This window comes from Schistocerca nitens, chromosome 6, assembly GCF_023898315.1.
Source record: "Schistocerca nitens isolate TAMUIC-IGC-003100 chromosome 6, iqSchNite1.1, whole genome shotgun sequence".
Classification (NCBI taxonomy): Eukaryota; Metazoa; Arthropoda; class Insecta; order Orthoptera; family Acrididae; genus Schistocerca; species Schistocerca nitens.
Genome location: NC_064619.1, coordinates 699,106,086 through 699,178,174, shown reverse-complemented (window position 1 = coordinate 699,178,174; position 72,089 = coordinate 699,106,086).

Below are 72,089 nucleotides of genomic sequence, written 5' to 3'. Positions count from 1 at the left end.
TCGCTGACATCTACCACAGAATAATGAAAGAAAAGAAGTTTATCTCTCATTACAGTTTTTCTGTTCATGTAGCAACACCTCAGCACCAGGCCTGGAATTTTAACAATCACAGCTATACCTACTTTGATTCCATAAGGAACAGTTGTGCATAGCGACTGTAGACTATTATAAGGAAGAATAGGAACACATCAATCAGTCACGGTCCCATTGCTTTTCTATTTTTCTTGCGTATCCACATTTCAGCTATAAACAGCCATCTTCAGTGCTAAAATACAAGGACATTACAGAATCAGAATTAATTTACGTAACACTTTAAGAAAAACACCACGTTATCGAAAAGCGAAGATCCATTCTAGTCAACATACCATTTGAGTGAGTTACAATCCGATAAACTCTCAGCAATTTGTGTCACTGTACGTCTTAACCGATCTATAGGCAGAAGGAAACTGTGGATATCGTTCACAAGTACAGTAGCCTCAGTTTTCTTCAAGTAGTGTAACTAATGTCCGCTAGAATACAAAAATAACTAACCCAGTTTGAGTCCAATACAGTATTTTGAAAGCCATCTTTTAATGAATAATTTTTAAAAATGAAGACATACAAATGGTTTTTTTATATGTACCTAGTTAAATTAGCCTGTTTCTGTTGATCTTCAGTATTTTACTGTGATGTTTACATATCTTCATAAAGGCAGGGTACATAGACTTTTATATTTCTTTTATGTGAATTATTTAGTGCACCACGTAAACACTGTGAGACGAGTGACTATGCTAGTTTTTAGCTTTTGGCGAATTTCATATTGGTCTGTAACTGTATTTTTTAGACGAATTTTTATTTCTAATGTGATGTGACAGTTCTGTATAGAACAGTTGTGCGAACATTTTAATAATGTTTTGCGTAAGATTTTGTGGGTCGCTTCACCACTAATATATAAACAAATGCACTGTAAATGGGCATTTCCTCATGTAATTAAAAGTGATATAGAAATAGACATTCCGATTTTATTTATTAAAAAAGGGTTTTAAAACACCATATTGGAATGGAACTGGGTTAGTTATTTTTGTATTATGGAGGGCATTACTTATACTACGTGAATGTAACTGAGGCCGCTATATTTGTAAACAACAACCTAAGTTTCCTTCTGCCTATAGACCAGTAAAGACTTATGGTGACGTGCACTGCTGCGAGTTTGTTAAACTGTAACTCACTCAAGTGATATGTTGACTGGAATGGGTCATTGCTACTGGATTACGTGATGTTTTACTTAATATTTTATGTAAACCAATGCTGATTCTGTAATTTACTTTTATTTTAGCACTGAAGACGGCTTTTTATAGCTAAAATCTCGATATGCAAGAACAATAAAAAACCAATGAGATTGCGGCTGATTTATGTGTTCCTATCCAACTTTATTACTTGCTTAGCTGCTAATTCTACTCGCAACACATTTTGCGGACAGTATCTAAAAATGGTTCAAATGGCTCTGAGCACTATGGGACTTAACATCTGTGGTCATCAGCCCCCTATAACTTAGAACTACTTAAACCTAACTAACCTAAGGACACCACACACATCCATGCGCGAGGCAGGATTCGAACCTGCGACCGTAGCCGTCGCGTGGTTCGAAACTGAAGCGCCTAGAACCGCTCGGCTACACGGCCGGTGGGGACAGTATCTGCATACACTACTGAATGTACATGCAAAATTAATCATTTTACGACTCCTAGTATAGGAGATATGGAGCCTTCAAGCAAATGTTTAAAGTAAATATCAAACACATTAACTCATTTCTAAGGTGATCAACATTTGGAATAATAGTATACATTTGAGTTACATTCTGGAAGGAATCATGAATCGGGCGAAGGGTAGGTATTACAGGTAGTTGCTATTCTACATATCGAGCACGAAAATCTCGCCTGGTACCATTTATCTATTTATCCATAATGCTCCAAATAAGAACGTTTCCGCTCCAAGTTCCTCATTTAAACTGAAATTTAAACATGTACATCTTTCAATTAGGCTTGATTTTCATCCATTTCACATTCAGAAAACGTTCAAACTTGTCGTGTGCTGTGAAAGTTACAGTGCCTTTTATAGAAACTGAGGAGTCTGCTGACCACTTAGGTTCTTGGTGTACAATGTGTATGAAACAAATGCTCGTCTTTGTAGGGATGTACATTTATAGATAAATAAAAAAAAATTGAATTCATTTCCAGCACTACTTAACAAATGCTGTTTATGCTCTTCTCTTTCAGCCTGAGATGTACGATGACGTCACTGTAATTGGACTTTTTCGCAATGTCCACCGCCTACAAGCATGTTCATGCTTTTAATTAACTACTGAGCGGTCGCAGACATCTCTGACTGGACCCTGGGTTGATATAGTACATGGTGCAAATTAAGCACCTTTTAAATTCTATTTGTGGTTGCTTGCGTCTTTTCACGTATGCACGCAAGGAAATATAGGAGGGGCGTTCAGCAAGGTCAAATGGTTCAAATGGCTCTGACCACTATGGGACTTAACATGTGAGGTCATCAGTCCCCTAGAACTCAGGACTACTTAAACCTAACTAACCTAAGGACATCACACACATCCATGCCCGAGGCAGGATTCGAACCTGCGACCGTAGCGGTCGCGCGGTTCCAGACTGTAGCGCCTAGAACCAATCGGCCACACTGACCGGCGCGATCACTTCGGACCGGACCGGAAACAAAATGTCAATCCATAGAGTGCCGCCACGCCGTCTCTCCTCACAAGAAAAAGTTTAGACCGGCACCCACAGCCGTTAAAGTCATGACGACAGTGTTCTGGGAGCCTGAAGGGCTTATTCTGTTTTATATCCTCCCTCATGGTGAAACTATGAACTACGAAGAGTATTGTGCTGTTGTTGTTGTGGTCTTCAGTCCGGAGACTGGTTTGATGCAGCTCTCCCTGCTAATCTATCCTGTGCAAGCTTCTTCATCTCCCAGTATGTACTGCAGCCTACATCCTGACTCTGCTTAGTGTATTCGTCGCTTGGTCTACGATTTTTACCCTCCATGCTATCCTCCAATACTAAATTGGTGATCCCTTGATGCCTCAGAACATGTCCTACCAACCAATCCCTTCTTCTAGTCAAGTTGTGCCACAAACTCCTGCCCAATCCTATTCAATACCTCCTCATTAGTTATGTGATCTACCCATCTAATCTTCGGCATTCTTCTGTAGCACCACATTTCGAAAACTTCTATTCTCTTCTTGTCCAAACTATTTATCGTCCATGTTTCACTTCCATACATGGCTACACTCCATACAAATACTTTCAGAAACGACTTCCTGACATTTAACTCTGTACTCGATGTTAACAAATTTCTCTTCTTCAGAAACGCTTTCCTTGCCATTGCCAGTCTACATTTTATATCCTCTCTACTTCGACCATCATCAGTTATTTTGTTCCCCAAATAGCAAAACTCATTTACTACTTTAAGTGTCTCATTTCCTAATCTAATTCCCTCAGCATCACCGGAGTTAACTGGACTACATTCCATTATCCTCGTTTTGCTTTTGTTGATGTTCATCTTATATCCTCCTTTCAAGACACTGTCCATTCCGTTCAGTATTGTGCTATCCTCAGGAAATTGAAGGAATGATTTCAGCGTGCTCGTCGCCACACAAATGCAAATGAAACTCTCCTTCTCCATGATAATGCAAGGCTTCACACAAGTACGAGCGCCCGAGATGAGCTTGCAAAGCTCCAGTAAACTGCTCCCCCTCATCAACTCTACAGCCCGGAACTTGCACCTTCCAATTTCCGTTTGATCCAATGAAGGATGCACTGTGCAGCAAACAGTACGTGGATGACGGGGAACTTATTGATGCAGCGAGTCGTTGTCTCCGACGTCGACCAGTAGACTGGTTACCATGTTGGCATACAAGCCGTCTAAATAGAGTGACGCCAGGCTATCGTATTGAACGGAGAAATAGCGAATTGTAGCTAGATGAACGGGGACTTTGCAAGAGAGGCGCTCTGCATCACGGTGTAGCTTGCTCGCCAGGTTTCGAGAGGGTGCGTTTCTGGATGAGGTATCGAATATATTGCTTCTCCCTACTTATACCTCCCGAGAAGATCACGAATGTAAAATTAGAGAGATTTGAGTGCGCACGGAGGCTTTCAGACAGTCGTTCTTCCCGCGAACCATACGCGACTGGAACAGAAAAGGGAGGTAATGACAGTAGCACGTAAAGTGCCCTCCGCCACACACCGTTGGGTGGCTTGCGGAGTATAAATGTAGATGTAGATGTAGAATAATGTGGTGTACTGGAATCCTGAACAAAATCAACCTGCTTTCGGAAAAAAAAATGGTTGCATCACTTATTGAACGCCCTTCGTGTGATTTTCTTTTTCAGTCTTCGATTTTGATAGAAACGGATAGGTCAAGTTAGAAATAAAACGACGGTTTATCTTTAATCAGTGCTTAAATCAGTGCATGAATAATATAGGTCTACCAATGTACTGTTGTCATATTTGTAACGAAACAATGGTAAATCCCGGATCGGTTGCACCCAGTTAGGATGTCCGCAGCTCCCTAAATCTCCCGAGGCGGGTGGAGGTAATAGCCTATAGACAAGGCCGCTTCAGAGTGTTTTCCGCAGCGCTTCTCCAATCAGAGAAGGCGCTGCTCCTCTAATGACCTCACTGCCGACAGAAATAAACGCCGCGAGAAGAAGGGAACTGTGGTTGTGAAGCGGCTGTTGCCATGGAGACGCCAACATCTCTTTAGTTTAGTTCTCCGTTATAAAACTAAGTTATTCTTGTAGTGTAACTCACATACCTGTTTTGACCTAGCGCACAAAGAGTGTACTGGCTGATGTGACGTTCTACGCTTTTGAATCATTTCATGTCGTTTTCGGTAGTGGAAGGAAACAGCCGCTTTCTGTTTACGTTTATTTGTGCGAAGGCGGAAATACGATTTCGACCCATCGTTGGGTGGCATAAAACAGCTATATCTTTGTCATTACTTTGTTTGTGGCAAGATATATAGAATGACACAGCTGCCGTGTGCAAAATAGCAACTAGTATAGATATAACGTTTTATAAGTCTTATATTTACAGCAAGATGCACTTGCTTCTTTCTGTATCTTGTAACTCCATGTTTCGTACTTACTAGGCCCTGTTGAATTTATTTGTGAAAACTCTTAAAGGTCCTGGAATAAATCACACATTATTTACATTCTACATCCGTATTCTCCACGTCTACGTGTTTATTTCTTTATACAGTCACCCTGGTGACGGAGACGTTTCTCCCAATGAGAGACCAGTTTGTTGATACCGTCTCTGTAGAATGTCTGACCTTGTTGGCGGAGCCACAACCTCGTCTCTGCTTGCACCGCTTCATCACTATCAATGTGAAGTCCTTGAAGGTGTTTAAGGTTTGGAGACCGATGAAAATCGAACGGGACCGAGTCGGGATAATCGATGACAGCGTACCCGAGGCGTCGGATTGCTGCAGATGTCCCAAGGGTCGTATGTGATCTGCGACTGCCATGCTCAAGGAGAGAGCGTTGCATGTCTGGTCCAACTCTTCCAATTCGTAACTCGGTTACAGCACGCTGTTTCCCACGCGCCGACATAATTACGTCACACAACGCCACGTTACTTGCTACAATTCGTGGCCCTACAGAGAGGCAAAGAGCTGAAAATATCTGGACACGAAGAATGAAGATGTAGAATGTTAATAACGTTGTTTTATTTAGAAGGCTATAAGAGGTTCCACATAAAAAATTTCGAGGTATTACTTTTCAGTATGCCCCTGTATGCACTCGTCGCACCCTTCTACAGCGTCATTTTTTTCATCGTATACGAATTTTACAGATTGATCAACGAGAGATTACGGAACAGAAACGTTCTAATGAACTTATGTAACAAAAAGCATGATTTCCATCCTACAGACCATTTATGCAATCACACTTTGTTACAGGGACTTCGGTCTAATACGCACTGTATCATGCAGCAACAGTTACAGTATGCAGGGTTTCCTCCTAGAGGGCGGTAGTGTTATACGTAATGACCTAGCGCCCACTTCTGCTATAGTACACTGAACAGCCAAAAAAACTGGCACACCTCCTTAATATCGTGTAGGGCCTCCACAAGCACGTAGAAGTGTACAAAGTTAAGCTGAGATCAAAAAACGTCTTCTGGGTACTTCACTTCTTTTGTTGAGCAGTGTACAGCAACCAGCTTGTTATAAAGTGGAAAGTTTCAGTACCTTTGCTTTCACGGTTGAAGCATTCTCAGAAGAATAACTTACTTTACGAGGATAGAGTAGGCAACGATGGGGTTGGTATTTGGAATGCGGAAGCACAATCTCTGTCACATGATGCTCCTCCTATCGGCGTGACCAGATCCTCACCATTTTCTACGTGTTACTATCCCTGGAGAAGTCGATCGAGTCTTGACATATTTCTTACCCAATGTACGGCAGTATACATTTGCACATCTTGTATATCCATGCACCCATAACTGTTGAGACCACAGTTAATCTTTTTTCCCCTTGCAAGGTTTTTTCTTTACTGTATTAATTAATCATCGGTGCACAATGGACTTGTCTCCTCTTTCCGTAAGCGTTTCCCGTAGAGTTCCCTCCTTGATAATTAAACAGGTATCCTTAGCTCGAATTCTGACGCAGCTAGCGCTTACACTGCAAGAAATTTTCTTTGGTATACAACTAAAACTGAATGAAATTCACTTTTGTCAACACGTGTATTTACTTGAAAGTCACTGGTGCCGTCTTTTATCTACCGCAGAAGCGAACACATTTTCCAAGGTGTCTAAGTACAGCTTTCTTGACGTAGTAACAATCCCAGATTTCCAATTGCCACACGATATTCAGGATCCTTAGACAGCATATCACGTGGTCATGATTAGGGGTAGTTCGTATATGGGCTTACTTTTCCAGCCAATCTGGCTGCCACACCTGGGGCAAAACGGTGGGCTGCACAAGACAATAAGTCCGAGCAGAGCGACGCTGTAAATGTAACTTATACGGAGTGTATCATAATTAATAGCAAAAACTGACACATGTGAAAATACGTGGTATTGGAAGCAAAAGGTTTCCTGTAAACATGGGTCAGCAGACGAGCCTTTTTCGAGATTTTTGCGAATGTATGGTTAAATTTTTCTACAAAGTCTTCATGTAACTGGGCTCAGATTTTATCCTTGACCTGTCATAACAAGAAAAAACAGTTTCACGACGATACAGTTTACTGTGCGCTCATACTTGTTAAGGCAGGTGTTGCACGTATAGTCCTCTTATTTCGATGTAGTGCTGCGTTCGTCCCCGCACTAAGATAAGAATTCATTCAAACACGCCAGGATCGTCTCGCAAATGTTAACAAGACTGTACCATTCGCTGCCCAGTTCTCGAACGGAATGAACGGGACTGCTGTACACCTCATTTCTCAGACGATTCAAGATAGGGGAAACCGGATGATGGAGGTCAGATGATTTTAGAGGCGAAGCTCTATGCACCTTGAACCATACTGGCGCGTTAGGTCTTGTCTAATATCATCAGCAAAATGAGCCAGTGCCCTACCATGCGTCTACTACATTTGTTAATCAAGAGTTACTGCTGACATACGAGCCCATATAGTCAGGGGATTTACACGGTTTACGTTTCAAATAGTTTGTACTAACTGGGATGATAATTCACACTGAAGTCTGTGACTGTTCGTAACCTCACTTTTACAGAAAGAACTTTTGCGGACGAAAGTTAACTGGAGCATTTTTCCTTCCATTATCGTGTGCTTGTGCCAGTTTTCGCTAATAATTATGATACACTCGGTGTAAAGAAGCAAACTTACGGCACTCTCTTCAGGTTAGTAACACCTGACGGCATGATTGAGTACGCTGGTGTTTACGATATTCTCTGGTATATAAAAAGCACGGCGGCGTGTTATTAGACATCTAAAGGTTTCAGATTTGATTCATAGTTGGTCCTTTGTTTCTTCATCGCAGTTCCCTGACACCTCTGCAACCATACTACGTGTGACTGACTTATTTAAATAACAAGTTCGGAAAGAAGATGTTCCTAGGAATCTACTGCTTTTTGGAATTTCTCTGCGTGGCTGAAATATGTAGATATACGTATCCGAAAAATTCGTCCATACTTACTAACAACGCTCTCCGCCCCTTTCTTTCCCGGCGACCCTTTCATGACCACTACAGGCATACAAAAACATATACAGAACAAGCGAACCGCGAAAATAAGGTGAATTTATGCAACGTGGATGAACTGGTTACAGATTTTGAGCATGGAACAGATTTTGGTGCTTAGCGCTGTGCCGATATAGGGGCGTTTCAGGCAAGCATCTACTTGTGAAGAAAACGAGACTAGATCGACAGTGCTTAGGGAACGGCAAACAGAAACGAATAACGCAGGGAGAGAACTGTTACCATTTTATTCAACGCGCATTGTGTTAAAAGGAAAATCCCGGAGTTTCGCCGGCGATAGCAGAAAACAAGTCTTCACTGTATCGCTTCAGCTGTGTCGGAGTAAATTTCCGTTGTTTCCTTACATATCTCCTGTCTCTCTCGGTCTCTCTCTGTCCTCCGCTCTCTCTTTTTCTGCTGCCTCCCTACCTCCTCTCTTCTGTGTCTCCATTCCGCTCTCTCTCTCTCACTCACTCTCTCTCTCTCTCTCTCACTGTCTTTCCCTCTATCTCTATATTTCTCTTTCTCTCTCTCTCACTCACTCCCTCTGTCTCTCCCTCTATCTCTGTCTCTCACACTCACTCTTCCTCTATATTTCTCTCTCTCTCTCTCTCTCTTTCTCTTTCTCTCTCTCTCTGTCTCCCTCTATATTTCTGTTTCTCTCTCTCTCTCTCTCTCTCTCTCTCGCTCTCTCTCTCTCTCACACACACACACCTAGATACCCGAGCACTCACACACACCGCGCTGGCATAGTATTCAGACACAAAACGAAATGCCTTCATAAGCGACAATTCCACACTTTCTTCTATCACAATCAACACGCTGTTCCTAATGATGTGAGTGTTGCAAACGAGCTCTAATCGGGGCAGAGCACTTGGCGAGTCGCCGTCTAACTTGCCTTTCTTAACTGACGACACGACCGCGCAACTGTGAGACAAACATAGACCGTCCACCGACACGGCACGCACCGTTGTGGAGTAGTCCCCTTATCACTGCCGAGACGACTAACGGTAGTCGACGGAAGAGCAGCCGTTACTCACCCTGCTGCTGCGGCGGCGGCGGCGGCGGCGGTGTACTCATAGTAGGCAGCTCCTGGAAGCAACGCCGACGCTTTCGGAAGTGGGGCTACCGGGACCGGCAGTGGGACGGAGTGACCGCTGGCTACACAGTGCACGGTGCCGCGGCAGCCACTGGCAGGAGAAATCCGGGAACGGCCGCGTAACCACGGCGGGGGCGCACCGCACAAACAACCCTATTGGTCAGTAGGCACACCGCGACATCACGGCCTCCTGGCATAGACGCCTGCGGGGATGCGGTTATTCGCGGATACGTCCTCAGTGATTATAAACTGACGGAAATGTGCATCTCAGCTAAAATTTCATCCCTTTACGAGCTTATTTTCCGAACCGGTAAAGTAAGGACAGCTGGATCGGGTCAAAATATGTTACGCACTAACTGTTCCCAGCCATGCATCGCTGTGGCTCCGTCTGGTTAAACGGAAAAGAAACAAAAGAGGAAGCGTGCGTTTCTAAACGTCCAGTACATGATATACGTTCTAATCTCCTTCTCTCCCCTATTTCTGCCCATCACCTAGCCCCCCTCTCTTTGTCCATCACCCCTTCCACTCTCTGCCTACCTTCTCGTCTCCCACCTCTCTCCATATCCTTCTGGACCTCTCTCTCTCTCCCCCCCCCCCCATTCTCTTTCAAATCCCCCCATTCTCTGTGGATCTTCCCCTCCCTCCTCTTACTTCATCTCCTTCTGCCACCTCTCTCTCCATCATCTCCTATGTCCTCTCTTTCTCCCTCTCTCTCTTGTGTCTCACTATTTTCTCCTGTCCCCTTTTCATGTCCATCTACTCCTTTCCACTTTCTATCCCATTTCCTACTTTGTCCATCTCCTCTTCTCCTTGAGCCTTGTTCGCCGTTACTGCATATACAGATCCTGTAGTAGATTTCTAACCATAAGCCGATAAGCCACAAATACAACTTTCCTATTTGCTAACAACTTTTCACTATTATATATTATACGTATTTATATACAGGGTGTTACAAAAAGGTACGGCCAAACTTCCAGGAAACATTCCTCACACACAAAGAAAGAAAATATGTTATGTGGACATGTGTCCGGAAACGCTTACTTTCCATGTTAGAGCTCATTTTATTACTTCTCTTCAAATCACATTAATCATGGAATGGAAACACACAGCAATAGATCGTACCAGCGTGACTTCACTTTGTTACAGGAAACGTTCAAAATGCCCTCCGTTAGCGAGGATACGTGCATCCACCCTCCGTCGCATGGTATCCCTGATGCGCTGATGCAGACCTGGAGAATGGCGTATTGTATCACAGCCGTCCACAATACGAGCACGAAGAGTATCTACATTTGGTACCGGGGTTGCGTAGACAAGAGCTTTCAAATGCCCCCATAAATGAAAGTCAAGAGGGTTGAGGTCAGGAGAGCGTGGAGGCCATGGAATTGGTCCGCCTCTACCACTCCATCGGTCACCGAATCTGTTGTTGAGAAGCGTACGACCACTTCGACTGAAATGTGCAGGAGCTCCATCGTGCTTGAACCACATGTTGTGTCGTACTTGTAGAGGCACATGTTCTAGCAGCACAGGTAGAGTATCCCGTATGAAATCATGATAACGTGCTCCATTGAGCGTACATACTGACGAAACTAAAATGAGCTCTAACATGGAAATTAAGAGTTTCCGGACACATGTCCACATAACATATTTTCATTATATGTGTGTGAGGAATGTTTCCTGAAAGTTTGGCCGTAACTTTTTGTAACACCCTGTATTATATATACACTCCTGGAAATTGAAATAAGAACACCGTGAATTCATTGTCCCAGGAAGGGGAAACTTTATTGACACATTCCTGGGGTCAGATACATCACATGATCACACTGACAGAACCACAGGCACATAGACACAGGCAACAGAGCATGCACAATGGCGGCACTAGTACAGTGTATATCCACCTTTCGCAGCAATGCAGGCTGCTATTCTCCCATGGAGACGATCGCAGAGATGCTGGATGTAGTCCTGTGGAACGGCTTGCCATGCCATTTCCACCTGGCGCCTCAGTTGGACCAGCGTTCGTGCTGGACGTGCAGACCGCGTGAGACGACGCTTCATCCAGTCCCAAACATGCTCAATGGGGGACAGATCCGGAGCTCTTGCTGGCCAGGGTAGTTGACTTACACCTTCTAGAGCACGTTGGGTGGCACGGGATACATGCGGACGTGCATTGTCCTGTTGGAACAGCAAGTTCCCTTGCCGGTCTAGGAATGGTAGAACGATGGGTTCGATGACGGTTTGGATGTACCGTGCACTATTCAGTGTCCCCTCGACGATCACCAGTGGTGTACGGCCAGTGTAGGAGATCGCTCCCCACACCATGATGCCGGGTGTTGGCCCTGTGTGCCTCGGTCGTATGCAGTCCTGATTGCGGCGCTCACCTGCACGGCGCCAAACACGCATACGACCATCATTCGCACCAAGGCAGAAGCGACTCTCATCGCTGAAGACGACACGTCTCCATTCGTCCCTCCATTCACGCCTGTCGCGACACCACTGGAGGCGGGCTGCACGATGTTGGGGCGTGAGCGGAAGACGGCCTAACGGTGTGCGGGACCGTAGCCCAGCTTCATGGAGACGGTTGCGAATGGTCCTCGCCGATACCCCAGGAGCAACAGTGTCCCTAATTTGCTGGGAAGTGGCGGTGCGGTCCCCTACGGCACTGCATAGGATCTTACGGTCTTGGCGTGCATCCGTGCGTCGCTGCGGTCCGGTCCCAGGTCGACGGGCACGTGCACCTTCCGCCGACCACTGGCGACAACATCGATGTACTGTGGAGACCTCACGCCCCACGTGTTGAGCAATTCGGCGGTACGTCCACCCGGCCTCCCGCATGCCCACTATACGCCCTCGCTCAAAGTCCGTCAACTGCACATACGGTTCACGTCCACGCTGTCGCGGCATGCTACCAGTGTTAAAGACTGCGATGGAGCTCCGTATGCCACGGCAAACTGGCTGACACTGACGGCGGCGGTGCACAAATGCTGCGCAGCTAGCGCCATTCGACGGCCAACACCGCGGGTCCTGGTGTGTCCGCTGTGCCGTGCGTGTGATCATTGCTTGTACAGCCCTCTCGCAGTGTCCGGAGCAAGTATGGTGGGTCTGACACACCGGTGTCAATGTGTTCTTTTTTCCATTTCCAGGAGTGTAGTTATACGTTACATGTATCAAAAATGTGTAGCCAATTTCCATCCGAATGCTTATTAGACTACAGCGTAAAAGTTTAAATAGCTATATAGAATGCAAAGCTGCGTCCAAATTTCAAAGCAGTCAGTGAAGTATTTATGCAGATTTAAGATTTTGAACACACAAACATTTACACGTTTGATGTAAGCGAAGGCTTCCGCGGCCGTTGTCATCTTCAATAAAATTCTTCAGGGTATCAGACCGCATCGTCATAAATTAAAATGCGCCAACGTTTCGGCCAGCGTTGCAGCTAGCCTTCATCAGGGCCTTACGTTAAACTGCTAAATGGATCACACTTGGTTCCTTAAATAGCTGCACGGGAAAACCGTGTCGTTACTTGATTGGCTGTAGAAAGATGAGGAGGAGGGGTGGAAGGTATGCTTTATTGGTGTTTCCTTTATTATCTGTCATTGGTTGAAATAGCTGTTTTCTATTGGTCTTTACATTAATCCACCCCATTGGAGGAGACGGACGAATAGCGAACAGGTGATGGCTGTGACGTCACACTGTTTACATGCTGTCCAGGAGCCGGCTGCGGCGTGCCATTGCTCTGTGTGCTCGCGACCACTACTGCGGCTCTCCGCGTGTCTGCATGGGCCGCCGCGGCTCTGCCGCCGCTCCGTAGCCCTGCTATTGCAGGCAGCCAAGACCTCGGAAGCTTGTATCCGTCCTCTCTATTCATGTTGGCGGGTCTTTTGGCTATTTCTACGAAAAGCCGACATCAAACCAATTTTCCGAAGCAGAAACAAAATATCAGACATGCTCGGTTCTACCAAGGATGCAGTTGACAAACTAGACACAGCTGGCGTGTATGAAATTGGTTGTGCGTGTGGATTAGTCTACATAGGTGAGACGGGACGTCCGATCAGCACAAGGCTCTCGGAACATGAAAGATATATCCGCCTGAAACAACACACTAAGTCAGCAGTGGCGGAACACCGAGACGAGTGCGGGAAACCAATATTTTTTCAAGAAGCCCGCGTCCTGGCAAAACAGCCTCTCACTTTCAAAAGAAAGATTAGAGAGGCGATAGAAATAGCCAAAAGACCCGCCAACATGAATAGAGAGGACGGATACAAGCTTCCGAGGTCTTGGCTGCCTGCAATAGCAGGGCTACGGAGCGGCGGCAGAGCCGCGGCGGCCCATGCAGACACGCGGAGAGCCGCAGTAGTGGTCGCGAGCACACAGAGCAATGGCACGCCGCAGCCGGCTCCTGGACAGCATGTAAACAGTGTGACGTCACAGCCATCACCTGTTCGCTATTCGTCCGTCTCCTCCAATGGGGTGGATTAATGTAAAGACCAATAGAAAACAGCTATTTCAACCAATGACAGATAATAAAGGAAACACCAATAAAGCATACCTTCCACCCCTCCTCCTCATCTTTCTACAGCCAATCAAGTAACGACACGGTTTTCCCGTGCAGCTATTTAAGGAACCAAGTGTGATCCATTTAGCAGTTTAACGTAAGGCCCTGATGAAGGCTAGCTGCAACGCTGGCCGAAACGTTGGCGCATTTTAATTTATGACGATGCGGTCTGATACCCTGAAGAATTTTATTGAAGATTTACACGTTTATTTATATACATGTAAATGTTCGTTTGTATATATCATATGGTGATCCACTAAATACATAAAAACAAGCCATATCCGAATGCAGGACTGTGTTAAAAGTTCAAAATATTTAGTGAAAACCTTTCGGAGATTTACGATTTTGTACAATCGAATATTTACATCTTTATAAATAAAAACGTAAATATTTCTGTGTTCGGCCAGAATATTATTACAACCGACCTACCATCGATATAACCCCGTCCAGGCGATAGCAACGTGACCTGGCGAGGAATGACTGCTGGTCAGTCACCCGCATGGTGCATGTAGTATCAGTGAGCATTGTGTCCGTGTGTAGAATGATGAAGGGGCATGAGAGCATTTCGGAGACTGCACGATTTGTCAGGTCGTCGCGGAGTGCTGTGGTGAGGGTCTTCAACACGTGGCAAAGTCAAGGTAAAACCACGTCCAGGGGTCGTGGCGTTGGGCTGGGCAGACCGCCAAAACAGAACAGGCGTCGAACAGTGGCGAAACTAACATCACACTTTAATGCTGGGTGGAGTACAAGTGTGTCTGAACACACAGTGCACCCCACACTCTTAACGATGGGCCTCTGCAACCGACGACCCACGCGTCTGCCAATGTTAACATTCACGACATCGGCAACTACGACTTCTTTTTATGGGCACATGACCTTCGACACTGGACGTTGCCGCAGTGGTAGAGCGTTGCGTCGTCTGCTGAATCCCGGTATCTTCTTCGTCCTGCCAATGGGAGGGCACGAAACAGTCGTCTTCCAGGGGAACAGTTTCTTGACACGTGTATTGTGGGACAGAGAAAAGCTGCCGGTGGCTCCATTATGCTCCGGGGAACATTCATGTGGGCATCTATGGGTCCAGTGCAGCTCGTGCAAGGTACGACGACGGCCAAGGAGAATCGTATGCCGGTTGCAGACAATGTACACCATTTCATGATGGTCATGTTTCACGATGGCATTGGCATTTTTCAGCAAGATAATGCGCCATGTCACAAGGTCAGGTGTGTGAGGGAATGGTTTCGAGGAACCCGATGGAACACATCCCGTATGTGATGGAACACATCCCGTATGTGATTGAACGTGGCGTCAGAGTTCATCGACCCCATTCCCGGAATTTACGGAATTTGGGTGACGTTTGCAGACGGGATGCCAACTACCTCCAGCGACATACCACGGCCTAATTGCATCCAAGCAACGACTCGTCGCTGCTGTTATCGGTGCCGAAAATGAAAATGCTGGCTATGAGGTAGTAGATGGTCATATTGTTCTGGCAGACCAGTGTGTATATTTCGGTGCTAATCAGACCTACCATGAACAATGGACCTGTTCAAATCCTGCCCACCTAAGTATAGTCGACAATCCATACAGAGCTCCGCCAGATTTCAGTTTACCAAGAAAGGAATGCCCATCTTTAAGCAGATGTAGGACCTAAAATGGAATATGTAAATCGTCTCTCCACAGGAGGTGAAAAGCTGCAGCCCCACCTGCGGCTTCGACAATGTGCCACACAACATGCGGTACATATGTAGTAGCTAAGGAGTAAAGCAGTGTCCAGGAAGCAACTATAAAAGATGCACCCAGTGCTGCCCATGATGTGAAATGGATACAAACACTTCATTTTAACTTATCAAACTGTCGCCTATAGTGTGGATGCAAAAGTGTGATGAATGACTCAACAGTCTTCCATGGGGCTGCTTTGTATGCTTACATTCACATCAGATCGTCTCCACTCGTTCGGACCACTTTTATTTGCCCTACCCTGTTGAACACATACTTTCGCTGGACAGATTTTCGTTGTAAATATTTAAGAACTACGTCCTTTCGCCTACAAATTCTAATATGTTGTTCATAGTTTCACAAAATGAATCTCAAGATTATTCTGCAAGGACTTATTCGTTGAGTTAGGCGATCTGGACCATAAGTTTGGTGAATAGGGTCAGTGCAAAAATTTATAAAGTTAAAATAACAACACACTTTCCTCAAATGAACCCCTTCTTATGCACTGCAACAACACAGTTCTCGTGCTACAGCTCCCTCCCGTTGCTCTTAACACTGAATGCAGTCACTCAGCTTCACCGAATATGTGTCACCGTATGTAATCTTGCAGAATTCAAAGATGCTTCGTTATCCTCATATGTTTTTTCGGAAGATTTCTATGAAGCTGACTTTGATGATTCTTTCTTAACCTGTCACTTCTTCGAGCTTGGGGTTTCATTTACAATTCTTCGGGATGTAAGAAGTAGTGCTTTAGTGCTTTCTGTTTATTCGTTCAAGGTTTTGGTGTGGACTCCTTTGGCCAAATGTGACTTTGGTAGTCTTGTTTGTATTTTGATCTTTCATGCTCATTACTAAATGTTTTTTCACCATTATCTACTTTTACTGGAGAATCTTTTCCACTTTTAAGTCGTCTTTGTAGAAAAGAAAGCTGCACCCCAAACAATTCCGCTTTTTATCGATAAATTCTGTTCTCACGCTACTGCATTTGAATGACATTCTCGGTCCTAGAAAATGCATACAAAGTAATGTAAAAGGAAAAGAAATTAATTACAGCAATAAATTAACTGAAAAATTTTAATCCCTCTTACCGACGTTGTACTGATTCGTCAGAAATACAATACTGGCCTTTGAAATTGCTACAACACGAAGATGACGTACTACAGACGCGAAATTTAACCGACAGGAAGAGGATGCAAATGATTAGCTTTTCAGAGCATTCATACAAGGTTGGCGCCGGTGGCGACATCTGCAACGTGCTGACATGAGGAAAGTTTCCAACCGATTTCTCATACACAAACAGCTGTTGACCGGCGTTGCCTGGTGAAACGTTGTTGTGATGCCTCGTGTAAGGAGGAGAAATGCGTACCATCACGTTTCCGACTTTGATAAAGGTCGGATTGTAGCCTATCGCGATTGCGGTTTATCGTATCGCGACATTGCTGCTCGCGTTGGTCGAGATCCAATGACTGTTAGCAGAATATGGAATCGGTGGGTTCAGGAGGGTAATACGGAACACCGTGCTGGACTCCAACGGCCTCGTATCACTAGCAGTCGAGATGACAGGCATCTTATCCGCATGGCTGAAACGGATCGTGCAGCCACGTCTCGATCCCTGAGTCAACAGATGGGGACGTTTGCAAGACAACAACCATATGCACAAACAGTTCGACGACGTTTGCAGCAGCATGGACTATCAGCTCGGAGACCGTGGCTGCGGTTACCCTTGACGCTGCATCACAGACAGAAGCGCCTGCGATGGTGTACTCGACGACGAATGGGAAAATGTCATTTTTTTTTCGATGAATCCAGGTTCTGCTTAGAGCATCATAATGGTCGCATCCGTGTTTGGCGACATCGCGATGAACGCACATCGGAAGCGTGTATTCGTCATCGCCTTACTGGCGTATCACCCGGCGTGGTGGTATGGGTTACCATTGGTCACACCTCTCGGTCACGTTCGCATTGACGGCACTTTGAACAGCGGACGTTACATTTCAGTTGTGTTAAATGGTTCAAATGGCTCTGAGCACTAGGCGACTTAACTTCTGAGGTCATCAGTCGCCTAGAACTTACAACTAATTAAACCTAACTAACCTAAGGACATCACACACATCCATGCCCGAGGCATGGCGGTCGCTCGGTTCCAGACTGTAGCGCCTAGAACCGCACGGCCACTCCGGCCGGCAGATGTGTTACTACCCGTGGCTCTACCCTTCATTCGATGTCAGTTCTAGTATATTTCTCCAATGAATACCCGTTTATCATCTGCATTTCTTCTTGGTGTAGCAATCTTATTTTTTATTTTATTTATTGTTCCGTGGGACCAAATTAAGGAGACGTCTCCATGGTCATGGAACGAGTCAATACATGAAATTATAACACGATATTAGAAACAGATAAAATGAAATATAAGGAACACATTCAGGCGACAATTCGTAAGTTTAAATAAAGAAAATCAACAATGTAACACTGGAATTTGCTTAATTTTTTAGCTCTTCCAGGAGCTCTTCGACAGAATAGAAGGAGTGAGCCACGAGGAAACTCTTCAGTTTAGACTTAAAAGAGTTTGGGCTACTGCTAAGATTTTTGAGTTATTGTAGTAGCTTATTGAAAATGGATGCAGCAAAATACTGCACTCCTTTCTGCACAAGAGTCAAGGAAGTGCATTCCAGATTTGATTTCTGCCTAGTATTAACTGAGTCTACCCGTGGTCTACCCGTGGTCTAGGGTAGCGTCTTTGATTCATAATCAAAACGACAGTCCGGCTTTCGCCGCCGTGCAGTGCGGACGTGTTGTTGTTTCCGCCTGCGGAGCACGCGCGCTCGCTGTTGTTTACATTTCCGCGGCCGTCACTTACGTGTCGCTTACGTGCATTAGAACCATGGCCAACCGTTTAAGAAAATCAACATTACGATTCACCTTCTGCAACGACTACGCACGACCAAGGGCCTTGGAAGTGGAACGCTTCCTACGCGACGTTGCTAAGATCCCAGCATCCGACATCTTGGGCATCCATTTGTCCATATTAAGCAGTACGGTGTACGTCAAAGTCGTCAATGACGCGGTATGTGAAAGAATACTTCGTGACACCAACCATGGATTACGCTTTTGCCACGCCGACGGCAATGTCGGAGCGGTCACTGTCGACCACGCCGGCTTAGGAATGCGCACCATACAAGTTTTCGAACTCCCGTTCGAGCTCCCGGCGGAAGACGTTATCGCGGCTTTCCGCCCATATGGCACTGTACACGGCCACACTGCCGAACGCTGGGCGCAATTCCAAACGTACCCCGTTCTTAACGGTGTACGGCAGGTCACCATCGATCTCCATCGCCAAGTGCCATCTTACCTGCAAATTAGCGGGTGCCGCGCGGTTGTCATATACGACGGCCAACCCAAGACATGTTCCGGGTGCGGCAAAGAAGGCCACCTCAGATCTGAGTGTCTTCAGCGACGAATCACCCAATTGCCAGCCGCTACCGTGGCACCTCCGGCTCCGACGACGGTTTTACCGATCACCTACGCATCGGCGCTCTCTTCTCCTCCCACCGGCCGCCGCATGTCGGACCATGTACCGGTGACTCTTCCAGCTGCTACGAATACCGCCGGGGCCGACACGTCGCGCTCACAGCCTGGTGCTACTCCGGCGCCACTACCAACAGCGACGACTTCCGACCCCCACCTGCCCGACCATATGGACGCCCCTTCATTTGACGTTCCCGCGACGACCTTCCTCTCAGAGCGACGCGACTCCCTTCCGTCTTCTGACACGGAGGGACGAACCCGCAAACAACGTTCACCTAAGAGGCGCAAGAGGAGGCGCCGTACGGTCTCGGAACGAGACGGATCACCACCCCCCGATGCTCCAGAGGCCGTCCGACCCGACGAGGCCTCGGAGAACCTACACGACGATACGCATGACGACAACATGACGCCGACTGTGGATACGTCGATGCCTACTCTACTGGCTCGCTCAGGTGCTCCTGAACCAATGGACTCCACCGCTGCGACTGCCGCCGAGACGTCCTCCGCCCCTACGACCGACGTGGAACGTACGACCATCACAACGACAGCGCCTTCAATGGTGTGGAGTGAGGACGTCGATGAGGACCCGGACCACACGCTGGGGACAGAGTTACCCCAGACGGAAGCATCGTTACGCCGCTGATAACGCCGTCAGGTGGCGTACGGCAAGACTCGCCGTTACCTCGCCCCTCTTCCTCCTCCGCCGGTGGAGTTCCCCTCCACGGCGGGGTACGGCTCCAAACCTACCGAATAGCGACGAACAACACTAACACCATTAGCTCACCCGTGAAACTTCAACTGCTGCGAGAGATGACATGGGCGTCGGACGTCGATATCGCACTACTACAGGAAGTACACCTGGCCACACTTCCAGACGTCGCGGGATATAACACTTATCCTTCTCCTGGTGACCACCTGGGACGCGGCGTAGCCATCTACGCCAGAGAAGGCATTCCAGTGACCGATATCACATACCTTCCATCTGCCAGAGGCATGGCCGTCACCGTCATGGGGACGCGTATCGTCAACATTTACGCTCCGTCAGGCTCCACCCGCAGACGCGACAGGGCACTCTTCTATTCAGAAGAAATCGCTCCTTTATTTCTTGGACGCTGCGACCATTACTTGCTTGGGGGTGAATTTAATTGTGTCTTGCACCCCAAAGATAAAGTGCCCCACTACAACACCTGTCAAGAACTGCGTCTTGTCGTCCGCGATCTGTTGCTCCGCGACACTTGGGAAGTTCGGCACGGCGACGCGCCTGGATATACTTACCAGACGAGTCACTCCGCGAGCCGCCTTGATAGGATTTACGTCTCTCGGGAACTCACACCTGCAGTCCAAGGTGCAGAACTTTGGCCCCTGGCCTTTTCGGACCACTGTGCCTACATCTGCAACATTCTCTTCCCCAAGCAAGTGGTCTGGCGTAGTCGTGCACCGTGGAAGCTAAACACCACCCACCTTCATGATCCCGAATGTCTTCAACGTGTTACCGAGACATGGGCCACCTGTGAACGTCGCTTACCTACATACTCCACGACCTTGACCTGGTGGCTGGAATGTGCCAAACCTGCCATTCGACGTACTTTGATTCAGTATGGAAAGGAAGTAGCTGCGTGGCGCCGGCACACTACCGACTATTTCTACGCCGTTCTCCGCGACTTGGACGCCCAACCGTCCACCCCCGACACCCAGAGGGAACGCAGCAGGATTAAGGCGCAAATTATAACGTTGACACGCCATAGACTGCAGGGCGCTATAGTGCGAACCCGATGTCAAGATTCGGCGGAACAAGAACATCCCACCATGCATCACATCGCCTCCGATAGGAAACATCGACGACAACAACTCATCACCGAGATCAACACCTGTCACGGCCAGCACGCCACTTGCCAAGCTGAAATCGTCAGTGCCTTTGTCGACCACTACCGCACAATGTACCAGGAGGAGACTACCGACAACCAAGCTGAGGAGTCTGTGTTACCACACGTAACTCGCACCCTCACCAACGACGAAGCGGACGAAATGATGGAGCCAATTACGCGTGACGAAGTCCATGATGCAATCAAAAAAGGCGCTCTGAATAAGTCACCTGGTGTCGACGGATTGCCGATAGAATTTTATCGCGCTTTCCTCACAATAATGGCGTCACGGTGGAGAACGATGTTTCATGAACTGCTGACGATGGGGAACGCCGTACCGCCGTCCTTCGTCACGGGAATTATTATACCCATCCACAAACCGACACCAGGTGTGACGACAGCACATTACCGTCCCCTGACTCTGCTTAACGCAGACTATAAAATTTTTACACGTCTACTGGCAACGCGATGCCGCAAGGTCCTGCCTAGCATTCTATCCCCGGGCGGCTCAGTTAATATACAAACGGCCACAGGAGAATGTCGCGATTTAATTGCACTGGCAGCGGCGTGCAGACTCCGCGCCGCAGTGGTTGCCATTGATTTTGACAGCGCATTCGACAAAGTGCGGCATCTTTCTCTGTTCTCAGTGATGAACCGCATGGGTTTTCCACCAGCCTTTATCGACGTTATCCGGCGCCTGTACGGCACCGCCGAATCGCTGATTCAGGTTAATGGCCGTGTGGTGGGACCAGTGGCAATCCGGCGTTCCGTACGGCAAGGCTGCCCACTTTCGACCCTACTCTATGCCATAAGCCTGGAGCCACTCATCGGGAGTCTGACGAGCCACCTTTCTGGTCTCACTTTGCGACAGCACAGTTTTCGATGTCGTGCGTATGCGGACGACCTCCTCCTCTTGATCCGCTCACGGAGTGAAACACACACGGTACTTGATTTGATATCAACGTACGGCGCTGCAGCGGGCAGTAACATGAATGTGGCTAAATCCGCGGCGATGCCCATTGGACGCGGCCTCTCACACGACGGCTTAGCACCTCTCCCGTGTGTACAAAAACTACGATACCTTGGTATCATTTTCACCTCCACCGTGCGCCGCTCCGCTGCCATCAATTTTCGGCGTGCACTCCAAACTATCCGCACGACGGTGCGACAAAATCTTCTCCGACGACTCGATTCTTTACAACGTGTCCAATACCTGAATCAACATGTGGCGTCCAGAATGGTCCATATCGCACAGGTCCTCCCGCTGCCATCAACAATTGGACGCAGCCTCCAGGCTGCCTTCGGATACTTCCTTACGGCCGGTACGCTCTTTAAGGTCCGCTACGACACGCTCACCCTTCCCATGCGAGCGGGAGGCCTCGGCCTTGTCAATGTGCGACTCCGCGCGGCGTCCTTGTACATGTCCACCATGCACAAGCACTGGCACGGGGGCACCTCTCTTACGCGCAGCTTGCTGGGAATTCTTGTGCCCGCGACCATAACACCAACAGTACCAGTCGGACACATCAAGCACCATCTGACGCGCATTTCTGATTTCATCGTCGACTTCAGTTATGCTCACACACACTTACCGACCACGCGTTCTCCTCGACCTAAAGATTTTTACACCCCAATCGGGCAGGTAGGTTAGAAAATTTAAAAAGGGAAATGGATAGGTTAAAGTTAGATATAGTGGGAATTAGTGAAGTTCGGTGGCAGGAGGAACAAGACTTTTGGTCAGGTGATTACAGGGTTATAAATACAAAATCAAATAGGGGTAATGCAGGAGTAGGTTTAATAATGAATAAAAAAATAGGAGTGCGGGTTAGCTACTACAAACAGCATAGTGAACGCATTATTGTGGCCAAGATAGACACAAAGCCCATGCCTACTACAGTAGTACAAGTTTATATGCCAACTAGCTCTGCAGATGATGAAGAAATAGATGAAATGTATGACGAGATAAAAGAAACTATTCAGGTAGTGAAGGGAGACGAAAATTTAATAGTCATGGGTGACTGGAATTCGTCAGTAGGAAAAGGGAGAGAAGGAAACATAGTAGGTGAATATGGATTGGGGGGAAGGAATGAAAGAGGAAGCTGCCTTGTAGAATTTTGCACAGAGCATAACTTAATCATAGCTAACACTTGGTTCAAGAATCATGAAAGGAGGCTGTATACATGGAAGAAGCCAGGAGATACTGACAGGTTTCAGATAGATTATATAATGGTAAGACAGAGATTTAGGAACCAGGTTTTAAATTGTAAGACATTTCCTGGGGCAGATGTGGATTCTGACCACAATCTATTGGTTATGAACTGCAGATTGAAACTGAAGAAACTGCAAAAAGGTGGGAATTTAAGGAGATGGGACCTGGATAAACTGAAAGAACCAGAGGTTGTACAGAGTTTCAGGGAGAGCATAAGGGAACAATTGACAGGAATGGGGGAAAGAAATACAGTAGAAGAAGAATGGGTAGCTCTGAGGGATGAAGTGGTGAAGGCAGCAGACGATCAAGTAGGTAAAAAGACGAGGGCTAGTAGAAATCCTTGGGTAACAGAAGAAATATTGAATTTAATTGATGAAAGGAGAAAATATAAAAATGCAGTAAATGAAGCAGGCAAAAAGGAATACAAACGTCTCAAAAATGAGATCGACAGGAAGTGCAAAATGGCTAAGCAGGGATGGCTAGAGGACAAATGTAAGGATGTAGAGGCTTGTCTCACTAGGGGTAAGATAGATACTGCCTACAGGAAAATTAAAGAGACCTTTGGAGAGAAGAGAACCACTTGTATGAATATCAAGAGCTCAGATGGAAACCCAGTTCTAAGCAAAGAAGGGAAGGTAGAAAGGTGGAAGGAGTATATAGAGGGTTTATACAAGGGAGATGTACTTGAGGACAATATTATGGAAATGGAAGAGGATGTAGATGAAGACGAAATGGGAGATAAGATACTGCGTGAAGAGTTTGACAGAGCACTGAAAGACCTGAGTCGAAACAAGGCCCCGGGAGTAGACAACATTCCACTAGAACTAATGATGGCCTCGGGAGAGCCAGTCATGACAAAACTCTACCATCTGGTGAGCACGATGTATGAGACAGGCGAAATACCCACAGACTTCAAGAAGAATATAATAATTCCAATCCCAAAGAAAGCAGGTGTTGACAGATGTGAAAATTACCGAACTATCAGTTTAATAAGTCACAGCTGCAAAATACTAACGCGAATTCTTTACAGACGAATGGAAAAACTGGTAGAAGCTGACCTCGGGGAAGATCAGTTTGGATTCCGTAGGAATGTTGGAACACGTGAGGCAATACTGACCTTACGACTTATCTTGGAAGAAAGATTAAGAAAAGGCAAACCTACGTTTCTAGCATTTGTAGACTTAGAGAAAGCTTTTGACAATGTTGACTGGAATACTCTCTTTCAAATTCTGAAGGTGGCAGGGGTAAAATACAGGGAGCGAAAGGCTGTTTACAATTTGTACAGAAACCAGATGGCAGTTATAAGAGTCGAGGGGCATGAAAGGGAAGCAGTGGTTGGGAAAGGAGTGAGACAGGGTTGTAGCCTCTCCCCGATGTTATTCAATCTGTATATTGAGCAAGCAGTAAAGGAAACAAAAGAAAAATTCGGAGTAGGTATTAAAATTCATGGAGAAGAAGTAAAAACTTTGAGGTTCGCCGATGACATTGTAATTCTGTCAGAGACAGCAAAGGACTTGGAAGAGCAGTTGAACGGAATGGACAGTGTCTTGAAAGGAGGATATAAGATGAACATCAACAAAAGCAAAACGAGGATAATGGAATGTAGTCAAATTAAGTCGGGTGATGCTGAGGGAATTAGATTAGGAAATGAGACACTTAAAGTAGTAAAGGAGTTTTGCTATTTAGGGAGTAAAATAACCGATGATGGTCGAAGTAGAGAGGATATAAAATGTAGACTGGCAATGGCAAGGAAAGCGTTTCTCAAGAAGAGAAATTTGTTAACATCGAGTATAGATTTAGGTGTCAGGAAGTCGTTTCTGAAAGTATTTGTATGGAGTGTAGCCATGTATGGAAGTGAGACATGGACGATAACTAGTTTGGACAAGAAGAGAATAGAAGCTTTCGAAATGTGGTGCTACAGAAGAATGCTGAAGATAAGGTGGGTAGATCACGTAACTAATGAGGAGGTATTGAATAGGATTGGAGAGAAGAGAAGTTTGTGGCACAACTTGACTAGAAGAAGGGATCGGTTGGTAGGACATGTTTTGAGGCATCAAGGGATCACAAATTTAGCATTGGAGGGCAGCGTGGAGGGTAAAAATCGTAGAGGGAGACCAAGAGATCAATACACTAAGCAGATTCAGAAGGATGTAGGTTGCAGTGGGTACTGGGAGATGAAGAAGCTTGCACAGGATAGAGTAGCATGGAGAGCTGCATCAAACCAGTCTCAGGACTGAAGACCACAACAACAACAACAACACTGCTTCGATCCATATCCAGCAACAATATCGAACTCAGACATCCGTCCAAGCGGTGGCCCACGGTTTGGCGTCATATCCACCAGCCTTTTGTTCCCTCCAACGTCCGGGCAACATGGTACCAAGTCGCAAATGGAAAATTCGCCACAAATCATCGCCTTCACGCCATCGGACTAATGGACTCACCACTTTGTTCCATTTGCCACCTCGTGGATGACGATGTCCATCAACTGACTTGTGCTGCCACCAGTGACGTCTGGAAACTAGCCCGACAGTTCGTTGCCTGTTACCTCCGCGTTCCGCCGGACTCGATTGACCCATGGACTTTTATCCATCCTGAGAATACTTATTTCCCCGCCGCCAAAAATCATGCGATTGTATGGGTCAAGGGATGGACGATCACCTACATGTATAACGATGGCGACAAATCACGCCTTGATTTCTGGCAGTACTTACAAACCGCCCACAGTGAAGTCGAACACCGACCGCGCTACCGCGCCTTCTTCGCCAATTACCTACATGCGATCTTTACGTCATCCCCGCTCAGTTGGATGGTGCCACACGCCGACAACACTCCCGCCCCCCCCCCCCCCCCCCTGCTGACATCTGAGACTCCCCGCGATACTTTCTATATTGTAACCCACAGTGGAGTAGACGCATGGACACGCGCCTCCTTTCTTTTATGCAATATACCAGAACACACTGGTTTTTCCCTCACTCCACTGTATATTGCTTCACACCTCTTAGCTTACATCAGTATTATTATTCTTTTTTTCCTACACCTTGTTCATAAAAACAAAAAAAAAATTTGCTCGCCTTGTACGAGTATAATGTCTTGTGTTATTTTCGCCGGAAGGATGGCATTTCTGTTGTATTTCAGTTTGTACCAATAAAGATCTTTTGTTAATTTCCCTGTTCCTGGAAAAAAAATAAATAAATAAATAAAAGGGGTAGCGTCTTTGATTCATAATCAAAACGTCTTCGGTCCCGGGTTCGATCCCCGCCACTGCCTAAATTTTGATTAATAATCAGCATTGGCGGCCGAAGACAGCCGGCATAAGAAGTCAGCCTCATTCTGCCAACGGCCTTGTCAAAGAGGGCGGAGGAGCGGACAGAGGTTAAAGGCGCTCTCTTGTCCTAGGGGTGGGAAATTGCCCCTAAAGGCGGAAGAATCAGCAATGATCAACGACATGAGGATGCAGAAGGCAATGGAAACCACTGCATTAAAGACACGTAACGTGTATCCACAGGACATGTGGCCTGTAATTGAAGAAGTGTCATGATGATCTCTCCATTGGCAAAAGATTCCGGAATAGTCCCCCATTCGGATCTCTGGGAGGGGACTGCCAAGGGGGAGGTTACCATGAGAAAAAGATTGAATAATCAACGAAAGGATAACGTTCTACGAGTCGGGGCGTGGAATGTCAGAAGCTTGAACGTGGTAAGGAAACTAGAAAATCTGAAAAGGGAAATGCAAAGCCTCAATCTAGATATAGTAGGAGTCAGTGAAGTGAATTGGAAGGAAGACAAGGATTTCTGGTCAGATGAGTATCGGGTAATATCAACAGCAGCAGAAAATGGTATAACAGGTGTAGGATTCGTTATGAATAGGAAGGTAGGGCAGAGGGTGTGTTACTGTGAACAGTTCAGTGACCGGGTTGTTCTAATCAGAATCGACAGCAGACCAACACCGACAACGATAGTTCAGGTATACATGCCGACGTCGCAAGCTGAAGATGAACAGATGGAGAAAGTGTATGAGGATATTGAAAGGGTAATGCAGTATGTAAAGGGGGACGAAAATCTAATAGTCATGGGCGACTGGAATGCAGTTGTAGGGGAAGGAGTAGATGAAAAGGTTACGGGAGAATATGGGCTTGGGACGAGGAATGAAAGAGGAGAAAGACTAATTGAGTTCTGTAACAAGTTTCAGCTAGTAATAGTGAATACCCTGTTCAAGAATCACAAGAGGAGGAGGTATACTTGGAAAAGACCGGGAGATACGGGAAGATTTCAATTAGATTACATCATGATTAGACAGAGATTCCGAAATCAGATACTGGATTGTAAGGCGTACCCAGGAGCAGATATAGACTCAGATCACAATATAGTAGTGATGAAGAGTAGGCTGAAGCTCAAGAAATTAGTCAGGAAGAATCAATACGCAAAGAAGTGGGATACGGAAGTACTAAGGAATGACGAGATACGTTTGAAGTTCTCTAACGCTATAGATACAGCAATAAGGAATAGCGCAGTAGGCAGTACAGTTGAAGAGGAATGGACATCTCTAAAAGGGGCCATCACAGAAGTTGGGAAGGAAAACATAGGTACAAAGAAGGTAGCTGCGAAGGAACCATGGGTAACAGAAGAAATACTTCAGTTGATTGATGAAAGGAGCAAGTACAAACATGTTCCGGGAAAATCAGGAATACAGAAATACAAGTCGCTGAGGAATGAAATAAATAGGAAGTGCAGGGAAGCTAAGACGAAATGGCTGCAGGAAAAATGTGAAGACATCGAAAAAGATATGATTGTCGGAAGGACAGACTCAGCATACAGGAAAGTCAAAACAACCTTTGGTGACATTAATAGCAACGGTGGTAACATTAAGAGTGCAACGGGAATTCCACTGTTAAATGCAGAGGAGAGAGCAGATAGGTGGAAAGAATACATTGAAAGCCTTTATGAGGGGGAAGATTTGTCTGATGTGATAGAAGAAGAAACAGGAGCCCATTTAGAAGAGATAGGGGATCCAGTATTAGAATCGGAATTTAAAAGAGCTTTGGAGGACTTACGGTCAAATAAGGCAGAAGGGATTGATAATATTCCATCAGAATTTCTAAAATAATTGGGGGAAGTGGCAACAAAACGACTATCCACGTTGGTGTGTAGAATATATGAGTCTGGCGATATACCATCTGACTTTCGGAAAAGCATCATCCACACAATTCCGAAGACGGCAAAAGCTGACAAGTGCGAGAATTATCGCACAATCAGCTTAACAGCTCATGCATCGAAGCTGCTTACAGGAATAATATACAGAAGAATGGAAAAGAAAATTGAGAATGCGCTAGGTTACGATCAGTTTGGCTTTAGGAAAAGTAAAGGGGCGAGAGAGGCAATTCTGACGTTACGGCTAATAATGGACACAAGGCTAAAGAAAAATCAAGACACTTTCATAGGATTTGTCGACCTGGAAAAAGCGTTCGACAATATAAAGTGGTGCAAGCTGTTCGAGATTCTGAAAAAAGTAGGGGTAAGCTATAGGGAGAGACGGGTCATATACAATATGTACAACAACCAAGAGGGAATAATAAGAGTGGGCAATCAAGAACGAAGTGCTCGTATTAAGAAGGGTGTAAGACAAGGCTGTAGCCTTTCGCCCCTACTCTTCAATCTGTACATCGAGGAAGCAATGATGGAAATAAAAGAAAGGTTCAGGAGTGGAATAAAAATACAAGGCGAAAGGATATCAATGATACGATTCGCCAATGACATTGCTATCCTGAGTGAAAGTGAAGAAGAATTAAATGGTCTGCTGAACGGAATGAACAGTCTAATGAGTACACAGTATGGTTTGAGAGTAAATCGGAGAAAGACGAAAGTAATGAGAAGTAGTAGAAATGAGAACAGCGAGAAACTTAACATCAGGATTGATGGTCACGAAGTCAATGAAGTTAAGGAATTCTGCTACCTCGGCAGTAAAATAACCAATGACGGACGGAGCAAGGAGGACATCAAAAGCAGACTCGCTATGGCAAAAAAGGCATTTCTGGCCAAGAGTCTACTAATATCAAATACCGGCCTTAATTTGAGGAAGAAATTTCTGAGGATGTACGTCTGGAGTACAGCATTGTGTGGTAGTGAAACATGGACTGTGGGAAAACCGGAACAGAAGAGAATCGAAGCATTTGAGATGTGGTGCTATAGACGAATGTTGAAAATTAGGTGGACTGATAAGGTAAGGAATGAGGAGGTTCTCTGGAGAATCGGAGAGGAAAGGAATATGTGGAAAACACTGATAAGGAGAAGGGACAGGATGATAGGACATCTGCTAAGACATGAGGGAATGACTTCCATGGTACTAGAGGGAGCTGTAGAGGGCAAAAACTGTAGAGGAAGACAGAGATTGGAATACGTCAAGCAAATTATTGAGGACGTAGGTTGCAAGTGCTACTCTGAGATGAAGAGGTTAGCACAGGAAAGGAATTCGTGGCGGGCCGCATCAAACCAGTCAGTAGACTGATGACCAAAAAAAAAATTAACTGAGTGAAAGCTGCTAACTCTTGGGAATAGGCTAATATTGCTAACAACAAACGACATTAAAGAAGATATATACTGTGAGGGCAATGTCAGGATCTCCAGACTATTGAATAGGGGTCGACAAGAGGTTCTCGAACTTACACCACATATAGCTCGAACAGCCCGTTTTTGAGCCAAAAATACCCTCTTTGAATCAGAAGAATTACCCCAAAAAATAATACCATACGACATAAGCGTATGAAAATATGCGAAGTAGACTACTTTTGGTGTTGAAGTGTCCCTTATTTCAGATACTGTTCTAATGGTAAATAAAGCAGCATTTAGTTTCTGAACAAGATCCTGGACATAAGCTTTCCACAACAGCTTACTATCTATCCGAACGCCTAGGAACCTGAACTGTTCTGTCTCGCTTATAATATGCCCATTCTGTCTGATCAAAATATCGGTTCTTGTTGAATTGTGAGTTAGAAACTGTAAAAACTGAGTCTTACTATGATTTAGCATCAAATTATTTTCCACAAGTCACGAACTTATTTCATGAACTACATTATTTGTTACTGTTTCAATATTACACACAAGATCCTTCACTATCAAGCTGGTGTCATCAGCAAACAGAAATATTTTTGAATCACCTGTAATACTAGAAGGCATATCATTTTCATAAATAAGAAACAGCAGTGGCCCCAGCACCGACCCTTGGGGAACGCCCCACTTAACAGTGCCCCATTGGGACTGAACATCACTACCACTCTCAATATTGCGGAGAATTACCTTCTGCTTTCTGTTCTTAATGTAAGAGGCGAACCAATTGTAAGCTACCCCCCTTACTCCATAATGGTCCAACTTGTGCAGTAATATTTTGTGGTCAACAAAGTCAAAAGCCTTCGTTAAATCAAAGAAAACACCTAGCGTTCGCAACCTTTTATTTATTCCGTCAAAAACCTCACATAGAAAAGAGAATATATTATTTTCAGTTGTTAAACCATTTCTAAAACCAAACTGAACGTTTGACAGCAAATTATGTGAATGTAAATGCTCCAGTAACCTTGTATACACAACCTTCTCGTTAACTTTAGCAAACACTGATGGCATAGAAATATGTCTAAAATTGTCAACATTATCAATGTCTCCCTTTTTATAAAGTGGCTTCACTACCGAGTACTTTAATCAGTCAGGAAACCGACTACTCCTAAAGGAAAAGTTACAGATATGGCTAAGTACTGGGCTAACATACATAGAACATTACTTCAGTATTCTGCTGGATACCCCGTCATATCCATGAGAGTTCTTGGTCTTTAGTGATTAAATTATTAACTCAATGTCCCTCTTGTCAGTATCATGGAGGAGCATTTCAGGTAACAGTCTCGGAACACTTTTTTTTTTTTTTTTTATAAGAACGCTATATGATTCCCTGTTGGGACTAGGTTTCTATTTAGTTCACCTACTATATTCAGAAAGTGATTATTAAATAGTGTACATATATGCGACTTATCAGTAACACGGACATTCCCACTACGCACTGATTCTATATCCTCGACCTGTCTCTGCAGACCAGCCACTTCCTTTACGACTGACCATATGGTTTTAATTTTATCCTGAGACTTAGCTATTCTATCTGCATACCACATACTTTTTGACTTCCTAACAACATTTTTAAGTACCTTACAATACTGTTTGTAATGGGCTGCTGCATTTAGATTTTTACTGTTTCTAACGTTTTGATATAATTGCCACTTTGTTCTACAAGATATTCTTATCCCTCTAGTCAGCCACCCAGGCTGCCTGTTTGTGCTAGTACCCTGTTTTGAACGTTCTAACGGAAAGCAACTTTCAAAGAGCATGAGAAAAGTCTTGAGAAAAGCATTATATTTATCGTCTACTACATCAGCGCTATAAACATCTTGCCACTCTTGTTCCTTGATAAGGTTTACAAAGGTCTCCACAGCAACTGGATCAGCTTTCCTAAACAGCTGATGACTATATTTAACACGTGTTGCAGCACAAAAATCTTTTAGAGTTAAAATTTGTGCATCATGATCTGAAAGGCCATTCACCTTCTTGCTAACAGAATGCCCTTCTAGTAATGAGGAGTGAACAAAAATGTTGTCTATGGTTGTTATGCTGTTCCCTTGCACTCTCGTTGGAAAGAATACGGTTTGCATAAGATTATATGAATTAAAGAGGTCTACCAGCATCCTCTTCCTTGCACAATCACTTATACAATTAATATTGAAGTCACCACATATAACTAACTTTTTGTATTTCCTATAAAGTGAACCAAGAACCTCCTCTAGCTTTAGCAAAAATGTTGTGAAATCGGAGTCTGGGGATCTATAAATAACAACAGTTGAAGTTTAGCTCCGTTAAATTTAACCACACCTGCACAACATTGAAACACCTTTTCAGTGCAGTACTTCTAAACATCAATTGACTCAAATGGGATGCCGTTTTTCATATACATGGCTACTCCCCCACACCGCAAAGAGCTCCTCGAAACGCTGCCAGACAACCTGTATCCTGGTAAAGGAAGCCTCTGAATTATCTCCTTATTTAAGAAGTGTTCAGATATACCAATAATTTCAGAGTCAACATCTATAAGCAGTTCACTAACTTTATCTCTAATACCTTGTATATTTTGATGAAATATACTAATTCCCTCATTACTCGGACACCTAAGCCTTGTCAAAAGTGGTTCCTTTGATAGAGAGACTTCCCTTAAGCAGGAATACCTATCAGCTGACTTCAATCTGAAAAAGGTGCAGCTCTAACACCCACTACTGCAGGAATTTTCCCATGAATGATCCCACCAACCCGACCTATGCTGTCACCTATAAGCTTTGCCAACCTCCCCCTCCCATATCTGTTGAGGTGCAGGCCATGTCTAGTGAAACCCGTCCTGCTGATAGACTCCACCGACACCACTGAAATGTGACCAATGCTTTCTGTCATCAGCGCACCCCCAAGTCTCATGTTATTACGCCTGACGGCTGTATTAAGATGAGGCCGATCGCCCGCATCTCGTGGTCGTGCGGTAGCGTTCTCGCTTCCCACGCCCGGGTTCCCGGGTTCGATTCCCGGCGGGGTCAGGGATTTTCTCTGCCTCGTGATGGCTGAGTGTTGTGTGCTGTCCTTAGGTTAGTTAGGTTTAAGTAGTTCTAAGTTCTAGGGGACTTATGACCACAGAAGTTGATTCCCATAGTGCTCAGGGCCATTTGAACCATTTTGAGGCCGATCGTGACGCTGAAACAGTTCCACGAAATGCACATTCGTGTTGCCAGTCTGAGTGGCTATCTTTTCCAGGTAGTGTACAAAATATGACATAAGTTATGAGACGCCTCCAAATATCTTGTCGGACCACCTTTGCCCAGCGTAGAGCAGTAGCTCGAAGTGGCATGGACTATACAAGTCGTTAGAAGTCCCATATAGAAATATTGGGCCACGCTTAATTTACAGCCGTCCTTAATTGCGGAAGTGTTGTCGGTGCAGGACTTTGTGCACGAGCTGACTTCCAAATTATGTCCCATAAATGTTCGATGTGCTTCATATCGGGCGATCTTGGAAGCATAATCATCTGCTCTAACTGTCTACGAGGCTGAGTCAAATGAAAACCTTAAATTTGTAATAACAAATCGAAATGTCGCGCCGTTATCCTGTAAGTTGGTAAACGTGCTAGAAACAGCGTGCAGAATGGCCTGTAGGTGGCAGCATCGTGCAGATGCACACATACCGTCGCAGTATCAGTATAAAGATGGCCGCCCCACTTGCGAATTGCACCATGGAAGAACAGCGTTCTGTTATTCGGTTTTTGCGTAGTGAAGGTGTGAAACCTATTGAAATTCATCGACGAATGAAGGTTCAGTACGGTGTTGCATGTTTGTCACAGCAGCAAGTCTTCGAATCGAGAAGGAAGTTCGCAAATGGTGTGACTTCAGTGGAAGATGCTCCTCGTCCAGGTCAGGCACAACGAGTTGTGACTCTGCAGAACATTGCAGCAGTTGAAGCCATAGTGAAGGAAAACCGCCGAGTGACACTGAATGACATTGCAGCATGTTTACAGATTAGTCATGGGTCAGCACATCACATTGTGCATGATGTGCTCCAGTTTCACAAAGTGTCTGCAAGATGGGTACCACAGTAGCTGACTCCTGAAATGAGAGAAAGACGTGTTGATGCTTGTGAAGAGCTTCTCCGGCGCTTTGAACGAGAAGGTGATGGCTTCCTTGCAAGAATCGTTACTGGGAACGAAACCTGGGTTCACTTCCACCAACCGGAAACGAAGGGAGCGAGCAAGGAATGGCGCCATTCCTCATTACCAAAACCAACGGAACCATCAGCAAGGAAGGTTATGCTGACTCTCTTTTGGGACGAAAAAGGCGTCATTTTGGAGCATTACATGCCTAGAGGGACCACTGTCACCAGTGCATCATACGCAGGTCTCCTAAAAAAATCATCTGCGGCCTGCAATCAAATCAAAACGACGTGGATTGCTGTCAGCAGGTGTCCTTTTGCAACATGACAATGCAAGCGCCCCCCCCCCCCCTCCCCCCTGCCTGTACAACAGTTGCAACAATCACAGACCTGCATTTTGAGTGTCTTCCTCATTCACCATATTCATCAGACCTTGCCCCAAGTGATTTCCAAATGTCTGGACCACTCAAAGACGCAATGGGAGGGAAGAAGTTCCGTTCTGATGAAGAGGTACGCCACGCGGTGCAGGAGTGGTTGCGCAGGCTTGTAAAAGAATTGTTTTCTAAAGGAATTTATGCACTTTGTAAGCGCTGGAGGACTTGCATTGAGCGTGGGGGAGCTTATGTTGAAAAGTGATACAGCTTTGTACCACTTCTGCACAATAAATATTTTAAATACGAGGGCAGTTCAATAAGTAATGCAACACTTTTTTTTTTTCTGAAACAGGGGTTGTTTTATTCAGCATTGAAATACACCAGGTTATTCCCCAGTCTTTTAGCTACACAACACTATTTTTCAACGTAATCTCCATTCAATGCTACGGCCTTACGCCACCTTGAAATGAGGGCCTGTATGCCTGCACGGTACCATTCCACTGGTCGATGTCGGAGCCAACGTCGTACTGCATCAATAACTTCTTCATCATCCGCGTAGTGCGTCCCACGGATTGCGTCCTTCATTGGGCCAAACATATGGAAATCCGACGGTGCGAGATCGGGGCTGTAGGGTGCATGAGGAAGAACAGTCCACTGAAGTTTTGTGAGCTCCTCTCGGGTGCGAAGACTTGTGTGAGGTCTTGCGTTGTCATGAAGAAGGAGAAGTTCGTTCTGATTTTTGTGCCTACGAACACGCTGAAGTCGTTTCTTCAATTTCTGAAGAGTAGCACAATACACTTCAGAGTTGATCGTTTGACCATGGGCAAGGACATCGAACAGAATAACCCCTTCAGCGTCCCAGAAGGCTGTAACCATGACTTTACCGGCTGAGGGTATGACTTTAAACTTTTTCTTGGTAGGGGAGTGGGTGTGGCGCCACTCCATTGATTGCCGTTTTGTTTCAGGTTCGAAGTGATGAACCCAGGTTTCATCGCCTGTAACAATCTTTGACAAGAAATTGTCACCCTCAGCCACATGACGAGCAAGCAATTCCGCACAGATGGTTCTCCTTTGCTCTTTATGGTGTTCGGTTAGACAACGAGGGACCCAGCGGGAACAAACCTTTGAATATCCCAACTGGTGAACAATTGTGACAGCACTACCAACAGAGATGTCAAGTTGAGCACTGAGTTGTTTGATGGTGATCCGTCGATCATCTCGAACGAGTGTGTTCGCACGCTCCGCCATTGCAGGAGTCACAGCTGTGCACGGCCGGCCCGCACGCGGGAGATCAGACAGTCTTGCTTGACCTTGCGGCGATGATGACACACGCTTTGCCCAACGACTCACCGTGCTTTTGTCCACTGCCAGATCACCGTAGACATTCTGCAAGCGCCTATGAATATCTGAGATGCCCTGGTTTTCCGCCAAAAGAAACTCGATCACTGCCTGTTGTTTGCAACGCACATCCGTTACAGACGCCATTTTAACAGCTCCATAGAGCGCTGCCACCTGTCGGAAGTCAATGAAACTATACGAGACGAAGCGGGAATGTTTGAAAATATTCCACAAGAAATTTCCGGTTTTTTCAACCAAAAGTGGCCGAGAAAAAAAATGTGTTGCATTACTTATTGAACTGCCCCCGTAATATTTAAGGTTTTAATTTGACTCACCCTCATAGAATGTTCTTCAAACCAATCGTGAATAGTTGTGGCCGAGTGACACGCAACGTTTTCATTCATAAACATTCCATCGTTCTTTGGCACTTTGAACTTCACGAATGACTGCAAATGGTCTCCAAGTAGCCGAACATAACCAGTAATCAGTCGATTCCATGTAAACACAGGCCACACTATTATGGAGCCACGAGCAACTTGCACAGTGCCTTGTTGGAAACTTGGTCTGCGCCACACTCGAACCTCGCCATCAGCCCTTACCAAGTGAAATCGGGACTCGCCTGACCAGGTCACGGCTCTCCAGTCGTCTGGAGTCCAACCGATACGGTCACGTTTCCAGGAGAGGCGCTGCAGGCGATGTCGTGCTGTTAGCAAAGGCAGTCGCGTCGGTCGCCTGCTGTCACAGCCCACTGACGCCACATTTCGGCGTACTGTCTTATGTGAGAGTTCGTCGTACGTCCCACACTGATTTGGCGGTTATTTCACGCAGTGTTGCTTGCCTTTTAGCACTGACAACTCTACGCAAACGCTGCTACTGTCGGTCGTTAAGTGAAGGCCATCGGCCACTGCGATGTCCGTGGTGAGACGTAATGGCTGGGATTTGGTATTTTCGGCATACTCTTGACAATGTGGATTTCGGCATATAGAATTCCATAACGATTTCCGAAACTGAATGTCACATGCGTCTAGCTCCAACTACCATTCTGCGTCCATAGTCTGTTAATTCCGGTCGAGCGGCTATAATCAAGTTTCGAACTTTTTCACATGACTCACCTGTGTACTGCCCTATTATATGTACGAGGGCAGTTCAATAAGTAATGCAACACATTTTTTTTCTCGGCCAATTTGCCGGCCGCGGTGGTCTAGCGGTTCTGGCGCTGCAGTCCGGAACCGCGGGACTGCCACGGTCGCAGGTTCGAATCCTGCCTCGGGCATGGGTGTGTGTGATGTCCTTAGGTTAGTTAGGTTTAAGTAGTTCTAAGTTCTAGGGGACTTATGACCTAAGATGTTGAGTCCCATAGTGCTCAGAGCCATTTGAACCATTTTTCTCGGCCAATTTTGGTTGAAAAAACCGGAAATTTCTTGTGGAATATTTTCAAACATTCCCGCTTCGTCTCGTATAGTTTCATTGACTTCCGACAGGTGCCAGCGCTGTACGGAGCTGTTAAAATGGCTTCTGTAACGGATGTGCGTTGCAAACAACGGGCAGTGATCGAGTTTCTTTTGGCGGAAAACCAGGGCATCTCAGATATTCATAGGCGCTTGCAGAATGTCTACGGTGATCTGGCAGTGGACAAAAGCACGGTGAGTCGTTGGGCAAAGCGTGTGTCATCATCGCCGCAAGGTCAAGCAAGACTGTCTGATCTCCCGCGTGCGGGCCGGCCGTGCACAGCTGTGACTCCTGCAATGGCGGAGCGTGCGAACACACTCGTTCGAGATGATCGACGGATCACCATCAAACAACTCAGTGCTCAACTTGACATCTCTGTTGGTAGTGCTGTCACAATTGTTCACCAGTTGGGATATTCAAAGGTTTGTTCCCGCTGGGTCCCTCGTTGTCTAACCGAACACCATAAAGAGCAAAGGAGAACCATCTGTGCGGAATTGCTTGCTCGTCATGTGGCTGAGGGTGACAATTTCTTGTCAAAGATTGTTACAGGCGATGAAACATGGGTTCATCACTTCGAACCTGAAACAAAACGGCAATCAATGGAGTGGCGCCACACCCACTCCCCTACCAAAAAAAGTTTAAAGCCATACCCTCAGCCGGTAAAGTCATGGTTACAGTCTTCTGGGACGCTGAAAGGGTTATTCTGTTCGATGTCCTTCCCCATGGTCAAACGATCAACTCTGAAGTGTATTGTGCTACTCTTCAGAAACTGAAGAAACGACTTCAGCGTGTTCGTAGGCACAAAAATCTGAACGAACTTCTCCTTCTTCATGACAACGCAAGACCTCACACAAGTCTTCGCACCCGAGAGGAGCTCACAAAACTTCAGTGGACTGTTCTTCCTCATGCACCCTACAGCCCCGATCTCGCACCGTCGGATTTCCATATGTTTGGCCCAATGAAGGACGCAATCCGTTGGACGCACTACGCGGATGATGAAGAAGTTATTGATGCAGTACGACGTTGGCTCCGACATCGACCAGTGGAATGGTACCGTGCACGCATACAGGCCCTCATTTCAAGGTGGCGTAAGGCCGTAGCATTGAATGGAGATTACGTTGAAAAATAGTGTTGTGTAGCTAAAAGACTGGGGAATAACCTGGTGTATTTCAATGCTGAATAAAACAACCCCTGTTTCAGAAAAAAAATGTGTTGCATTACTTATTGAACTGCCCTCGTACCTTGCGTACGCATTACTACCGCCATCCCCATGTGTGCATATAGATATCACGTGACTACCGTCCATTTGGCTAGCGGCCTCCCTTAGATTATGCTCATTGAACTATCCGTTCCTATGTACAGTGTCTGCCACAACTCCGCCTTTACTAAGAACGACTCGGATCATGCTCATACAATGTTTTTTCCCTTAAATATACTACTTATATCAAGTTAACTGCTATTGGCAGCTTTTAATACCAGCTATATCAACAGCCGATAACTCTAGTTCTTTTGGGTCCCCAGTCTCACTATAAAAGGTTCACCTCATGACCCAAGGGGAATTATTCTAAACGGAAATGAACGGCCCACGTGAGAGCCCTGAAAAATCAGAGTCCGTTCACAAAGATGATCGAACGGCATGGAAACCAATGTGTTGTGTCGGCAGACTTGCCAACACTACGCACACTAATTGAAAGAGGCGGCCAAGATGCACGCGCTAACTCACGAAGGATGGAGTGAGGTCTGAAACAGGAGACATAATGAATGCTATAAAGAAAAGTACGTAGCTCCTTTGGTACTTATCTTTTAATCCATCCTTTGTATACATCGTTCTTGATGAGACGTCTGGAGATTGTGGCGATACAAGTGAGACTCTTTAGATACAAGCTATCTAAGGCTAATGGCGCCTTGCTAGGTCGTAGACATGAACTTAGCTGAAGGCTATTCTAACTGTCTCTCGGCAAATGAGAGCAAAGGCTTCGTCCGTATAGTCGCTAGCAACGTCGTCGTACAACTGGGGCGAGTTCTCGTACGTCTCTCGAGACCTGCCGTGTGGTGGCGCTCGGTCTGCGATCACACAGTGGCGACACGCGGGTCCGACATGTACTAATGGACCGCGGCCGATTTAAGCTACCACCTAGCAAGTGTGGTGTCTGGCAGTGACACCACACAATGCATAAATGCAGACACTACACGTAAACCTAGCTTATCATACACAAAGATTATGTCGGACACTGAAAGAAGAAAAACACAGCACCAAGGACTTTTAACACTTACAGGTTCAGAGACTGTTAAATCGATATGACAATATAAGTTAATGAAAACTGGTTTTATTGACATATTTTAAAACCGTTTCCATCCTTTTACACTTTGGCAAGTAAGGTCTCATCTAGTTCAGATGGTTCAAATGGATCTAAGCACTATGGGACTCAATATATGAATGTACGAGTGCCGGTCGTAAACACACGATTGACGACATATCGAAGTTTGTGTCTGGCCCTCAGTCGTGCGCGGGTAGCCTAGCCTTGCCTGCCCGCAAGGTTCGCGCCCAGGTCCGGCATAAATTTTCATTGTCTTCATTTCATTATACAGCTGATGGTTGTCTACATTCGAAACTGTGAATGTACTTAAGGTAAGTTTCAAACTAGCCTTGGACATTTCCAGTGCTACCTGGCAGCTAGTAAAACCCACGAGTCCTGCAATTTTCGACAGATCAGAACCACTTGCCCCCACCTACAAATGAAACTACAGAAAGTTTACTACGGCGCTTTACCGTTGACAGTGAGTTCTGTGCCTCTCCTTACTCCACCGGTCCCTGCTGAACTTCCACAGTTGCTTGAGCTGCTGTCACCACTTCACATTTACACTACTGGCTCCGAGTCCACACCGACATTAGCTGCCTCCCTTACTCTTTTCACTCCTGTACCCCCATAAACAAATATTGACCTAAACCCTTTCTTGATTTGTTGTCTCATAAAGGACTTCACTTGAAAAGCGTCAAAGCTTTTCATGTTTTTAATTAAAGGAGATAATTGCTTTTAAAATCAGTCATTAGTTTATTGCAATGTATGAAGTGTGATGGAGGTGAATTATTGTGTCATTAAGCATCGGTAAAGGGCTATGATTCTTCTCTTTGCAAACTTGGAACATTTTGTGCATGAAAGGAATTCTTCTGATGCGTTCCTAGCTGGGAAGCCCGGCGACCAGGTGGACACAGGTAGTGCGCCCACGGGCGAGCGGCGGTCGCGCGCCCATCTCGGCACGCTTCTCGGAGGGCAGGCCCCCAGAGGATTAGCGACAGGCGAAGACGCTGCATACATCAACACGCTGCCAATGGAAGCTGTGGACATTCGCAGTTGTGCCCGAGGCAGTGGAAACCACAAACTTAAAGCGAAAAATTGTTTTGTCACGATTCTAGGTAACGCGGACAGAGCGGCGAGTTGAATAGCAACACCACGGGTGTCCAAGAATCTCAAGTGACCCGGGGAATTTTGGCCGTTTCCCGCGAGCAGAACACCTGGGAACGTAGCGGCAATACTCAAAGGGAGAAGTCTTGGTTTATTTGTATACTCTGTCTCACACAGGGTAGCGCCCTCTTTTCCTCGCGGAATGCGACGGCAAGGAGGGAGGAAATTTTGAAACGGACCTCTTCATTGGCAAGAATCTAATGTTAGCTTTGAAAAATAGTGCGAGCTACGTAATTTGCGGAAGGGCGGAGACAAGACGCTGGAGGGGAGCGGCTCCCTCTCTCCAGGTGCGAAGAGCGCACTAGTATTTGGGGATTCCGAATATTGCTTCTGAGGAGGCAGGAGTTCACTCTTGACTGTTTCCGATAAGTCGCAACGATTCTCTTATCGCTTGTCATGAGACAATGCACTTTGCATTCGTCGCAAACAGCGTAGAGAGCAAAGTCTGTTAGATCCAAGTAGGCGAGCTTCACTCACTGTGCGCTTATCAATAACTTAACTCAGGATCACATTTTGATTTACTACATGTCCGATGCCGGTAGTACTGTTAGAACAGTTTTGAACTTTTTTTAATGCAATTTCACGTAGGTTTGCACTTGCAGATGGACGCATACCGTCCTCCAGTAATGATAACTTCCAGTAGCAGGTTTCGATCACTATTTTCAGCGTAGGGCATGTTAGACGCTATCCACTACGTCGCCGGCAGAGACTTGATGCAGCCGCTCGCAATCAGCCGACTCCACTGTCACGCCGACCACGCTATGAACACGGTAATACAGAAAACGCCCGCTTTCCTAGCTGCGCATTCTTCTTTTGCTTTCTTCAATTTCTTTGCAATGTATTAGATGCTCATAAAGACGCAAGGAACAGTATTCACCGTTTGCCCTCTAAGAGATCATGTGTTAAGCTGTTTTTTTTATTCCTTTCTCATTTATTACACCAGGTCAAACCGTCTCTTGTAATTTATTTATATGTTAAATTAGAATGAAGTCATACAATGCTCATGTTTAAAGGCAAATACCAGGCCACGCACCTTGTATAATTCACTTGTTGTGAGCTCTTGGTGTCAATTCAATTCTATTTGGTTTTTTTATACTTTCTACTGTATGTGACGACCCAATTTTTTAATTTTTTTATCATTATTTGAATAATTTGTGAGTGCATGTTTAATGAACTTGATGAAATTTTAATAATTATTGCATATGTAGTTTAATGCAGTTTCACTGAAGAAACCACTTATATGTTGAACAGCACTCCTTGCATTTCATTTATAGAATCTAAATAAAATTCACACCCCTTTCTCTCTCCCACACGAGGTATCTTGCAGACTGAAGAACTGTCATTGGTCACTCTGTTCCCTGCTACCCCTACTGCCTTTCCAGATCCTCCCAGACAAATTTGCCAATGTAACAGAGACCTGGAAGGCACAGATATTACGGTCCACAGGAATGTACCACTTGGTAGCTGCCGACACACAGCCATTCTGGATTTGAAAAATAGTGTCGGGGTTCCCAGAGCCGCTATGGTCCTACAGCGACTGCAGCGGTCGCCAGGCGTCATGACAAGCACTTCCGAGAACGGTTTAACATGGCTATGTCTGGCGTTCGGCAGCTTCCGAGAGATCTCCGTCTGTTGGTTGGTTTGTGGGATTGAAGGGACCAGACTGCTACGGTCATCGGTCCCCTCCGTTCTGTGTCCGCAAGATAGCCTAAGAGTTCCCACAGCCGATGTTGTTGCACAGTGGCTCCAGGGCTCGCAAGGTTTCTTGACAGACATTTCCGAGAAGAGGTTGAATTCCGTGTGTCCAGCGTTCTCAGGGATCTCGTCACAGAGCGAGTGGCCAGCCAACTTCTCCATCGCCGGAAACCGTTATCCAGCCAGCTATTATCCTTGCTGCCGAAGCAACAGATTTCCCACCTGCTAATGCATGATCAACATCGAACTCAACTACATCTCCAGACTGTAAGAAAAAAGTGGTAACTCGTTTTTACGTCTGTCAGTATTGACAAGATATTAGCTGCATTTGTGGAGGTTTCCAGGTTTAGAGCAATAACGGTGTTGTCCCTCACCCAGTCTTTGGAAGAAAGCGGCCTCTCCGCATGTGTGCACTGCACTCGCCAACGATGGTCATTCCCGGTACTGCAGAACCGCGATTCATCGCTGAACACAATGCAATGCAGTTCACCAGCAGTCCACTTCGTTGTCACGGTGTTGTAGTGTTGGTGGCGGCCTATGGCTGGGATGGAAGTTCTCTAGTCCGGCTGCTGCTACTCTCTGATCAATGGTTGTTGTTGTTGTTGTGGTCTTCAGTCCTGAGACTGGTTTGATGCAGCTCTCCATGCTACTCTATCCTGTGCAAGCTTCTTCATCTTCCAGTACCTACTGCAACCTACATCCTTCTGAATCTGCTTAGTGTATTCATCTCTTGGTCTCCCTCTACGATTTTTACCCTCCACGCTGCCCTCCAATGCTAAATTTGTGATCCCTTGATGCCTCAAAACCTGTCCTACCAACCGATCCCTTCTTATAATCAAGTTGTGCCACAAACTTCTCTTCTCCCCAATCCTATTCAATACCTCCTCATTAGTTACGTGATCTACCCACCTTATCTTCAGCATTCTTCTGTAGCACCACATTTCGAAAGCTTCTATTCTCTTCTTGTCCAAACTGGTTATCGTCCATGTTTCACTTCCATACATGGCTACACTCCATACAAATACTTTCAGAAACGGCTTCCTGACACTTAAATCTATACTAGATGTTAACAAATTTCTCTTCTTCAGAAACGATTTCCTTGCCATTGCTAGTCTACATTTTATATCCTCTCTACTTCGACCATCATCAGTTATTTTGCTCCCTAAATAGCAAAACTCCTTTACTAGTTTGTCTCATTTCCTAATCTAATCCCCTCAGCATCACCCGATTTAATTTGACTACATTCCATTATCATCGTTTTGCTTTTGTTGATGTTCATCTTATATCCTCCTTTCAAGACTCTTGTCCATTCCGTTCAACTGCTCTTCCAAGTCCTTTGCTGTCTCTGACAGAATTACAATGTCATCGGCGAACTTCAAAGTTTTTACTTCTTCTCCATGAATTTTAATGCCTACTCCGAATTTTTCTTTTGTTTCCTTTACTGCTTGCTCAATATACAGATAGAATAACATCGGAGAGAGGCTACAACCCTGTCTCACTCCTTTCCCAACCACTGCTTCCCTTTCATGCCCCTCGACTCTTATAACTGCCATCTGGTTACTGTACCAATTGTAAATAGCCTTTCGCTCCCTGTATTTTACCCCTGCCACCTTCAGAATTTGAAAGAGAGTATTCCAGTTAACGTTGTCAAAAGCTTTCTCTAAGTCTACAAATGCTAGAAACGTAGGTTTGCCTTTTCTTAATCTTTCTTCTAAGATAAGTCGTAAGGTTAGTATTGCCTCACGTGTTCCAACATTTCTACGGAATCCAAACTGATCTTCCCCGAGGTCTGCTTCTACCAGTTTTTCCATTCGTCTGTAAAGAATTCGTGTTAGTATTTTGCAGCTGTGACTTATTAAACTGAGAGTTCGATAATTTTCACATCTGTCAACACCTGCTTTCTTTGGAATTGGAATTATTATATTCTTCTTGAAGTCTGTGGGTATTTCGCCTGTCTCATACATCTTGCTCACCAGATGGTAGAGTTTTGTGATGACTGGCTCTCCCAAGGCCATCAGTAGTTCTAATGGAATGTTGTCTACTCCCGGGGCCTTGTTTCGACTCAGGTCTTTCAGTGCCCCCTCAAACTCTTCACGCAGTATCTTATCTCCCATTTCATCTTCATCTACATCCTCTTCCATTTCCATAATATTGTCCTCAAGAACATCGCCCTTGTATAAACCCTCTATATACTCCTTCCACCTTTCTGCCTTCCCTTCTTTGCCCAGAACCGGGTTGCCATCTGAGCTCTTGATATTCATACAAGTGGTTCTCTTCTCTCCAAAGGTCTCTTTAATTTTCCTGTAGGCAGTATCTATCTTACCCCAAGTGAGACAAGCCTCTACATCCTTACATTTGTCCTCTAGCCATCCCTGCTTAGCCATTTTGCACTTCCTGTCGATCTCATTTTTGAGACGTTTGTATTCCTTTTTGCCTGCTTCAATGGTGAGGACGCAGAATACTACAGAGGGTTCGTTACTTTTCCTCGGATGGGAGGAGAAGATGTGAAGGATTTACGACGAGCCTGGTGCACAATATAGACATCCTCCATTACTGTGGTCGGATGTGGTCATCTTGACAGGGAATATCTTGTGCAGTCTAATTTCCATACAGTCCAAGATCTAAACACTTTTACATCTGAATGCTTCACACATCTAGATATTTCATGGTTCACCCAGCTGGCAAAATGGGGATCCACAATGAAGCTTCTTTCAAACCTTGCCCAGTGTTGATAATGCTGTCCGACACGAGTGGATGGATTCTTCGTGTCCTTGACAGTGATTAATCAACACGTAATGCTGTTGACACCCTTTATATACCCTACCAGGCCTGGTAACAACACTAAATACAAACAACACCAATACACTCAGGTGTCCGTTCTTCCAGTCAAAGAGTATTGGAAATCCAGTCATTTACATACTCACTGACAGTGTGTACGTGTAGGAAGCAACAGTGACATCTGATTATGTCTTCTAGGTGCTTCAATCTTTTTCTAATACAGCGTAATGTCAGCCAATAATTTCCCCTGAATTTTAAGATGCATTTTCTTGCTTCCAGGAGCATTGTGTAGAAATCGTTGCAGTAAGTCACAATGTGAGTTGAAAATATATATTGCTTCAACCAGTCACATTTGTGACACTATTCCTCCCGCTGGCTGTTTAGAGGATTATCCGTGCACTGTGAAATGGATTTGTGTTCAGACACAGCTCCGACTGTCTGCCGTCACATGTGTAATAGCAACAATGCTGTAGTTTAACTAAAGGAAACGTATTAAACACTTAATATTATGACAAGAGGAATATGAAACGCTGACTTTTCTAAGTTCTTGTACTGTCTCAGTATTATAACAAGCGAAACTCCCCATCACATTCGCCTCAGACTTAGTGGTAAGAGGACCCAGAACACTGAACACAGATCAAGTATGAAAACAGGAAGAAGGTGTATCGAACTATGAAAAAAACCAAAATAGAAGCAGTCAACAGTCCACGAATAGGAAGTGCTATAAAGAGCTACTTGAAGCAACAACGCCGTCGTGGGTAAGTGTTCAAGGTGTTGGATTGCCTAGCGGACGAGCCGTGTTCAGAACTCCCTCGTACCATATACAGTGGCGGTCGAAATAATAGAGCCACCTCTATTGACGAGATTAAGAACTAGGATATCTATTAGTTCGCGAAATCGCCACGAGTGCCGTGTTGTCAGTCCCTTGTAGACAACATCAGGGAAGACGTTGCTGCTATCTTTAGTCGTCCGAAAGGAAGCGTTTGAGCTAGACGTGTGAAAAGAGGCATAAAGGTCAGAATCTTATGGGTCAAAATAATAGAGCCGCTTTACACATGTGCCTTTAAATTGATTTTTATGCAGTTGTTTTGTATGTAAATTGATGTGTGGTTTTGTTTACATTCGTCTAGATGGGCAGAGCAAAGCATACCAGTGACGATGAGCGTATAGTAATGTTCCGGATGTTCAAAAGTGGGATGTCCATGAATAAAATAGCCAATGTCTTGCACGTTTCGCGAAAACGAGTCCAGAACGCCATGAGACGGTCAAAACAAACAAAGCCGCAGGTGGAGAACAGGGGGCGACCTCGTGTAACTACTCCTCGCGTAGACAGACTCATCACTAGGGAAGTGAAGAAAGACCCATTTTTGTCAACACCACGACTGAAAGCCATTTTGTTTAGCGACGAACATGATGTTCAACCATCAACCTCAACGATTCAAAGACGACTGAGATCTGCAAAATTGAATGGGCGCATTGCAAGAAAGAAGCCACATGTTTCACAAGCTAATGTTCGGAAAAGGTTAGCCTTTGCCCGGAGAAATGAACAAAAACCTAATACTTGGTGGAGGAACATCCTTTGGTCCGATGAATCCAAGTTTAATAGGTTTGCCTCAGACGGAAAAGTCTATGTGCGCCGCCCACCAAACCAGGAATTTAATCCCAAGTACACTTTAAAAACTGTGAAATACGGTGGCGGAAGTGTTATGGTATGGGGATGTTTTTCGTGGTACGGCATTGGTCCAATACACCGTATCAACGGCATAATGAACGCAGAAATGTACAAAGACATCTTGGCAAATGTGATGCTGCCTTATGCTGAAGAGGAAATGCCGCTGAAATGGAAATTTCAGCACGATAACGATCCAAAGCATACTGCAAGGATCATAAGGCAGTTTGTTCAAGAGCACAATATCGAAGTATTAGAGTGGCCACCTCAGTCCCCTGACGCATCACCCATTGAGAACTTATGGGAGATCTTAGACAAGAGAATTGACCGCTCAAAAGCTACATCTTCAGAAAAACTGTGGGAAGAAATCCAGAGAGCCTGGTATGCGATCAGTAGTGACGAATGCAGGCGTTTAGTAGACTCTATGGGTAAGAGGTGCAGGGCAATCCTCAAAAATAAGGGTTACCCCACGAAGTACTAATGCAGTCCTATGCAAAAAAGACTGTTCCTGTACGTTTCATAAGACTGAGATCAAGTACAATATATTTGTTTCAATTGGCTCTATTTTTTTGACCCTGTGGTCTGGTATTCTTTTGAATATTATTGATTATTACTGATTATTTTGTGTTGTGTTATCTATATAATTTCCTGAATGAATATTTCGATGATCGTGTGATTGCTTTGGGCTATCCGAAACATACAGGAGGCGGCGTGGATTGGCCTCCCTATTCGCCAGACATGAACCCCTGTGACTTCTTTCTGTGGGGACATTGAAAGACCAGGTGTACCGCCAGAATCCAGAAACAATTGAACAGCTGAAGCAGTACATATCATCTGCATGTGAAGCCATTCCGCCAGACACGTTGTCAAAGGTTTCGGGTAATTTCATTCAGAGACTACGCCATATTATTGCTACGCATTGTGGATATGTGGAAAATATCGTACTATAGAGTTTCCCAGACCGCAGCGCCATCTGTTGTTGACAATTGTAACTACTGTAATTTCGAAAGTTTGTCTGCCTGAAAATGTACTGTTGTCCCAAGCATATTCAACAAACGGTGTATTTCTATCGCTGCTCGTTTAGTTTTTATTGCCGTTTCAAATATACCGGTCATTTTTGAAACACCCTGTATGAAATACGCATGTTTGGGGGGGGGGGGGGGGGTGTCGGGATACTTTTTATCACATAGTGTATGTAATAACAAAGGAATTCAGGAGACCAGACTTCCAAAACGGAACGCAACTTCAAAAACGTATGTATCGACGGGGCACAGATGAAATGTGCAATTGTGAAATTGTTGGGTTCATTCGTTGCAGCTTATGTCACAACGCAGCTTGTGTGACAAACTCTTCATCGTTTCCTTGGGAGTGACCACATTCACGGTCGTACTAACACCTGTATCGGGCAAAGAGTCATACCTCACTCACTCATCAGGCGTACAAGTTAGGTGTGTCAATAAGAGATTCCTACCATATGACACACGTACTGTCACAAATGCCGTGTATGACAACCCCGCATGTTTTCCGCTGGAGGATTTGGTTGACTTGTCGCCTTGTCGTCAAACGTTTGCGGTTCGCATTTGAAAGCCACTTCCTTTCTTCCGGTAATGGAGTAGTTGTGCAGAATCAACTTCCATTATAGCTCCCTACCCCACATTTTGCTGTTGCAAATTGGTACGTTTGAACACCGCTCGCGCGCTTTTTAGTCAGACACCGTAACCTCTTAACCACCATGTCATTTCTCTTCCCGGCTGCTCTATCTTGCACTTCTTTTACTTGAGTAGTTCACCGGCTATTTTGATTTTTTCCACAGTCTAGTACACCTTCTCCCTGTTTTCATGCTTGACCTGTGTTCAGATTTTGACGGGCTGTCCAATAGGAGCCGGCCGCGGTGGCCGTGCGGTTCTAGGTGCTACAGTCTGGAACCGCGCGACCGAACCGGTCGCAGGTTCGCATCCTGCCTCGGGCATTGATGTGTGTGATGTCTTTAGGTTAGTTAGGTTTAAGCAGTTCTAAGTTCTAGGGGACTGATGACCTCAGAAGTGAAGTCCCATAGTACTCAGAGCCAGTTGAACCATTGTCCACTACGTCGGTTTTACCAATAAATTGGAGGGGGTCGACGGGGTTTCCCTTGTAAGTCTTATTCGTACAAATTAGTACTTTTTTTTCAAACTAGCATATTACATACTGACTTCTCCACTGATAACGATAAAATTAAATGAACTTGAAGTTAGACTGCCAGGACAGCAAGTAGGTCACAGATTGGAGGCAGTCAGGCACAGGTCAGCGAGCGACAAACTGAGTGAACATCTACTACTTTCGTGCCAGAGATGTCTGCGAGACGAAACCAGCCAGTCGCCAGAAAGAACTACAACTCGACATGCTGCTGATCACGACATCCAGTCACTCCCTTATTTCCAGATACTTTGGCATTACACACTAACACCAGACCTCCCACAAAGTCAGCAACCTGTAGTAGCATTTAAGCCTGCCTGAATCAGCCCATCAGCATTCGACCAGGCGGGCAATATGAGATGCCCAGTCTCTGACAACTGCCGCCACCACTGTTGCAACCAGTTCATGAACCACGGACCTCCGCCTGTCTGCCCAGCCTGGGCAGCCAACACTGCACCAGCCACCTTCCGCTGCCGTTCAGCATCGGTCCAGACTTCAACTCTAGGCGATGCCATCACCGTGCTGCAATGACATGGCGACTTTCTGCAACGCCAGCGAACCTCACCAGTCTCATCCGCTGCAGACAGTCATGAGAGGTGCTTACTCACCACTGTCAGCACGTCGCCAGAGTACTGGAGACACCTGCTTAGGCCATTGTCACAAGCTGCGTGCGTCAACTGAACTCTGTAACACTCGTATCTTGCCTGCCCCTACTATGCCAGAATATTACACGAAGATGGAAACAAACTCTAATGACTATATGAGTTGGTTGGAATAATCAAAGATTCATCCTGCCGACAGCCAATTTCGACCACTTACGTGATGGAGCCCAAGCAGTACAGATTAGTAAAGAAGTAGTAATGAAGTTACAGTATCCTGCCCAGGTTCCTCTTCTGAGCACCTGTCCATCTCATCTTTGGCAGAGAATCGCGCCCGTCGTACACAGCACACCTCTTTCTCACAATACACCACACTTTAACAACAACAATTATCTGTAACTAACTCCATACTGACTGTAATTAACATACTTTTGGAGAATTGTAATGAAAAACCACTTACTCATATAAACTTCAATATAACCATAAGTTTTACATTAATGAAGTAAAATTTTAACAGTTTTTTTCGTTATGCAATTTCTTTTTCGTACAAAACTAGCGTTGCACCTACTGCTTCGATCACATAGATTGCATGGTCTGCTCATATTTGTTTTTTGTTTTTCTTTAATCGAATTTTTTTGTTATTCACAAATTGCAATACCTTCTAAACTTTTCCTCATAACCAAGCCCACAGGATGGTCTATTCCAAATGCACTTCTGACCATGACGTGTTGCTGGTAGCTTGAGTCCTAGGTTTTTGTTATCAGGCCGTTTGCGTTTTTGTGGTTATATTTCAGCAGAAAATTTCATCCCATAAACATATATTTATCCCTCATCTAGAAGCGAAATGCCAATTTTCATTGATTTAGCTTTAAATTTTGTTAAATATAACTAAATGCTTCCTTAAATATTCTCATCCCCTACTTCACCCACTAGGAGCTGAATTTCCAATAACAGTATTTTTTTATTCCTAATAGAAAAGCCAATACAAATTTTCATATATTTAGCTTCAAAAAAGCTTTCATAATAAAATATTTTCATAAAAACTTTCACCCCTTGTTTCACTCCTATAGATGTTGAATTTCCAGAAAGAGTGAAACACTTTGTTTTAATCACATATTTTATTCCCTTTGGGGGTTGACTTTCGAAGACTAACTGAGAAGTCAAATACCAATTTTCCTGTAGTTGAATTTCCAAAAATTCTGTAATGTGCATTTTTTTAAACTCTGACTGAGAAAGCAAATACCAGTTCTCATAGTTCTAGCTTCAACATTGCCTTAATAATGACAGATTTTCAAAATGATTGTCATCTCCTATTTCTGCTTCCCTAGGAGTGGAGAATTTTGGACAAACCCTTCTTAAATGATGCCTGAAATATGAAATTAACACCCCTTTTAAATTTCAAGTTTTTGTCCTTAGGAGTTTGGGCTGGCAAAGATGAGACAGTGAACCAGCCAGGCCCTATATCTTCCCCTTAGAGTTGAGATGGCAAAAACAAATTTTCAAGGATTCATAATTTGATTTTTTTCCAACTGAGAATTTAAATTCATTCATTCATAGATATAGCTTTAAAATGCTTTAATAGTACATTAATAATGTGTGACTTTCAAAAAAACTTTGACTCAGCATTTTATGCCATTAGTAATTGAGCTTCTAAAAATGCTGAACCTTTTATTTCTTTATTTCTGACTGAGAAACGCAATAGCAATTTTCGTAGTTCTTCTTTAAAAATTGTCTTCATAGAGACATATTTTTCAAAATATTTCATCCCCTATTTCACCCTCTTAGGGGTGGAATTTCGAAAACTCCCTTTTTATATATTGCTTACAGTCTAAGATCAACAGCCTCTCCAAATTTCATGTTTCTATCCTTCACAGTTTGAGCTGGACAATAATGCATCTGACAGTCAGGACATTGCCTTTTATATATTATATAGATTTCATAAGTAGTAGTAGTATGGTATTCTGCCTTACAGCAGGTCTTGTCATAGGTTAAGCCTCTTCCACTTTTGTCTATCCGTAGCCAGTCTTTTCATTTCTGAATGTTTGTCTCCTTTAATATTATCCAGCATTTGAGATCTTCTTTTTCCTCTTCCGCTTCCCCCCCCCCCCCACCATTCCTTCTATTTCTTCCTTCAATAAACAGTCCCTCTGCAAACAATGTCCAATCCAGTGCCGTTTTCTCTTTCTGATGACTTTCAGCATGTTTCTGTCTTCTTCAACTTTTCTTAATACTTTGTCATTCCTTACTGGGTTTTCCCATTTTACTTTTCCGATTCTTCTCCATATCCACATCTCTAGTACCTCCAATCTTCTTTCTTCTTCCTTCCTCACTGTCCAGGTCTCCGCACTACATAGTGCAACGCTCCAGATGTAACATTTGGCAAGTCTTTTTCTCAGATCTTTGTTTAGTGGTCCACAAAGTAATTTCTGTTTCCTCCTGAATCCTTCTTTTGCCATTGCAATTCTTTTTCTGATTTCTGTTCAGCAATAGATATCATTCAGTATTACACTTCCCAAGTAATTGAAGTTACTCACTTGCTCTATTTCCTCGCCCCCTATTTTCATATGGCATTTTGTCCCCTTTCCTCCAATTACCATGCTTTTCGTTTTCTTCTTGTTAATCTTCATTCCATATTCTTCTAATTTTGTGTTTAGACCATCTAACATTTGTTCCATCTCTCTTGCACTCTCTGCCATTACAACCGTGTTCTCTGCAAAATCTTATATACTTCACTCTCTGACTCCCTATACAAATTTCTCTCTTTCCATCAAAACTTTCACTAATAATTTCCTCCAGATGTATATTGAACAGTGTTGGTGATAAACAACAACCTTGTCTTACACCTCTTCCCAGTTTAATTTCTTCCCTCATCACTCCTCCTATTCTTACTCTTGCCCCCTGGTTCAAATATAAATTTCTAATTAGCCGTCTATCCTTCCAGTCAACTCCATGTATCCTTAGAATTTCCACCAGTTTGCCCTATCTGACACATGTTGTTTTGTATGGTGGGCAACCACAGCCAAACCTCGACATTTTTCAAAGAAATTTCCGCACTGGCTGTATGAATGATTTTTATTAAATCTGTGACCGGTTTCACACCACTTATCGGCAGTCATTCAGGCCATGTCTGCTGCCATGCGGCTCCTCTCAACATGCACGGTCATTGCCGCTCCCATCATTTAAAAATTTTTTAAAAACGATTTTTAAATTTTAACTACTGCTTTCACCAGATGATGGTATATTGGATGTGAATGGTGGGGAGTGGCTACAGGGCAATGTTCAACATTACTGTGTTATAAATAGCGTATATTGCCTGAGGATGCACCAATAAGTGGTGCAAAACTAGTCGCAGATTTAGTAAAAGTCATTCATGCAGCCAGTGCAGAATTTTCTTTGAACCATCTGACACAGTCAAAAGCGTTCTCAAGATCAATAAATACAACATACACTGTTGAGCGAACTCAGCAAGACTTTGGCTGCATTCGATATCAGGCTCACTGTTCTATGTCCCTCACAGTTTTTGCTGTTCTTTTTCTTTTCTATAAGTATTAAGATACTTTCTGTAAAGTCCTTTGGCCATTTTCCCATCATGTATATTTGATTACACAATTCAATCAACTCCCTTTTCCCTTCTTTCTCCAATGACTTTAACAGTTCCACAGGAATCTCGTCAGTTACCATTGCCTTTCCATTTTTCATCTCCTTCACAGATTCTTCAATCTCACTAGATAGTATTGCATTTCCTTTGTCATCATCTGCAACTTTATGTTCTTCTTCTATCCAAAGGTCTTCTTCACTTGGTCGGCTGTCCGCAGTGTATAGCCATTCTATATATTCTTCCCATCTTTTCATTATTTGTTGGGGTTCACTCACCATTTTACAGTCTGCTGCCTCTACTTCCTTTAGTCCATTGTTGTTTTTCTTATCCCTGACTGTCAAATCCATTGCTTCTTTGTACATCAAATAATATTTTCCTTCTTTCTCTAATTTCTCTATCTTGTCACACTTTTCTGTCAACCATTTCTCCTTTGCTTTTTCTGTCTCCCTTATTAATTCATTATTTAACATCCTGTAGTAGCGCTTTACTTCTTCTGTGTTTACAGTTTTCCATTTCCTGCGCTCATCCATCTTGGTTATCATATGTGGTGTTACCCATTCTTTCTTCACTTTTTTTCCTCTCCTTGGTTTCATAAAGTATGAACTTAAGCAATTACTTTTAAAAGATGCAGATTTCAACTAAATTACTTAATCATTTTGACCACTAATATTTAAGCTGGCTTCAGTTATAAGTTACATTATTCATTACAACCAATTGTATTGTAAATTACATTAAAGATAATTGCCTGTCAACTAATTTACAGATTTAGAAACTGTCTTTGTAGAACTTTCTATTTGGAAATTTTTCCAATTTTAGTACAGAACTGTTATATAACTGAGTTATTATCTTTCAGGATTAGAAATTTTTGTTTTAACAGAATGGTGATGCAAATCACGAACATATAAAATTATCCAGCTTCACAATTTTGTTCATGAAATAGTAAATTCAATTCTTTTCACTCATTCACTCATATGACATTCAGTTTATTAAAAATAGTGTTGGATAATGAGTAACAAATATGAAAGGAATTAACACAATCATTATTAAATGCTAATATAATAATACAGTTTATTGAGTGATATACTAAAGACCATGTATCACATACTCCTAGAATAAATGAAAGATGGTTATACAAAATTGTTAAGGCTTTCGTGACCACTTGCTGACAAATTGCCTATTGGCTTCTGTCTCGGGTTCTTCGGCCGACGTTCATCTAATGATTTTTCTGACGTTTCGCCAGCACGAGTGGCTGGCATTATCAAAGCTTCACCCTCCATTGCCGGTGGTGAACTGGAGGCGAGCTCGCGGCCGCAGACTATATGTACCTGGCGCGCCAACGTCCGAGGGCTTCTCCGCGGTCATTTCCGGTGCGGTTCTCCTCTTGCTACCTGCGACGGTCGTTCGCTGCAGTACGGGAAGCCAGGATCCGTTTACCTTAAGGCTTTCCTCTTTCTTGTTGAAACTGTTCGCGTGTTTTTGTATTTCTACAGCTTCTCTGAACAAGCGCGTGTGATAGTGCTTCTCTACAGCTAGAACTTCCGTGTCGGCGAATTTTATTACGTGGTCGGAAGCCAATAGGCAATTTGTCAGCAAGTGGCCACGAAAGCCTTAACAATTTTGTATTACGCCTCTACGGGGAGGAGATTTGCAGATTGTACCGACGCCTTGACCAACGACGGAAGAAGAAAGCGCGATTGATGTCCTCTCTCGCCTTTCTGTCACGGTGCCGAGATGAATGTGCTACACCGAAGTTCTTGAGATGTAAGCGCCTATTCACCACCGCCCAAGCACATCGTATCTACGACAGAATGGAACGAGCTTTTCGTCGTGAGCGAATACATACAACACGGAGAGACTTGGCAAGAACGGATCAGGAACTTCTGGACATTTTCTATCAACTAAGTAGCAGAATGCATCGAGACGACTGGGACAAGATCGACAGCATCACTCACAGGAGCATGCAGAACGAACTCGAGCGCTGCACCGAGCGGCAGAAGAAAAAGTTTGAAAGATGCCGGAAGCAGACCAACAAGGCGATTCCCGACATGTCACACACAGTGGTCAACCTCACTGAACGACAATTGTCCGAAGAGGAAGTGTCTGTTCTTCAAAAAGGAGGGAATTTCGCTATCGTCCCGAGAACTATACCTATGGAGGACATCATTGCCAACACCGAAGCAGCCATTCGGACCCTTCCTTGTGAAAGGGCAGAGGAAATACGCACGGAAACAGCCAGGATACTGCGCCGAGCAAAACCACCAGCGTGCAACCTGAAGAAATAAGAGGTACAAGCCATTAAGGATCTCAACGCCGACAAGAGTATATTGGTACTGCCTGCCCATAAGGGGAATGCGACCGTCGTAATGAAGACCAAAGATTATGAGCAAAAGATCCGAGACCTATTAGATCCGACGACGTACCGAAAACTAAGCGCAGATCCGACGCAGCGTATCACTCGGAATACGAATAGATTAATCAAGGCGTCTTCTCTGCCGGCGGACATACAGAGAAACCTGCGCAACACGGAAGCCCTACCACCTCGGCTGTATGGATTACCCAAGATCCATAAGAACAACGTTCCACTGAGACCGATCGTTAGCGCTCCTGGCTCACCAACGTATAAACTGGTAAAACACTTGGCCTCTCTGCTCCAGCCACACGTGGGGAAGACCGACACATACATTAAGGACTCAGGACATTTCATTGAGAAGCTGAAGAAATAGAAACTTGCACCAAACGACATCCTGGTCAGCTTTGATGTTTAGTTATTTACGAAAGTGCCACTCGGTGACGCTCTGGAGCACATCCGTTCCATGTTCCCGCAAGACATCAAAAAGCTCTTCCATGCATGTCTCACCACGAGCTATTTCACGTGGAATGGCGATTTCTACGAACAGCTGGAAGGCGTCGCCATGGGTAGTCCTCTCAGTCCAGTGGTGGCCAACTTCTTCATGGAACAATTCGAAGCACAGGCACTGGACTCGGCGATTTGCAAACCTAAGGTGTGGTACAGGTACATCGATGATACTTTCGTGGTGTGGAGCCATGGTGAAGAACAGCTCGGTGACTTCCTAAGACACTTGAACAGCCTCCATGCCAACATAACATTTACCATGGAAATAGAAAAGGATAAGAAACTGCCATTTCTAGATGTGCTGGTCACAAGGGAAGGCGAGAACCTGGGACACAGCGTGTATCGAAAACCGACACACACGGACCGGTACCTGCACAAACTGTCAAACCACCACCCGAGCCAGAAAAGAGGCATGATTAGTACGCTCGTAACGAGAGCAGGACGAATATGTGAGCCGCAACAGCTCAAACGAGAAATGAAACACCTGGAAACTGTTCTGAGGAGCAATGGGTACTCCACAAACTACATTAGAAGTGTAACAGAGCCCAACACTCGGCGAAGTAAGGAACCAGAAAAAGAAATGTCGGGTACGGCCTTTCTGCCATACATTCCCAGAGTGACGGACAGAATCGGCCGTACATTGCGCGAACATGGCGTAAAGACGATTTTCAAACCGACAAGGAAGATCAAAGAGTGTCTTAGATCGGCGAAGGAGAAAAGAGACCCACTTGCAAGGTCGGGAATATACCGTATACCATGCACATGCGGAAAAGTTTACGTCGGAATGACTGGACGATCAATTAACACCAGGATCAAAGAGCACAAGCGACATTGCAGGTTGGGGCAGGTGGAGAAATCGGCCGTGGCAGAGCACGCACTGAATGGGACCGACCACGTAATAAAATTCGCCGACACGGAAGTTCTAGCTGTAGAGAAGCACTATCACACGCGCTTGTTCAGAGAAGCTGTAGAAATACAAAAACACGCGAACAGTTTCAACAAGAAAGAGGAAAACCTTAAGGTAAACGGATCCTGGCTTCCCGTACTGCAGCGAACGACCATCGCAGGTAGCAAGAGGAGAACCGCACCGGAAATGACCGCGGAGAAGCCCTCGGACGTTGGCGCGCCAGGTACATATAGTCTGCGGCCGCGAGCCGGCCTGAGCTGGCGAGGTGAGCGCATCGCTGCCGTTGCGCGCTTCGCTTACTCGGCCGTTGAGAGCTCGTGAAGAGGTTTTCTGTGCTGTGGGCGCCGCGGAGAGCAAATTGTCGTGCGTTGTTTTGACAACGCGTGCAAATTGTCGTGTTCCGCGCCTCGCAGCATGGGGAAGAAGGGTGCGCAGAGGAAACCTGCCGCTACGAAGTGTCCTTCGGTTGTGCGACTCACCGAGTCTGCCGACCGTGCAAGGAACTCCAGAGAAGACGAGTCGCGGCCTGTCCCCCCTTTGTACGTCAAGTGCAAAGGCGGGTGGACAGCGCTGTTCGACACCATGACTAACTGCGCTCGGAACGAGGTGGTCTACGAGTCTGTCGATACAGACTCCTGATCTGCGTTCGAGCCGCAAACGTGGCCAACCACAGGGCGATCAAGGTCGCAGTGGCCGACCACATCGTCGACGCGCCGCCGGCGCGTGAGAAGGCACCTTCCGTAGGAAGGATGAAGACGACTAAGGCACTCCTCAGGGGGTTGCCTCGGTGTTGTGATGAGGCAGCGGTCCGGGAAGGGCTGCTGCGAGCCGGGTTTGGTAATGCAGCCGCAAGATTGCATAACCGGACCAACAGGAAGAGGGCGCCGCTCTATGCCGTGACCGTGCAAACGGTCGACGGCGGGAGCGACATCTTCGACCTGCGGAAGTTGCTGGGCTTCCCGGTTACGACGGAGGCTCTCCCGACCGCCACGGAGCCTCAGCCCCAGTGCTTCAGGTGCCAGAGCGAGGGCCACGTTGCGAAGTATTGCCGCAACGCGGCGCGGTGCGTCAAGTGCTCAGGTGAGCACGACAGCCGCGCCTGCGACCGCGGCAGCAACGCTCTGCCGACTTGTGTCCGGTGTGGCGGCCCGCACGTCGCCAGTTGGCGCGGTTGTGCGGCTTTCTCAAGCCGCAGCCGTGCCGGGGGCGGCGACGCGGCCGCACCGACGCAGCAGCAGAAGAGAAGACGACGTCGGAAACGGCGTATGGCGCAGAACATCTCGGCGCAGCTGAGGGACGGCGCAGCAGCAGATCCACCCGCCAGGGGCGCGGACGGCCGCTCGGAAACGGGCAGCCAGGACGCAGCTCGCCCTCCCGTGAAGAGATGTGACCTCGAACTCGGCACCGCCGTGAAGGAGGCCACAGCAGCCCTCAAAGCCGTCATGGCGGCGGAGAGGGCTGCCTTCGCAGCCGCCGTGGCTGCAGAGAAGGAAGAGGCCTCGAGGCAACTGCGAGCAGTTTTCGCCCAAGGCCTCAGCGCAGTCGTACCTGCGAACACTCCTGCGACCTCGCAGAAGGACATTCGCGCGCCTATCCCAGCGGTTGCCCCAGCAGCACCGCAGGTGAAAGGTGCAAAGAAGAAAACAGCCGCCCCAGCGGAACCGCTGGCAACGCCGACTGCTGTGGGACCGGGCCCCGCAAGGGACCGAGAAGCCAATAGGGCAGTCTTCATCGCGCAAGCGTCGCCGCGCTGCCGCGCCGAATTTTTATGTTACAGGGAGGAAGCCACTGCGGCCGGCCCAGGAGACTACGAGCGAGCCCAGCCGCAGCACCGGACTGACCCAGCTAACGACCACGCAGTACATAGGTAACGTTGCACGATACCTCACGCTAACCCCCCTCACCTTGCATGCTCTGTCGCAGCTAGCAACCCGCTACTGCCCTTACTACCCGTCGTACTGTCGCAGAGGTTTTTTTCCCTTGGCGCTGGCCTTGGCACTTTTTTTCCTCTGCTCTTACAACCGCTACCCTTCGATCGTTTTCGACCACTTCTATCTCCTGATGAACCATGTTAATGAGTAGTCTTACCCAGACGCATGGATAACATCACAGCCTGCATCCTGTGACGCCTGATTCAAAACTAACATGCTTACGGAGGTGACAGTAGAACTTTTGTGTTGGTCACCACGTTGGTGCGGGCGTGGAGGGGCCCCATCCTTTAATAAAGCTCGCCTCCAGTTCACCACCGGCAATGGTGGGTGAAGCTTTGACAATGCCAGCCACTCGTGCTGGCGAAACGTCAGAAAAATCATTAGATGAACGTCGGCCGAAGAACCCGAGACAGAAGCAAATAGGCAATTTGAAAGATGGTTATGTTACAATATCTTTTAATAATATAACATTTTCTCCGTAACCTGTCTGTTAATGGCCAGTGGCTGCTTTTAAGTTCTATTTCATCATACACACTTTCTATAAACATAATTAAGTGAAGAAGGTCTGTTTGGGTGTGACAAAGGCAATCTCGATGACCATATACATCCAGTTATATCCCATGATAGTACTTTGAGAGTAGTCCACTGGTACATTGTATTTGGTGATATACAACAGCACAGACTAGATGAAAAACAGCTTTCATACAACTTCTTTCCCATCTCCATGCACATAGAGTTGTCAGAAGTAATATTTTAAGAACCTTTAGTATCACATTTAATACAGGCCAAGTATAGTCCAGTTTATTTGTCTTTTAAGATCTGGCAGATGTCTTTCACACTTATTTAGCTTTTCATATTTTGTATTACATTTGGTACTGACATGCTCAACTTAATGTTTCTGTCATAATGTACAGTTTAATAGCGTCATATTTCATCATTTTAGTTAATGCTGTTACTGATAAGAATATATACTAAAACATGCTTGTGTCTCTTTTTCTTGCTTACCAGGCACATCATTGATATATGCATGAGAAAATGTGAACGCTGCACTATGTAATATATGATAATTCTGTCAGAAGACACCACTTATGTCAATCAGTACACACAGCGAATCTAATCTGCAATATCACCACATGTTGAAAGCTTCTGTTCTCTTCATATCTGAAGTATTTTCCACCCACATTTCACTTCCATACAAGACTATACTGCAGGCAAATATTTTCAGAAAATATGAAAAGATTTCCTGATATTTAATTTCATATTTGATTTTAACAAGTTTCTCTTTTTCAGAAATGTTTTCCTTTATATTGGCAGTCTCCATGTTAATTGTATCTGCTTTGGCCATTATAAGTCTCTTTACTGCCCCCTCCAAAAAAAGGAACAGAACTCAATTACTACATATAGCATGTCATTTCCTAATCTACTTTACTCAGCATCACCTAATTATTTCGACTGCTTTCTGTTATCGTCATTTTACTTTTGTTGGTGTAAATCTAATAACCTGTTTTCATTGTTTACTGCTCATAATGCTAACTTATGCTGAACGTTCCTGACATCTGCTTGGAGTTTCTATAATGTTTGGGAGACTCAGAAACCATTGCAACCTTCATTTCTTATGTATATGTCTATGTGTTACTATGGTTCAGTATGCTATTGTATCAAAGTCTCATGTAGTTTTTGCAACGTTTTGAACTGCAAACTGAAGTTAATGTCTGAATGTGGGTCACTCCAATGTTTGACTGACTATGATGTCAGACAAGATTTTGATGTGGGAATACCATTACTTACTTTGCTAATTATCTCCAGCGAGTGCAGTTCTGTCCATGTGTGCTTTGAAATGTTTAAGAACCAATTTTTAAGTGTTCAGATGAATTTCATACATGATACAAAGTTCCAACTGTGGTTTTGTAGTAAGCTTTAATTTATTTAAGTAGTGCCAATAAGATGCATATATTTCAGTAAGTTAAACAGACAACTGAAATGTGTAAATATTTAGTTTTGGAGTCCATTGCGCTTGCAGAATTGGTACATCACTTGAACTTTGGTCCTTAATATGCAATGCTTAATTTATAAGTTTTTATCAGTGGTGTCAAGATGCAAGCTGTGTGTATTTCAATAAGTTATACAAACAATTTAGATGTAGATATATTTAGTTTGAGGGTCCAGTGTTTGAAAAGTGTGTTTCATGCCCAAAACCTTCATACCTGTGAAATAATAAAATTTTATTTTGCTACAAAGTTTGAATTTTATTTTCAAGATAGCGAATGCATATCTCTGTGTTGCAACATCTTCTTTGCTGATGCTTTATCTCTGTCTTCTTCCCTCATTCTTTGGCTATGTTTTGTGTAAACATAGACGATGTTCTCATTGTGTGTTACGAAAATAGGCAGTTTAAGTGATGTATTCCAATAAAATAAAATCTCATCAAAACACCTTCTTCCTTCCATCCAATAAGCATGTTTTGTCAGTTAATTTGTTTTGGATATATTTTGTGTACAAATATGTGTTTTCACATCATTTATTATGATTAGCTTTTGGTGGTATTTAGTAACTGAATATAGGAAACGCAGTTTCCATAAAAGCAGTTTCCAAGAAATTGTACTCAACCTCTAGTATACTTGAATTGTTTGGAACAAAACTAGTCAATATATTTTTCGAGTGTAGAACATGATACATTATCCTGTTCGCCATAAACTGAGTGGTGCTGACATGAAGCATTACTGAAAAACTTGTAAAAACATGTAAACTCATGCTCTAAGTTCTATAAAGCAGCAATAACATATCCTCAGATTGAAATGACAACACTCCTTACGCATTTTAGATGTTAAGATATGACTGTAACTCTTGAAAACGAGCATAGAAAAATTTTGATGTGGAAATATTTAAACTGATAGTGCATTGTACCTTAAATCAAGAGTATGCCTAAATAATAGAATTAATTACATTCTTCCAGTAGCTGACAGTAGTTCTGACTGCCTAAATGTATGTGGATTTTTCTGCCTAGCGTAATATTTTAGCCAACATGTATTTTCCACTGTTATGAGCCTCATCAGATTAGTTTTACTATATTACTCTTATAGGCCGAACCTGTAATGTCAGCTGACTGTTTAGAATATTACATTTTAGCCACATTTGTTTAGGCATGAAACGCTTCCTTTGAGAATCCAGAGAGTTGTTTTACACATCAGTATGACAGGTGTGTGTGTGTGTGTGTGTGTGTGTGTGTGTGTGTGTGTGTGTGTGTGATGTTTCAGACATAAGCATCCCATCCTATGGCATTACTGACGATGTCATGTAACATTGTCAGATTTCCCCCACCTCTGTGACGTAGGCCAAATGCTCTATGTACAAAGTGCTGGGCACTTTAAAAAATTAGGAGAAATTCAAAATAGCCAAGTTGTGCCAAAGCTTTTTTCTCCAGTCCTATAACATCACAGTGGAAGCAAGGCAGTTTCACCAAATATAAATTGTTGGGAAATTAAAAAATCAGCATCAGACTGCAAGGTGGCGATCTGAGATGGCGTCCTTTCCATACTAGCATAGTCTGTATAACATCAGCATCCAAGATGATGAACCAACATGGTGATCTGAGAATCTTGGGACAGTCCACACGATTGCCATGTCTCCTTAAATCTAAGATGGTACACTTGTAGATGGTATGACAGCCAGCATGGTTGCCATTTGTCAAACACTTGTTAGCATTGTACATAGCAGAATAGGACTGGCATATGTATGCACTTGTATATATATATATATATATATATATATATATATATATATATATATATATATAGTTGTCAAACACTTGTTAGCATTGTACATAGCAGAATAGGACTGGCAGATGTATGCACTTGTGTCTGTACGATTTAAACAATTACTGCACTGGGGATATTATCACTTTTGTGGTCTCTGGTCACACATTTCATGAGGTTTGCTACTGATACGGTCTTGTGCCAGCCCCATGTCATACACCAAGTTCAACTGACTCAACCAAGCCCCTGCTGGAGTCCCACTGGCTGGCATGTTGGAGCTGCCTTCCTGCCACCAGCACTGAAACAGCAAACAACAACCTTGTTGCACTGGAGAGAACTGTACAAAGATGCCACAAAAAGTACATCGCCAATTTGAATGCTTGACATGAAGTGCAGAAGAGTAGATCCAATTTCTGCCCCTAATATACTGTTTGCGATGCCACTGCAGTTATAGGGTGGGGAAATATGAAACTCCAGGAATGACATGCTTTAATCCAAATGGAAAAATGATGAGAAATTCAGAATGAACAATAGCCTACACAGTTATCAAGTAGGACCAAGTTATTTCAAATGTCTCAAACGAAAATTCCTCCTAGGAGACAAATTCACTACAATCTTTATCTTTTGTATAGTATAGATGGCAGTAATAAAGCAGGCAGTAACCTACCTTGTTCATAGCCAGACACTACAGGGCTATGAAGTATCTGAAAGTATATATACACTAGGTGTTACAGCTAACCACATTAATACTTATTTACAAGCAGAATTACAACCATCAAAAATGCGGCAACTGCATCTTATGGAAAAATAACATGTATGAAAGTAGTGCTTGAGAACCAGCATGTGCAAATCACTTCAACAAAATCTGTCAGCAGTGCTATGGGCAAAACTTCATGCTGCCTCTCGGATGGATACTAAACTCACTGGTCTAGTGACACACACACACACACACACACACACACACACACACACACACACAATGGTACAGGACTCATTCCTAAACATTCCAGAGGTACTTGCATCATTGGATCAGGTAAGCTCGTAGCTACTGTGTGGTACTGCCCACCAAATTCTGATAGCTCATGTAACAGTCTCATGCTGACCCAATCCGCTACCCCTGTCGATCTCTCTGTACACATATGTGTTATTGTGTATGCACACATTTATGTCTGCTAGGAGACACTGACATTTATTAGTCTCTATAGTTATCTAAGTCTGTACAGTTGCTATGACTTCCAGTATTAATCTAAAACATGTACAGTGACATAAAGGATTGTTAATTTGTTTGCAACGAAAGTTCACTTTAAGAAGATAACTAAGCCATTTAATGAAATATTTGGCAGCTTGCACACAGAAAACAGCGCAACATGGATCATAAAAGCCCTTGATAGATTAACAGTGAGTGAAACATATGATTTTTACAACTGGTAGCCCATTATACACCTTTCTTGAGTGAATGTTATCCAGCTGAGACTGCCTCTCAAGAGTTCCACTCTATCCCATGCCACATAATCGCACTGCATTGTTGGGGTACAGTGTCATACTACATTGTCTGGCTAATACACTGAGGTATACTCTTTGGGTATCACATTAGGATGCAGGACTATAGTATGCCATCTGCTTTGTGTGCTGCACTATCCCCTACTTACACAGGTAAAGCTCTCAAGGGGGCAGTATCTGTTCCTTACAGAGACACATTGTATGGTTCACCTGTTTAATTCTAAACCGTTCGATATATAATTCCAGTTATGCATGACTGTAATTTTTCTTGTCACGTGGTATAGGTCTTATGACCTGTGTTTGTGTATAGGATCAACCATCAGCCATAGGAAATGTTATATCTTGGATTTTGTAGTACATGTTACAAGCCTTAAACCATGAATAAACATCTTGTAGTGTGTAATAATAATACTACTAGTAATAATATAAGAGGGTACAGTTTGCAGAAAAAGGAATCAGTTCACAGAATAGTTACATTGGATTTTACATATCCTGCTGCATGGGAACAGGTGGCTCATAATCATAGTTATTTTCCAGATGTGTCGAAGACCTGTGTAAAATTATGTCATCTGTGCTGGATGAATGTCACAGAAGTTATAGGTGGAGGAAATGTGATGAAAAAATTGTTATGGGTATTGTATTTCAGAACAAGGACATATTAATCACGATGCAGGATGCAAGTAACTCTAGATTTCCTGAAGGTGCATTGGTTGTTTGTCCCTTAAACATCAAGTGCATTGTCATCTAAATACAATAGGACTATAAGTCTCATCTATGTGCAAATATTTGTTTCCTTGAAGAGATGAAAGTGCTATTCTCTCCTTGCAGATGCACGGGTTGTTGTGTTAAAATCATACCTTCCATTTCATCACATGCTGTGTGTCGGAATCCTGTTTTAGCTAGAGTAAGAGCATTCTTTGTCATTATAAAATCAGTATCAATGAATATTTTTCAAATATTAGATGCTTAACTTCATTACTCTCATTTTGTCTTATCTGATATGAACTGAACAACGACAACTGAATTACATATGCACTGCTATGTATCACTCCCTGACAATGTAACAGGTGAATCATTACATTTCATCTCACTTAAAAATGTAGCAATAATTGGGCTGCAAAGTCTCTCTTACTTTTCAAATGAATGAACAACTAAGATTCTCTCCAACAGTTGAACTGATAAATCTCATACGATATATGTTTTATGGCATAAAATATATTGCAGCTTCTAAAAATATTATTTATTATTATATTTATTTTAGTACAACCATTATACATTGTTAATATACCATTTTCTATTTTGTGAACTGTGGAAAATAGATCATAATCAAACTGCCTATTGGCTTCTGTCTCGGGTTCTTCGGCCGACGTTCATCTAATGATTTTTCTGACGTTTCGCCAGCACGAGTGGCTGGCATTGTCAAAGCTTCACCCTCCATTGCCGGTGGTGAACTGGAGGCGAGCTCGCGGCCGCAGACTATATGTACCTGGCGCGCCAACGTCCGAGGGCTTCTCCGCGGTCATTTCCGGTGCGGTTCTCCTCTTGCTACCTGCGACGGTCGTTCGCTGCAGTACGGGAAGCCAGGATCCGTTTACCTTAAGGCTTTCCTCTTTCTTGTTGAAACTGTTCGCGTGTTTTTGGATTTCTACAGCTTCTCTGAACAAGCGCGTGTGATAGTGCTTCTCTACAGCCAGAACTTCCGTGTCGGCGAATTTTATTACGTGGTCGGTCTCATTCAGTGCGTGCTCTGCCACGGCCGATTTCTCCACCTGCCCCAACCTGCAATGTCGCTTATGCTCTTTGATCCTGGTGTTAATGGATCGTCCATTCATTCCGACATAAACTTTTCCGCATGTGCAAGGTATACGGTATATTCCCGACATTGCAAGTGGGTCTCTTTTCTCCTTCGCCGATCTAAGACACTCTTTGATCTTCCTTGTCGGTTTGAAAATCGTCTTTACGCCGTGTTTGCGCAATATACGGCCGATTCTGTCCGTCACTCTGGGAATGTATGGCAGAAAGGCCGTACCCGACATTTCTTTTTCTGGTTCCCTACTTCGCCGAGTGTTTAGCTCTGTTACACTTCTAATGTAATTTGTGGAGTACACCCATTGCTCCTCAGAACAGTTTCCAGGTGTTGCATTTCTCGTTTGAGGTGTTGAGGCTCACATATTCGTCCTGCTCTCGTTACGAGCGTACTAATCATGCCTCTTTTCTGGCTCGGGTGGTGGTTTGACAGTTTGTGCAGGTATCGGTCCGTGTGTGTCGGTTTTCGATACACGCTGTGTCCCAGGTTTTCGCCGTCCCTTGTGACCAGCACATCTAGAAATGGCATTTCCTGTCCTTTTCTACCTCCATGGCGCGCCAGGTACATATAGTCTGCGGCCGCGAGCTCGCCTCCAGTTCACCACCGGCAATGGAGGGTGAAGCTTTGACAATGCCAGCCACTCGTGCTGGCGAAACGTCAGAAAAATCATTAGATGAACGTCGGCCGAAGAACCCGAGAAAGAAGCCAATAGGCAGTTTGTCAACAAGTGGCCACGAAAGCCTTAACAATTTTGTAGATCATAATCGTTAAAAATGCTCATTCTCTTTTTATACATGAACCCTATTCATCACTCTGCAATATTTTGTAAATTACTGTTTTTATATGCTTTAAATTCAGCTTCTATTGTATATAAACCAACTGGAGCACTAATAGACTTTGTTAGGCCACTTGTAAACCCAACTTGAATGAAATTTTTGTTTATAGGAGTAATACCAGCTGACTTAGTTATAAGACACATACAAGCACTTATATAATTGTGTAAAACCCCCTCCTAATCATGAGTTTTATGTTCGTATACATACTTGACAACATCACTGAAGAGCAGTTTTACGTTTGCCACACACTGAGTCTCTCCATAGCAATGCATATTGGAGTGTACAAGCTGTACACGTTCACTACACTTGGACACCTTAAACATATGCACTGTGCTGGGTTTTGAGATGTTACGTTCATTGTATCTTCCCTAAACACATTGGCAATTGATGCACTGTTGTTGACAAAGATAGTAATACATCAAAGGAATGGATTGTGGTCGACTGTTATGCAGTCCTCGATGTACTTCCAGCACAGTTGATCCCACACCATATCACTTAACTGCATCTTTGTACCATGCTGAACGTTCTGTATTTCTACTGTCGCTTCCAAATCGCTGTCAGGTGCTAATTAACTTGCTTTAATTTGTTACTGATTGTTTGATAAGATGTGCTGAACAACAGTATTCTGAAGCGACTTAGCTGAGGCTTAGTAATCGATGCAGACATTGGGTATAGTGGAAAGTCTATGTTTGGAAACAATTTATGTCCTGCTCCAATGTGTCAGATGCAGCATCAGCTTATCTGTGTGCTAACTTAGTGGTCCAGGTGATGTATATAGTGAAAACTCAAAGTTTGACAACAGTTCTGCATACTGACTTGATTTCCAATCCAGTGTCTTGTGAACTACATCAGAATATGTATCAGTGTTCTGGCTTGATTTCTGCTGCTGGTTGAATATATCAGGCACTGTATTGTCTATGTGATGGAGCAGTTGTGCTGAGGAAGAAATAAAAGAAAACCATGTAAAACTCACATACATTTACATATGTTATGAATAATAATATTAAACAATATTAAACTGGTTATTGCTTACATCAAACTGGAGGTGGTAGATTTCAGATATTGCTTAATGATGATGATCAACGTTTCACTATGGTGTACAGAGCACAACTGGCAGATCTACCCAGCAAGCCTGGATGCTGAGGATGTGGTTTGGGGATAGATGCCTGGTATGCCACTGAAATTGGAACGAGTATTTTGGACTGGCAAGGTTGTTTGATGTACTCATGTGCCCAGGTCCATCATCTTGGATCGACACCTTGGTTTCTGACATCATGGACTGCCAAAATTGATCCCCATCTTGAAATCTAACCTAGCATGCAGACTGTGCCAGTGCTCACCATACAAGTATGCTATGGTCCGCCACCTTGTTTACAGTTTTGAGGCAAATTGTTATAGTTTTGGGACTATATGTTCCCGGGTGCGAGTATTTTCATACAGTTTTAGGGCAATGTGCTGTATTTTGTGTGGTATTTTGTTATAAATTTTGTTGAAACGTGTAGATATATGGGATGAAGTCTTATGTAGTCTCCACTGTACTGTGTACAAACTGTACCAGTTCCCCACCATATTCCCAAATCATAGAAAATACTGAAAGTCCGAACTTCTTCCAAAGTATATCAGAGTAATCCTCATAAAATCAAACTCCTTAGAACCTTTAATACCTCTAAGTTTGATAATTGTCGGAAATATTTCACTATATTTCATTATAGATAAACATATCTTATTGTACTAAAATCTAACAGACTTGTATACTTTTTGTATGTGTGCATGCACAGTTGTTTGTCACATCTCCTGACACCAGCTATCATGCCCAGCAGAATCTCCTAATAAAGCGCCCTTGTTGAAGGAATCGTACAGGCTTTCATTGGAAGATAATTTACAACTCCTGTAGAAACAGTAGCTTGCAAACACAAGTCTCAGTGACCCCACCCCCCCTCCCCACGCCTCAGATCGATTATGAACGTATTTCACATACCACTCACATCTTCAGACTCCTCAGCTGTCACCATTTAGAAGTCCACTGGAAGTACTACATATGTTATATGTAATGTAAAACACTATTTGTGTGAGGAACCACCTAAAAACCAATTAAAAATACAATGTTAGTCTCAACATTAGATCACTTTCTGTTTATAGAGAAGATGATTTCAATTTTTCATTTTGGGTACATATATATCAAACTTCCATCACACTAAAAAGCAGCATTATTTGCAGAATAGTACTGCCATGTATTAAAAATTGTGTGGTCGATGCGGCACAAGAAGTTGAGAGTTTATAATGTGAATTATTACTATTGCAGGTAGTAGGGAACCTATTTGAATCTATGTTATGAATTTGCTGCTACTAACTTACTGAATTCGCCATGGGACCTACTTTTTGAATCAATGGAGTGAATGTACTCCTACAACCACTGTTACTTTAGCAACTGCATCACATCGACCACACTAGCATCCTTATAATTACCTGTGGTATAATACTCAATCATGCTAAGTTGTTTGAGGGCACTCAGGTTGATGTCTTAGCCACCAAATTCGGCTTATCTGAATGCATCAGGTATACTACTGGATTGGACTTATCTGAAAGCTTCAGGTATACTACTGGACATCAGCTATGTTTCTGCAATTTATGGGAATTGTGTAAACACGTAACGCAGATACCTGTGAAAACGTGGAAGAATCTATCTTGTGGTGTCCACTGTAAATATAACAGCAGAACTTCACTATCGTGGGTATTTGCAACCTTGCTCAACGAAAGACTTACCAGACAAACAACCTTGTTGAGGAACCACACGTGTATTCATCTGAAACGATCCAGGTGTGCTGTGGCCACATCAGATGTTTATACCTGACTTATAGATGCATGTCATGTGGATCAATGCAACTGCCTTGCAATCCAAGCACTTCTCTCTTGGAGTCTTATATACGAGCTCTCTTTGACATAAAATTCGCTGATTGAAATAAAATTCTCTGATTTCGATGCAAAATTGAATAATTTACCGCATAATGTACTTTAATGTCTATATCAATTTCTTATTCTGTTGCTTTGGATTGTTTTCTGTCTTTGTTTAAGTTGATCTGTATCCTATTGCTTGCATATCTTCACCTCGAATCTTTCGCTCTCAGTTTTCGTTCTGCTAACCACGGATTTTCCAAATACTGAATTCGCCATGGGACCTACCGTAAGCAGTGAGAGTGTCCTACATGTGTGACTGAAAGTTTCTGTTTCAAAATGACATATATATGTAATTACTGTACAAGCCATCATATGTTCCTCTCACAAATGAAGGATGTGACAACGATTATGTGTTTCCATACCTTAAGCGATCTCTGTTAAGTAGGCTTCCTGTATGTTGTAAAGGAAACCTCTGATGCAGATCAGTGCAGTATAGCTCTTCTGATTTTACTTTAAAATACAGAACTAAGAAATGCCGGACAGCATTAAATCACTACCAAATCAGCACTGTGAGTTAATTTTGGTCCTGTATGCATATGAGTAGATGGGATCCAACAGGAAACGTTTTCATCTGGATATATTTCACTCAAGACAGGTTCTGAACGCTTCACTCACTTTCAATCTGTCAAGGTGTTGTCTAATCCATGACATACTGTACAGTATGCAATAGCTCTCAGTATTCTGACAGACGACCTAGTCTTCTTAAAATGCTCTGAAATGGAGTGTTCGTGTCTGTGCCACTACAAGCTTATAACGAAAAACATGCATACATAAAGCTATGTTTTCTGGTAGCAGTTTAAAGGGCTACAGACGTTTCCCCTTTCTCATCTGAGTTCTCATCCCATCTCTGTTACACTTTCATTTTGGTGTGTTTACATCTCAAGATGTTAATAGACCATCTGTAAATGCTATCATGTCTGCTTGACAACGACACCTATACAGCAGATGAAGAGTCTAGGAGTAGAAACTTGTGTCTTGAATGTCACATTTTGTCATATTCCGAGAACTTCCATTACAAGACAGCACTTCTTTCAATCTATAATTGGCACATGGCTGCTATTCCCACTGACATGCGTGCCTTGGGATTGTTAGGAACGAGTCACAAAGTATTTTGTGTGTGTATGTGTGTGTGTGTGTGTGTAAAATGGTTCAAATGGCTCTGAGCACTATGGGACTTAACTTCTGAGGCCATCAGTCACCTAGAACTTAGAACTACTTAAACCTAACTAACCTAAGGACAGCACTCACATCCATGCCCGAGGCAGGATTCGAACCTGCGACCGTAGCAGTCGCGCAGTTCCAGACTGTAGCGCCTAGAACCGCTCGGCCACCCCGGCTGGCTGTGTGCGTGTATGCCACTAAAACAGTATGTTCAGTATCCATCTAAGAGGCGGCACTGGAACCATGTCTGTAGCATTATTGCAGTTTCTTGTATCATAATGCTGTGAAAATGAACGTTTTATATCACTGTTATCGTAAAACGAGGTTCTTTTTCGTCACATGCAGTGGCCGTATTTTTAACGGTTGTGACTCAACTTGTAAATACACTCCTGGAAATTGAAATAAGAACACCGTGAATTCATTGTCCCAGGAAAGGGAAACTTTATTGACACATTCCTGGGGTCAGATACATCACATGATCACACTGACAGAACCACAGGCACATAGACACAGGCAACAGAGCATGCACAATGTCGGCACTAGTACAGTGTATATCCACCTTTCGCAGCAATGCAGGCTGCTATTCTCCCATGGAGACGATCGTGGAGATGCTGGATGTAGTCCTGTGGAACGGCTTGCCATGCCATTTCCACCTGGAGCCTCAGTTGGACCAGCGTTCGTGCTGGACGTGCAGACCGCGTGAGACGACGCTTCATCCAGTCCCAAACATGCTCAATGGGGGACAGATCCGGAGATCTTGCTGGCCAGGGTAGTTGACTTACACCTTCTAGAGCACGTTGGGTGGCACGGGATACATGCGGACGTGCATTGTCCTGTTGGAACAGCAAGTTCCCTTGCCGGTCTAGGAATGGTAGAACGATGGGTTCGATGACGGTTTGGATGTACCGTGCACTATTCAGTGTCCCCTCGACGATCACCAGTGGTGTACGGCCAGTGTAGGAGATCGCTCCCCACACCATGATGCCGGGTGTTGGCCCTGTGTGCCTCGGTCGTATGCAGTCCTGATTGTGGCGCTCACCTGCACGGCGCCAAACACGCATACGACCATCATTGGCACCAAGGCAGAAGCGACTCTCATCGCTGAAGACGACACGTCTCCATTCGTCCCTCCATTCACGCCTGTCGCGACACCACTGGAGGCGGGCTGCACGATGTTGGGGCGTGAGCGGAAGACGGCCTAACAGTGTGCGGGACCGTAGCCCAGCTTCATGGAGACGGTTGCGAATGGTCCTCGCCGATACCCCAGGAGCAACAGTGTCCCTAATTTGCTGGGAAGTGGCAGTGCGGTCCCCTACGGCACTGCGTAGGATCCTACGGTCTTGGCGTGCATCCGTGCGTCGCTGCGGTCCGGTCCCAGGTCGACGGGCA